Here is a 61082-nt window from a genome sequence, read left to right on the forward strand (position 1 = left end):
TTCAAAAATTTTCATTTATTTCAACAAAAAAAAAAAATTGCAAATTAATGCCACCTAGCCTTTAGAAATAACGCTATGGTGGATCCCTTTTTTTAAACTTATGATTTCTTCGCTCCTCCTAAAACCTTGCTTTGAATTCTTTATGCCATTGGAGGAGCCATATTTTTTTTTGCACTCCGCTTGATGTCCAATAATCTTAGATCGTGCTAAACCATTGTCCAAACCTCGTGACACCTGTATAACTGACAACAAAGTCGGTACAGTGCTCTAAGTTACCGAAAGGTAACTAAGAGCAAAATTTATTCGCCACATCTCACAGTCGCCTGATAAAGGAAGGAAGAACATTCCAAGCCAGTGGAGTTTAAAAAATACGCCCACTGTTTGGAGTACAGCGAAACGCTACTCCCTTCCATTACTCGCAACTGGTGGCAACACGAAAGCTAAAAGCTTTCAACTCAATTTTTCGCCCACTTCTTTAAGGGAAATCCAGAAGTCGGACCCAGCTGTTACTACTAAGAATCAAGCAACGGAAAAGGTCGGAAAAACCCGACGTCAACTGAAGAAATTTCGGTGATAGGAGCAGGAAAATCCAAGCCCCCCTTTTCTCTTTTTGCCTTAGTTCGTTCCAGCAACCCAAATGAAAATTTCACGAGGGGCATCGACAACACGCGCAGGCCTGAAAGGCCACCTTACTAGGACGATGGACAAAATCAAGCAGTACAAAAACCTCTCCATGACGGCAGAACTGGATAACGACCTTGCAACGGAAACCGAACTCCTCAAGCAACGTTACCAGAAATTAATCAAGGCAAGCGACCAAGTTAGATGGATCTTACAATCCACTAACGCCACCGAGGAGCAAATCGAACAAGATTACTCCGCAGTGGCAGAAGTCGAAGAAGACATGAGTGCTGTACTCGCTCTAGCCAAAAACAAACGCGAGGAGTACAAACGTCAACTGGACGCTGAGTTCCAAGATCAGCAAAGAAAAGATGAGCGAAAACGGGAAGAAGATAGAAGCAGGCTGCTACATGATTTGCTCACACAACAACAGCAAGCCTTTGCAGCACAAGTCCTTCAGCAACAACAGGCCTACACGCAACAAATTCAGCAGCTGATAGCTCAAAACCAAGCTACGGCACAAATTGCAGCCGCAGCCGCTGCTGCTCCAATAGCAGCCGCTCCTGCTCCAGTAGCAGCCATACCTGCACCACAATCAACACGCCTTCCCCAAAGGCAAATCAAACATTTTAAAGGAGATATCCTTGAGTGGACGTCATTCTGGGAGAGCTTTAACGCCTCCATCCACTCGTCCACAATGTCGGACGTCCAAAAATTCGACTATCTCAAAGAATATCTCAAGGGGGAAGGATACTTGTGCGTGGAAAACTTGGAACTGACTGCAGCAAACTACAACATCGCTATTGCTGAATTGAAAAGGGTCTATGCCAAACCAAAGGCTGTCATTCAAACCCATCTATGCAAATTTGATAACCTGGCTCCTGTTAAGTCTATGACAGACGTATCGCCTCTTCGAAGACTTCAGCTCACCTTCCAGTCACACATAAATGCCTTGGAGACACTCGGGGTACAAAAAGACACCTTTGGAGGACTCCTTGGCAAAAAATTAATGAAATTGCTTCCTGCAGAATTGCAGAAAGAATGGTCGAGTTCCGATGCAAACGACATCACCGACATCACAGCCCTGCTGAATTTCATCAGGGATCAAGTCGACGCTGCTGAAAGGTATAGCCGATGGAAATCGGAAACGGTAAAAACACCACAGCAGACGACAACAACCACACCGGCGAAAGAGCCACCAGCTGCTACAGCCTCTCAACTGGCGATTGGAGCTAGATCCCAACTAGCTCCACAAACCAGAAGATATTCAAAACAAAGCACACAGCCATCAAATACACCACCAGGACGACAAGACAACTTCATCGTCCGACAATGCACAAGACCGTGCATTTTCTGTGGGGAAATACACTACCCCACGGTTTTTCCAGTAAACCTCAAGGACAAAAAGGCCATCCTCGCCAGGCAGAAAAGGTGCGTCAGATGTTTCAGCCCTAATCACGAAACTTCGAACTGCCCCACCAACTACTTATGCAAACACTGCCATGCGACACACCACACCGCCCTCTGTGACAAAAAGGTGACAAGATTTGCACACACCGGAAACAATGCCCCAACGAACGTCATGGCATCTGTCTCCAGTGCAAACACCTACGCGATCCCGTGGTGAAAACGGCAACAGTGATGGTGGTAGGCCCCAATGGGAAAGAAACCAAGGCAATATTATTTATTGATGATGGCAGCCATAGATCCTGTGTCACCAGATCTATTTCGAAATTGCTGAATTTGAAGATAGTGGCCGTGGAAAATATCGGGACGAGATTCTTCAAACAAAGGAAACCCAATCCAGTAGAGAAAATCAACGCAGTGGAATTGACAGTTCGGGGCACCTGGAAAGGAGCCCCTCTCGTCAAAATAACAGCCCTGGAAACGGACTACATCGGAGACACTGGACCCTACTCCCACACGGCATTCGCAAGACACTTGTGGTTGGAAGACGGAAAAATGGCTGACGACAGGTTTGAAACCGACAGCCAAGAAAAAGAAGACGGCATTTAAATCGGAGTCGACCAAATGTTTGAGATCATTCCTAACGAACCGGCTATCCAAAGTCCGTGCGGCCTTAGAGCATACAACACAAAACTAGGTCGCATGATAGCTGGACCTTCGAAGGAAAAAAGATCGAAAAAAGAAAAGGCAATAATCCAGCAAATGCTACAATGCATTAGCTTTTCCAATCATCAGACAGTATCATCGTACGCAGTCAGATGTCTCGATTCAGAATTTTATTTTACGAATCCCTCCGAAGATATGGACGTAATGGGAGCCGGCAAGGAGGCCAAAGAATTTTCGCCCGCTCAGCCGAGGCCTATGGAAGAAATTTCCAGCCAGGAGCTCAACCCTACCTCCAAAAACAAAACGGAAAATCGTAAAAGAAGAATTGAAGCGGCAAACGGAATTTGACTTATCTCTGTTCTGGAAACTGGAACACTTTGCCATTTTAGACGATTGTGATGCAGTGGAGCCAGGCGATGCTCTCAGCTCCTTTGGCGACAAAATCACCCGTCAAAAAGATGGGCGATACTGTACCCCAATCCCGTGGAAAACGGACAAATGGAGGCTAGAAAAGAATTTCCTGATGGCAAAAGGAAGACTGGAGAGTCTATTGAAAAGACTCAAAAGAACACCAGAGCTTCTATCAGCCTACCATAAGGAAATAGACCAGCTTCTCGTCGAAAACTTCGTAGAGGAGGCAGACCAGAACTACGAAGGACTCAACACTTATCTGCCACACCATCCTGTCATCCGACAGGACAAAAAATCCACGAAGATTCGACCGGTATTCGACGGGGCGGCAAAATCGAAGTATGGCCCAAGCCTCAACGATGTCTTGGAAACCGGCCCGAACCTAAACCCCGATCTGCTAGCCGTCTTAATGCGATTCCGTTTGAACAAAATCGCATGGATAGCAGACATCGAAAAAGCTTTCTTAAACATCGCCCTGCATCCTGAAGACGCCGAAGCTGTCAGATTCCTGTGGATCACGGAGCCAGAAACGCCAAATTCGCCTCTAGTGGCATACAAGTGGAAACGAGTCCCATTTGGGCTCAGCTCCCGCCCATTTTTGCTGCGAGCTACCCTAAACAAGTACATAGACGGCATGGAATCAATCTACTCCACCACAGTAAGACAGCTCAAGGAGCAAATTTATGTTGACGACTACCTTGGAGGCGCCGACAACATCTCCACAGCCAAAACCAGGATACAGGAGACAAAATCCATCTTCCAGGAGGCAAAACTCAACATGCGAAGTTGGGTCACCAATGACAAAACAGTTCGCAAATTTATCAGTGAAAAGGGGCTCATCAACCCCATAGTGAAAATTTTTACTCAGAAACTGGAAGAAGGTCAGCCTAAGGTCCTAGGGATTCGATGGGATACCGAATCCGACACCTTCCAATTCGATCCCGCACCTATCATCGAAGCTGCGACGGCATTGGAAGAACTAGTGACCAAAAGAAATATTTTAAGAATATCGGCAAGAGTATTCGATCCCATTGGGTTTTTAGCACCCACAACGCTCCTGCTGAAAATAATCTACCAGAAACTTTGGGAAGCCGAAATTGACTGGGATGTGGAAGCGCCTCCTGAAATACGGAAGACATGGATAGCAGCCATGACTGGGTTGAACGAGTTTGCCAACTTAAAAATCCCACGTTGGATAGGCTACTCGAAAAGGGTCATACAAAATGCAGAAATTCATGTCTTCGGCGACGCATCCGAGGCCGCTTATGGAGCCGTTGCCTACGCAAGGCTACAAAGCAAAAACGGCGACACAGTCATCCATTTTCTTGGTAGCAAGACAAAAGTGGCGCCTCTCCCAAAGAAAAAGGTCACCTTACCAAGATTGGAGCTATTAAGCTCACTTCTGGCGGCACGATTGGGAGAAAAACTCAAGAGCTTTCTCCACATCGAATCGTGGCGAACTATATTCTGGGCTGACTCTCTAGTGGCACTTGGCTGGATCCGAGGAGACACCAACAGGTGGAAACCATTCGTCAGGAACCAAGTCGAAGCTATTAAGAAATTTTCTGGCCCAAATTGGTGGCGGCACTGTCCAGGCGTCCAAAATCCTGCGGATCTCGCCTCGCGGGGAGCGCCAGCCGTAACGCTGGTACACTCTGAGCTATGGTGGAACGGACCATCATGGCTGAAAGAAGACGAAACCGAATGGCCGGATTCAACGCCCGAGGTAGAAGATCCCAGTGTTCATGAAAGAATCGAAGCGGAAGCAAAATCGAAAACCGTCACCATGTCGGTAGCTTCCGTGGAGCCAGCCACTTCAGTGGAATGGCATCTGGATCGAATTCCGTCTTGGAATCGACTACTCAGAAGAACTGCTTGGATACTGAGATTCGCCTCCAAAAACCGCCCCACAAACGCCACACAAGTGAAGACTCCAATCAAGAAAGGAGACGGAAAACAGATAATGGTAGAACACCTAAAAGTAGAGGAACTGACGAAGGCGGAGCTACTTATTTATAGGCTGCTCCAAAAAGAAGCTTTTCCCAAGACGTTTCAAGATCTGCAAGAAGGGCGGCAACCGCACCATAAAGAGAAAATTGCCGCACTCCGACCCGTGTGGGACGCAAGAGACAAGTTGATTAGAATAACAGGAAGAGTAGAGCTAGCGCTAAGAGACAGGGAGATTGATCCCACCATCTTGCTTCCCGCTCAACATCCAGTCGTCAAACTAATCATCCAAGATCGACACGTCTCGCTTAAACACGCTGGAGTTAAAATCACCCTATCGGATCTAAGAGAACGTTTTTGGATCATCAAAGGACGCCAACAGACCAAATCAGTCTGGCACGCCTGCGTCAAGTGCCAACGGCTATCTTCACCGCCATTCAGAGAAATAGCTGCACCTCTACCGATTAATCGACTGAAACAAGCGAAAGCTTTCGAAATCACGGGTGTTGATTTCGCAGGGCCGCTGTATTACAAACACCCAACATTGCGTAAGAAACGCAAGCAAACGGATCCTACATCCTCCACGGATCCCTCGTCAACGGATGGTTCGGCTTTGGAGCCTACGGTAGAGCCTCCAGCGATGGAGCCCATTGAAGAACCTCCAACCACAGAACCAACGGAGGAAAACGAAGAAAACCTCCAATTGGACGAATCCTCAGCCAAAAAGAAAGGCACAATTAAACAGCCAAAGAGCTATGCCTGCCTATTTACTTGTGCTGTAACGAGGGCCGTTCATCTGGAGCTAACAAAAACGATGTCGGCGCGCGACTTCCTCCTCGCATTTCGAAGATTTTCCGCCAGGAGGGGTAGTGTCTCCATCATGTATTCGAACAATGCCCAAACATTTAGATGCGTCTCAAAACATTTGAAAGTCTTAAGATCCGACCCAGCGATCCACGACCTTCTGGCAATGCGGAAAACCGAATGGATTTTTTCGGCCAACCTAGCCCCATGGTGGGGAGGGTTCGGGGAGCGCATGGTGCGGACGATGAAGGATTTGTTGAGGCGCTCCAATTGTCTTGCATGTCTGGAGTACGACGAGCTAGAGGTTAGTCTCATTGAAACCGAGAGCGTGGTGAATGCACGGCCACTCACCTACGTGGCAGAAGGGAGCGACGACCCGCTCCCCATCACCCCGAACAAGTTTCTCAACAATAGGCGTTCGAACTGCACTCCGCCGGAGCCAGCCGAAAACCTCATGGCTCCCAACGCAACCAATTTGAAACTGCTGGAAATGGATCGTCAACGTAGGGAGTATGTCAGCGATATCTGCGAACGATTTGTGACGGACTACTTTCTCCAAATCGACAAGTTCCACTGTAAAGGAGGACCCGGCCGCTAGATCCGGGTAGGAGAAGTTGTCATCATTCACGATGACAACACCAAGCGCCTTATGTGGACGATAGGAGTAGTGAAGGAGCTAATCACTAGCAGAAACGGGTTGATCCGTTCGGTTATGGTCAAGACGCCGAACGGGAACCTTATCAACCGTGCCATTCAATCGTTACATCCCTTAGAGCTACGTGAGGATCAGCCGGACGACGTCGACATTCCACCTACGCCAGAGCCGGAATTGGAACCAGAAGAAGCAACTCCACCCGTGGCCGCCGCAGATCCAGTCGAGCAGGAAGAGCCGTGGACCACGGACTCTGGTGGGGAGTGTGTTGGGAATATATCTCGTTCCCAACATCCGACAACACGAGCTGGAAGACGGACTTGACTTCCATCACGTTTTATTGTATATGATTTGGGTGGCCCTCGCTAGGAGGCCACCATGTTACAATTTATTTTGTGTAGCCCCGCCCCTCGGCCTACCGGCCGGAAAATGTACAGGGCAAGGGGCAGTTAGTTACTAAATATACCTCACACCGTCAAGACAGCAGCCAGTGCTCCCGTGTTCCTTTCTTTAATCTTTACATTTTTCTCTTTACTAAGGTAAGTTCAGTCACGGGCTGAACTAAAATCTTACATATACTTGTATTCAATGTGAATACACTGTGATATCATGAGTTTATACTTCTACATGTAAACAGAATCACTTGTATTCATTACTTGTATTCAATTGAATACACTGTTATATTATGAGTTTATTCTCCTACATGTAAACAGAATCAAATATACTTGTATTCAATGTGAATACACTGTGATACCATGAGTTTATACTTCTACATGTAAACATAATCAAATAGACTTGTATTCAATGTGAATACACTGTGATATTATAAGTTTATACTTCTACATGTAAACAGAATAAAATATACTTGTATTCAATGTAAATACACTGTAATACCATGAGTTTTTACTTCTATATGTAAACAGCATCAAATATACTTGTATTCAATTGAATACACTGTTATATTATGAGTTTTTACTTCTACATGTAAACAGAATCCAATATACTTGTATTCATTGTGAATACACTGTGATACCATGAGTTTTTATTTCTATATGTAAACAGGATCAAATATACATGTATTCAATGTGAATACACTTTGATATTATGAGTTTATACTTCTACATGTAAACAGAATCAAATATACTTGTATTCAATGTGAATACACTGTGATATTTTGAGTTAATACTTCCACATGTAAACATAATCAAATATACTTGTATTCAATGTGAATACACTGAGATACAATGCGTTTTACTTTTATATGTAAACAGGATCAAATATACTTGTATTCAATGTGAATACACTGTGATATTATGATTTTATACTTCTACATGTAAACAGAATCAAATATCCTTGTGTTCCATGTGAATACCCTATAATACCATTATTATGGGTTTATACTTCTACGTGAAAATAGAATCAAATATACTTGTATTCAATGTGAATATACTGTGATACCATGAGTTTATACTTCTACATGTAAACAGAATCAAATATACTTGTATTCAATGTGAATACACTGTGATATTATGATTTTATACTTCTATATGTAAACAGCATCAAATATAATTGTATTCAATGTGAATACACTGTGATATTATAAGTTTATACTTCAACATGTAAACAGAATCAAATATACTTGTATTCAATGTGAATACACTGTAATACCATGAGTTTTTACTTCTATATGTAAACAGCATAAAATATACTTGTATTCAATTGAATACACTTGTAAGATTTGCAAGGCGTGTATTTATTGACTTCTACAATAGCAATAGAATCAAACCAAGAAGCATGACACTACTCTGACTATTGTTGCGAATAACATTGCTTTTATACAGAATTGCAAGTGGCACATTGGGTGTGGCTTAGATGGAGGTGACGTGTGGTCACTTGGTCATGTGAGGCGTTTCCTTGGTGTACACCTTGCGTACACTCAATGTCCGTGCAGATTTGCCATCTTCTGTAAAGCGTAAATAATGCAGTTGGCTCGTTACATTCCTTCCCCCTTGTGCAGCAGGATAAATTGGTCCTCCAATTTCACCTTTGTATGCAGACTACAGGTCTTAGGAAGGCAACGTGAATTGCGCCAAAATATATAGTTATAAGAAGCGTCTAAAATATTGTAGCATTGGTGCTGATTGAAATAATGGGGTGTTATTTTCTTTTAGATGATGTCTGGCTGATGGTAAACTTATTTTTTCTTTTTAGCACTCGGAATTTTCGGAATAGATTTCGAATGCTAATTTCCTCATCTATATAGTCCTGTGCATATCTTCCGTCCGTATTGAGGTTATCATCTCGAGCTCCTCGACGTAACAATATTTCTATAATATCTGTGTGCCTGTACCTTACAGCTATTTGCAACGCAGTTTCCTTTGATGTGCGTGATCTTCTATTGATGAATTCCGCTGGACATACTTCCGCGACGAATTTGTTGTTATATTTAGCAGCATAACGTAACACTGTTTCTTCATCCAGCGTTTGGTGCACAATAATTCGATCCATCCACAAATATTTAACACATTCCATATTATTGAGAGCTATAGCCACTAGTAATGGTGGCTCTCCCATGCTGTTTTGGATGTTGAATGTGTTACCGTGATGGGATAGAATACGGAGTAAATGGACATTATTATCCGCTGCTGCTCGGTGTGCTATTGTCATCCCCTCCTCTTAAATATTGCTATCAGCTCCGTATTAAAGGAACATATCCGTCACATCGAATCTTTCTTTTATCACACTCCCGTGTAATAATGATGTTCCATTGGGGAAAACAGTGTCCAGAATTTGTTTTATGTTTTTCCCATTTTCTCTTGCTTCTAGTAGGTGGTTTCTGATAATTTCTCTTGATACTTCCAGCAAATTGTAGTTGAACTCTCCTTTCATCAACATCGTTATGGCGACGATTCTTCTTCGTGTCATCTCCGTGTCCATAGCTGGGAATGTTTTTATCATACAGTTTTTACAGTAGGCCGTTTGTGTTATTAAGGGAACTGGTAACGACCAAGTTTCCTGTTCTTCTTCGTTGTTGATTACCCTTACTGCTTTACAGTTGGCGGCCATTTCACTGTCTGACGACGATGGGTCTATGTCACTTTCTATTTTACTGTAGTAGTGACCCACTTTACTCGATGATGTTTCTTCTTCTTACGTTTCTGATGGTGATATAGAACTTTTCTCTTGCATAAATTCACAATCGCTTTCACTATTGCTGTATTTTGTTACGTCTTCTTCCATATTTTTATTCCGTGACACCTGCGTACTTTCACTTGCGTTCCCACTAATTTGTATCTCACCTTTAGCTTCATTACTCATTAGATTAGCTAAGAGTTCGTTTTCCCAGTCGTTTCCTGTTGGTAGCGTTTCACTTATTTCCAATTGCGGGGTATCTTCTTCAATCCAAGTCATCAAGATTTCATCACTCCAGTCAACATTTGTTAGTTCTTCGTTTTTCTTGGTTTGGTTCATTTTTTTTTTTTATGTATCTTTCCGTGAAAGGTTGGTAATACAACTAAAACTTTCCTTGCTTGTTTGTCTCTTATATAGTTGGAGTACCCACCCCTAACATGCTAAAGGTTGCTTACGATTATCTACTAAAGAAATCTGCTTTGAATGTCAATGTTTTATTAGATGTCCTTTGTCTTTTAACTATCTTCTAGTCTGAGAAGCTTTTACAGTATATGTGAATGTTTTGTTTAATTGATCCCTCCTTTTAAGAAAAACTTCTTATCTTATATACAAATGCTAGATTTTAACGACTCCTCCTTATATAGAGTTTCAGTCTCGTACACGATTTCTCTCTTCTGCAAAGTGAATTATGGAATGTTATTTCTTCGCCCCCCCTTTTTAATTTTTTACTATTTTTTTTTTTTTTTAGATTGCGTCAAGGCAATCGAAGTAGTCTGGTGTAGCGTGTTCTTTGTTCTTCAGTTGTCACTTGACTGTTTTTGCTGTTGTTTTTGAATCCCCCATTTTCCGTGATGTATACACTAGACTTCGTTTCTCAGCATCTTGCTGAAATTAAAATGACTTTTTCACTCTTCCACCCGGTGATGTTTCCAAATCCGTGTTGTGAATATCGTCGTTTCACCACTGCCGATGTCCAGTTGTTCGAAGAATTATTCAACACGGTTCGAAGTGGTGTTTCCTGTCCCGTTGCTCCCGTATCTGTGGTACAGCCTGTTTGGTGCAATGACTTCTACTACAAGTAAATCCGTCTTCTTGTTCATTTGTGTTATCCTTTTCTTGTTTTCGGAATTCCTTTATTGTTTTGTTTTGTTTTATTTTTGTTATATTTTCTTTTTATTTATTATTATTGTTTTTTTTTGTTTTTTTAAATATATAGTGAATATCCTGGCTACGCCCGACTTCGCGATATTCTTCCACTGCTGCACGCACGGTTCTTGTGGTGGACTGAATCCGGGGATGATATTTATCATCCTTCGGTTTCGGTTTCGAACATATATCCGGAGCTGACATATTCCGAGATTCAGATACGACTTGAGCACCGTCAAGTCCGATTGGCTGTTTTGAATCATTTGAATCATTTTTCTAAGGATGATTGATTTGCTTTCCGTCGGTGTGCTCTATTTTTCACTATGGTTTTGTTTTTGTTTAAGTTTTTGTTTTTGATTTTGTGTGTTTTTTTAAGTACTGATTGGAAATAAAATCCTTTACTACATCTACCATTTTTTTTTAATGTTTGGTGTTGTTGTTTTTTTTTTGTTTTTTTTTAAATCGGTATTTGTTAATTGTGCGTTTCAAATGGTCTTCTGGAGTACATCTGCATAGATCCTCCCACACCATTCCGTAGCCAACGACATAGCTGCATGTCGTATGACTTCCCATACATTCCTTGTTTTGCTCGTTTTCCCATTTTAATTCTTCGATAGGATACAATTTTCCTTTCTTTGGTGCACTCGGTGTGTTTATCGACGTAAGGTTTTCTTTTGGTGTTTCTGTCGCTGACATCATTAAAGGTGCAAATTCCCTAATGAACGGTTTTTCATTTGCTCCTCCAGCGCTGTAGATGGGTTCTGGTATCATGGAATCCATTTCTTGAATATCACTTTCACTCACTTTACGTGATTGTTTGCGTCGTCTGAAGCCTTTCTTAATTCGTGGAATAGGATTACAGGCAATAAAAATTCTTAGACAGATGAGAAATAGGATGAATCCTATCGCGGAGAGAGCCATGATTTTTAATGTGTCAAACCAGGAAAACATGTTTCCGATTTGATTGTCCTGTTCTTCTGTTACTAGGATGTTAGGTAACTCTTTGCCTTCTCCTTCATTAATTCGTCCAACCAGGTCATTTAGGATGTTCAGCTGTTCCATTTCCATTGTTCCATGAGCTGGATGGTTCCTTAATCCATAGTCGAAACTGTTTAAGTGCAGTTCTTCGAATTCTGCAATTAAATCCAGATGTGAGGTGTGTATGGTCGCCTCTTGTTTAATCCAGTCTCCTGCTGTTGCGTTATGTTGCCACGTATAAGGATATCCGTTGATGTTTATCAATTGTGATTTCCAAAAGCACTCCGAATACGGGTGAATAGACCATCCGTCGAGTCCGATCGTACAGTTGTTTTTTCCGTAAACGAAAAATGGCTGGAACCCACACTTGGTCTCTTTTGCTGATAGTGATATCCTTTTTGGGTCGTATTGTTGCAATGTCATGGCCTGACCAAAACCATAAATCCTTGTACACATTGGTAGTCCGAGTGCGGCAGCTGCAAGCAATCCATTAGTTTGGGCTAAGATTATGGCTTGCGTTCGTTTTATCTTTGATAACTGGCAGTACACATCCCGAATTGCCTTTGCCAATTTATTGTCGTGTTCAGTTTCAATACTGATTTTGTATTGCTCGTGCATTTTTCCAAGCTCGTATTTTATCAAGTCACTTAGCTCCTCAGTGGATTTTGGTAGACCGTTACTTGTATTAGCGTCATTTAGCGGTCGATAGTCATCTACTACAAGTTCGTGTGCTGTATTTTTTTTTTGTTGTCTTGAAGCCTTAAATTGATCATTTGAACTTTTGTCTTGAAATTCTGACTTATCTCGGGTTGTATTGTGTTGTCTCTTAATTTTGTCTATATCTTTTTCTTCGTTATCCTTTGATTTTGTTATTCCAGTGGTTGTTGTTTCGCTTGGCTGTTCTCTTATTTGACTTGGTGTAAGATATTTTAGGCTCGGTGGACGAAATAATTTCAGCTTGGTTAGATTTTGGTTTTATTGTGTCTGTCGTTGTGGTTTCTGTGTTAACTTTTTCTGTAGTTGTAGATGACTGTGTCGTGATAGTCGTTTTGAGTGATGTACTAGTTAATGTTGTTGATGCGGTTGTTGATGTTATTGTTGGTAATTGCTCTGCTTCTGTTGATTTTGTAGTAGATTTTGATGTTGTAGTTGATTTGGGTTTAGAGACTGGTATTTGTGTGATAGTGGTTGTTTTTAGTGTGGTAGTACTTGGCTTTTGAATGATGGTGGTCTGTTTTTGTGTGGTAGTGGTCTGTTTTTGTGTGGTTGTGGTCGGTTTTTTTGTGGTTGTGGTCGGCTTTTTTGTGGTAGTAGTTGATTTTGTCGTTGTTGTTTTGAATGTTGTTGTCGATTTTGATGCTGTTGTGACTGGCCTAATCGTTTTTGTTGTTGTTTCTGTTTTCACACTTGTTGTTACTGTGGCTGCAATGGAAGGTATGACTGATTTATCTGTTGTAGCAGTCATGGATGTTGCTGACTTTTTCGTTATGGTTGAATTTTTAGTTATTTCTTCCGTTGCATTTGTTTTATAGTTAATCTCCTTTTATCACGATGGTTTAATGGTGGCAAGATTGGTAGATTTTTTCCAAATAAGGCGAGTTGAGTATGTGGAGAAATTATTGCTGCTGCCGACAATGTTCTAGGTTGATGTGGATTCCGGTACTCGAAGCTAAAATGTTGTTTCTGGCTTGTTCCATGACAGTGTCCCAACGATAATTTGTCGACCCGTCTTGTTAGGCATTTCCGGTCCGAAGCGCCTGAATGAAGTCCTGTTCTATCACTTGCCATTAATTGTCCTGTGTGATCGAATGTTCCCCAGATGGAACTTTTATCTGAGCATTCGTGCAGGATGAGCATCGTTGTGTTCGCTTTAATGCAGTTGTTTGTGTTAAATGGTCTTATCGTGAAGTCGGAGGAATATTCGAAGGCTTGGCCCTTGCTGGAGGCTTCGCTACAGTTACCCACGGTTGTTTGTGATTGCACCAAGGGGTCATTACTTGTTAATCATTTTTGTAGGCTTGTTTGACATTTGATCCAATTAGGATCGCATGCTTCGAGTGTTATTGCTTTGTTGACGCCATTGTATGTTAAACATTTTTCATCGGCTGACTTACCATGTTTCATTAGTCCCCATCCTATCAGTTCCCATATGATATTTCCTCTCCCATGGTTCCGTTTCAATAATCTTCCGAAAATTGGCGAACTGACGGTTGTTGTTACTGATGTCCTCTGTTCCAACTGGATTTCTTCGAATTCGTCAATGGATGCATCTGGGAAATTATCCAACACATCCGGGTTTGTTTTTAGGATTTCGATAACCCATTGTTGACTTTCACTAATTGTTGCTTGTCTACTGCATGTTTTTAGTGTTGCCAATCTAACTCGCCCCTCTTCTTCATCATGTAAGGTGATGCAGGCCTGTTTCAGAAATCCATTGGTAGTTAGTTAAATCCAGTATCCACCTTGATGTGTTTTCGGTGCAATTTCCTGCCATAATTTGATTGTTTTATTTGCCACGATGCAGATGTTAGTGTTGATAAGCCTTATGCTGTGATCTACGATGTATTCGAATTTTGTTCCTGTTGGCAAGGATCTTGGATATCATATTGGTTGTGGACTGATACTTGCGTGTTTATTGATGAGCCATTAACCATGAGATAGGCAATTGTATCTTTTTTAGTATTATCATTTTTTCTACGTTTGTTATTATAGGATGTCCCATTCGTATCGAACCCCATGCATACGATATGCTGTAAAGTCTTTTCCCATAGCTTCTTTTTCAGCACGGTTGTCAAGAAATTCAATTTCGTTATTAGTCGACCGTTTTACTTTGCTCGCTACTGGGTCTGCGTATTCATTGCAAGACAATGTATCTACATTTACTTGGTTCTCACAGGGTGGTAATGAAATTTAAAAATTTTTATATATCTTTATGGTCGTCTCTCCTGGAAAAATAAGAAATGTCAAAGACATCCCTACTACTTTAAATCCAGGTTGGGTAAATTCTTTATTATTTATATCTGGTTTGTTAGAGAAGGTTATTTCTATCTGTTTGTTATTATCTAGAAGGCGGCTAGTGTTCACATTAATCATTGAGTTTGTTAATTCTATATACCCTTCCCTTTAAAAATAATTTGTGAATTTGATGATTCGTTGATCTATCTCCCATACTATGGTGTTATGATTTTGTGTATACTCCCTTCTTGCTGAGTGGTGTTTAAGAATCCAAATGGACTTTCCACTAAGCTTTCTGGTGTCTCTTGTTTTTAATGTTATCTCTTCCGCTAAGCAATTTAATGCATGGTATTCTTTGATAGCATACCACTTCCCTTCCCTGTAGGAGTTGATGTAAAACTCAACGTTGTTGTTCCTGCCTGCATAAGATTACCCCGCATTTTTATTATTTACCATTTCCCAGCATTCAATTGCTGAGGTAATTTTGTTTCCTGTGAATAAACTGTGTCAAAGACGCTATCCAGAAAGATCCGGTTATTTTCTTAGTCTTAATCCATTGTTTGCAAGTCCATCCTTTCCAAGTTTTTACTGGGTTTTGTTTAGTCATTAGCGTATAATTTGTTAGGTATCTTGGTTGATGGGTAGTGCTGGGGTTTTTGCAATAGTATGGTGAGTTAATATCTAGAATTCCTCGTGTTTTAACATAGGTGCAGTCTCATACAGACGAGAAGATTGTGTGGGTTATTTGCAATGTAGTTAAGATGCAAATGAGTAGTAATTTTTTCTCCATCTGTTTAAAAAAAATTAATTGCTTTTTAGAAATTGGATGCCTGATTTCTCGATCTTAAATTATATTGTGAGGTTGTCCTAAAGTCAGAATTAGTCTGGTCTTTTGGATTGGGGAATAGCATTCTTGGATCTAAGAATGATATAATGGGTTGTTCCAGTCCAGGTTGCTTTTTAGGCCTCCCTGGTCTTCGTCTAATGGTTGTCGTATCTGCTTTCTCTCTGACTATCTCTTGTTCTTGTTTGGCCGGAACATCTCGTGCCACATAAGGTTTAAGTCGATTGCAGTAAACAATCGATTTTTGTTTTTCATTTGTAATGTTTTGGATTTCGTACGTAATTTCTGAGAAAACGCGTATGATTTTAAATGGACCATTCCATCTTTTTATAAATTTTCTGGCTTGGGGTGGTGCTTTTAATAGTACCAGATCACCTGGATTGTACTTTACACTTTTTGTCCCGTCATAATAATACTTTTTCTGCTTCGTTTGAGCTTTGAACAAATGTTGGTTCGCTAATTCTTGTGCCTTTTTCCACTGACGAGAATATTCTTCATGTTGATTTCCTTTCATTTCGTAATGACGGTTGATCTTAATGTCGTTTGGTAGAATGGGTTCTCTTCCGTAGAAAAGGTAAAATGGGCTATCTTTAAGAGTTGCTTGTTTAGACGTGTTGTATGCGAATGTGACGAATGGCAGATATCTGTCCCATTCCTCGGGTTCGTCTACCACGTAACAAGCAAGCATATCCATAGCGTTCTGTTAAACCTTTCTACTAATCCATCGGTTTGTGGATGATATGCAGTTGTACGCATCTGTTTTATCTTAAATAATTTACATATTTTTGAACAATATTTGATAAAAATTTGTTCCTTGATCTGTCAACACGACTTCTGGGGCTTCATATTTTGTTATTAACTTATTTACTTGAATATTGGCTATTGTTTGTGCGGTTTGATTTTTCATTGGAAATGTAAAGACAAATCTACTGGCATAGTCTGACAATACTAAAATATTTTATATCCTTAACACTTACTTGATTGGTCCAACTCATCCATTGCATTCTTTCTACCTATCTACTGGTGGAAGGTTGCATGGTGCTTTCTCGTGCCAATGCTTTTCGTTCGCCCTTTAAACAACTGTTAACGTATGCCGGGACATCAGATCGCATATCGGCCAGGTATTGCCTTTGTGTTTGCTGGTTTTTGTTATACCTAAATGTCCGCTAATATGTGGTCTGATTTTTCCATGATTTTTTATTTTCAATGGGACTACTATCCTTCCATATCTATCATTAGTTCTTGTTTTATTTAACTTATATCATTTATATTTCTTTTATTGCCGTTCTGTTCTTTTTAGATTCTCTATTATTTTCGGCATAGTTATCTTCTGTGTAATTCAGTCCATTCTTTCTCAATTATTAACCTGGGGTTCTGTTTTCGTTCTACTTTGCAATGGGTAACATTGGGATACGACTAAGAGTGTCGGCGTTTTGGTGTGACTTCCAGATCGATATCCGATTACGTGTAAATTCTTGTAATTTCAATGCCCATCTTGTAGTCGTTGTCGGTTCGATTTGCTCTCAACTCATCAACATTCTAAGGTCGATGATCAGTGAATACCGTGACTTCCGGCCGTATAGTCGTTCTGAATACATCTCAGATGATGTTGCATTGTTTTTTCTGTTGTTGACCATTTGGTTCACGGTCGTTCGATGTTTGAGTATACGCGATGACGACTTCTGGTCGTCTGATTAACTGTGATCCTGTTCGTCGGTCGCGCTGAATCCGCTGATTGGGGTGGGGTTGTATTTGTGCCAGACTGCTCTATTCCGTTCCTGATGCATCCATATAGATGATAAATTCGCGCGTGAAATTGGGTAGCTCGATAGGTCTAGTATGGCGTTTTTTAATCAAAGGCGTCCTTTGTTTTCCCCATTTATTCGCTGACTTCTTGTCTGCTGTCATGGTGGCTTTTCGCGAAAGCTCTGATAAATATTCGATAGTAACTTGAGTCCCAAAATGAACTATTTTTTGTGTTTTTGGTGCAGGGTAATTAATAATGGATTCCAATTTTTAAGATTTGGTGTTATGCCTTGTTCTGATACTATGTAACCTAAATAGTCACTTTCTTGAAGAATTCGCTTTTTTGTTTTGTTTTAACCCGCTTTTGTCAACAATTTAAAAACTTCGTCAATCGAACTACTGAAAACAATATGTCTCTATATAAACCAATGCAACTTAAAAGAACATTTTCAGGATGTTACTCTTGCTCTTTGAAAGTGCTTGGTGAATTTGTTAATCAATGGCATACGATTGAATTCTATTGTCCAATTCCTATAAGGCTGTTTTATATTTTCTTTTTTTTTCTTTTGCGTATCCGCTTAATAAATCCAGTGTTGAAAATACTTTGAACCACAATGCATCTACGGTATCATCTATTCTAGGTAAGGGTTTTTTTTTCGTTATTTTGTTTAATTGTCTATAGTCTGATTCTCATTTCCCATCCTTTTGTTAACCATTCATTGTGCTGGATGGGCTTGACTATCTCTTATTATTTTATTTTGTGATCTATCGTCTTCTTTTCCGTTTTTTGCGCTGGACGTTCTACGCTGACGCTGATTAATTGGTGCGCTAGCTCCCGTATTAATGAATGTTTGTTATAGCCACCAGGTCTGTTCTTTATCTGCACATCTTTCTTTTTAGTAACCATTCATTTTTGTTTTTCTTCATTGTAAATTGGGTTTTTAAGTCCTCTTTTTATTTTTATTTTCTGGTTTGATAAATCTAATTGACTAAAGCTTCTAAATTAATGTAGTCTTTTGTAGTTACTGGAAGTTCTTCTTCTTCTACATTGGAAAAGGCCTTAGTGTGATATTTATTCCACTTCGGAAAAGTTTGCTATACAATGGCAATATACTTTCGGAAAACTATGTTTTCCATAGTGATCTAACTGATCTGCTTATTTTTAGTGTTAATTTCAACGTTATTGCTAGCCAAAAATCTAATCCTAAGTCTTTTCATTAGATTTTCCATTACATAAAAGTTGTGGTTAATTAAATGATTCTTTTTTTGTTATTTTAAATTGATATTGGCCTAATGATTTGGTTTGTCCTGATACTGTCCTAAATATCAGGTCTGTTTTTTATTTGTTTTAAATTTTTATCACTTATGTTAAAATAAAGCTGTGAAATTAAACTGGCTGTGCAGTGTCTACTAAGCTTTTGTTTTTTTAATTCTAATTGGGTACGTTAGTTTGGTTTTCCGCCGTAAAGTTAGGTTTTTGATAGTGATTAATGCTATTGGTATTATGGTGGTGGTTTTTTTGCGTCGTGGTTGACGGTTGATACGTGCCATATCTGTCACATTCTCTTGCAATGTTCCTTTTTGTTCCTTGTGCGTAATGTCCTTTTTTCGCTGGTTGTGTGTTGTGAAAGGTTGTACTCGTGGCTGATACTGATCACCAGTCGATTCCGCCATGGCTGTTTTGGGTTCCCAAATTTGAGGGTTGGTTATTTCCTTCGCGGTTGTAATTATTCTGTGGCCGTTGAAATTGTCTTTGGTTTGTTGCCGTTGGCCATTTTGATGTGGCCCGTATGAATAAGGTGTTTGGCGTTGCGTTGTTGATTCTTGACTTTCCTTCCCTCGGGGCGTTATGTTTTTTTATGGGCTGGCTTTCGTTCTGGAAAACTTGGTTCTCGGTGCGTGGTGCTTGATTCGCGGTGTTTTGTGGTTATTGTTAAATCGTACTCTCGGGTACTGTGGTCTTGATTGTGTTCCCGTGATTGTGATCTGCGGGCTCGTATTGGTCGTGGTGTTGACTGCTTTTTCCTGTGATTTTTTTTTTTGACATTCCATCTCTAAATTTTCTGTCTTAATTTCTTTTTTGAAATCCTGTTGTTTTCCTGGTGTGCATGCCGGATGCTGTGTTAGTCTTTGTCGTCTTGTTTTTTGTTTTGAGATCTGTTCTGAATAAACAGTTGTTTGTGTGCATCGAGTCGTTGGCTTTCTGGCTTCGTGGTAAGTTCCATTTTTTTGGTAAGATCCCTTGGATTAAAATTTTATTTTGGTGGTATGTCTTTTTATTTCTCAGGCTGGTCTTCCAACTGTCTTGTTGTGGTTTTTTCTTTTTCGTTCCGTCGTTGGTTGTTTAGTCTTGACAAGCTCTGCTTTTCTCCGGAATCTGTTTTAGCTGCAATAATTTTTTTCTTTAAGGCGGCTAGATCATAGGCGTCTTGGAATCTTGCTATGATTGCTGATCGCCAGTCATCGTATTCAAGTTCATCTCCTTGCTCTGATACGTATTCTTCGTGCCAATCCAGAGCTTCACCTTTAAGTCTGTCTGAAAAGAATCGTAATTTTTGGGTGTCGTCCCAGTTGTTGTTTCTTGCTACGTGCTCAGCTGTTTTAAGCCACTTCATTATCATTTTGTCTGTGCTTTTTCCTTTGTATGGGGGGATGGATTTTTTATCTTCTCGAGAGAACAGTTCCCCCAATACTTTTACTATTGGTTGAGTAAAGGTTTTGATCATGTCTATTTCTTCTGCGGTAGGGGTTTTTTCTGTTGATTTTCCTATTGGGTTGTGTCTCGAAGTCTCAGCTTCCTTGGAAGTATCGTGGTCAACTCCCATGTTTTTAAAATTTGGTTTCTCTTTGTTACAAAGTTCGTTCTGTTTCTGCAATAGTTCTATTGTTTTATTCTGGGACTCTATTTGTTTTTTTAGAGTTTCAATAGTTTGCTGTTGCTTTAAAACTTGTTCGGTATCTAATTCGAAATGTAATGATTTGTCGTTTATTTCGCTTATTGACGTTAGATCGTTAATTTGTTCTATTAGTTTTGAAACTTCTCCTGTATGTTCTTCTGTTCTAGAATTGTCTAAGCTCTCTGCTTCGATGTAAAACACTTCTTTTTGCTTATACTCCACTAGACGTTCCTCAAGGCGTTGTATCTTGCTCTCCTGAGTTGAAATGAGTGTTTCTTTATCTCTTATTTGTCTTTCGAGGTTTCTATTCCTTGCGGCTAATTCTAGTTGCCCTTTTTGTAGACAGCTTCTTTCTCCCTTTGTTGTTTCGATAGAGTTTTTCAATTCTATTACTTCCTTTTCTAATTCGTCGCTTCTCTCTTTCTGTGCCTTTTCGTGTTTCTTAACGGTATTATAACTTTCTAGGAGTAACTTGTTTTCGTTTTGGAGTTTGTTTATATTTTCTTGACCTTCGGTTTCCACGTGTGCTGTAGTTTCTTCCTTCTTTTTCAATAGTTTTTTAAGATATTCTTCGTTTTCTGTGTTTTTTCAAAGTATTTGTTCTAATTCACTGATTCGCTGATAAGTTTTTTCCAGTGAATTCTTTAAGAACTCGTTACTTTCTATTATTTTTTCGGTCGATTGATTTGGGTTCTTTTCTTTTTTTGCATTTGTTTTTGTAAGTTAAAGTTTTCTAAGCTAATTTCGTCTGTTCGTTTTTTTTTCTGCGACTTGTTGCGCAAGTGCTTCTTCTTGTAGAACGGTGTTTACTTTGATCAAAAATTCTTTCTCTTTACCGTTAACAGTTTTAACTGTTGTAAACCCGTACGAAAATGTAAGCTAGTCCCTTGTGAGGAACTAGGTAGCTGTCTGCTGTCATGCATACTGTTGCATAGATGGTTTCCCCTAGCATGGGTTTTCTCTGAAACATACTTGCTGTTTCCTGCTCTGCGCTTACTAGTTATCCACTAATATGCGCAGTTAAGGCGTAGGTAGGTATGATATGATGAGTAGGAAACGGACATACACTAGTGAGTTCTATATTTGCATGATCAGCTAGGGTTTTCACTAGCTTTAGTTCGTCTATATATATTACCTCCCTTCCCCCTCGTCGCTCAATAAATGAAATACAATAATTTGTTATTAATGCTACCTTTCATTTTATTAAGTGGTAACACTTTCTGGGTCTGACAGCAGATTAACATGGGTTACATAAATGGGGTTACAATTTGGAAAGGCAAATTTTTAAAACATTAATTAAGATAACACCCCAAATAATAACACCCCAGTTTCGAAACAACAAATAGTTAAGAGATCCATCAATCCGATAAAAAAATGATTGAATAACTGAGTCATGGATTGTGATGGGAGCTAGGTTAAAAATTAAAAACCATAACAGGCAAATTCTATTTGCCTAGATATGGGGAAATCGTGACTTTAGGAATAACTAATTTGCAGAATCTTCGTTGGCTTCATCTATGGTGTTTACGCCAGGTTCCAAATCCGTTGTGTTGATTGCCAGAATGGCCCTAGTCTCGGTCGACAATTTTGAGCGTATTGCAACTCTCACATCCTTTGGTTTGATCACTTGGTTGTGATAAACCTTCCATGCTTGAATCATGAATACTGAAAACGAATAGAAACGTTTTAATTTATCTTGAAACAGCTGGACCAAAAAAAAACTTACGAGTTATAGCTAAAACATCTTCCCTGGGCAAACCAGGCTTAACCGGTGTTGGCGGCGTGTTTCCGACTTTCTTTGCCCTAGGGGCCATTCCGGTCAACGTGTGATTACTCATAAACACACGGGTGTAAATGGATTCCATAATTTTGTTGACCATCAGGTGGAGATTTCCGCTCGATAGCCTTCCAATAGTAATGGCACATTTCAAATCAGATTTCTCGATTCTCAAATTGTGCCCTTGAACTAGTTGTACCTGTAAAAAAAGGAATAATTAGTATGGCATGGCATTTTTGAAAATAATGAGTCGTTTACCATTACGTGCTCCCTTGACGTTGAGTGTCTTGAGACGTTATGAGTGGCAGCAGTATTGTCTTCGTTCACGGAAACTCTCGTCGATCCATTAACTGCCGAAAGTACAGCAGTAATTCCTAGATAGAAAGTGGGATAATTCACATTTCGTTCAAATAAAATGAGGACTTTTAGTCCTCATTTTCAATGGTTAATTTACTCTCAACCAAATTATCTGGATTTTTGCTCTGTAATTGAAGAATATCAGCTTTAAGGGATTCAATTTCCTCATCTTTTTCATCCACCTTGTGGTAAAGAAAACCATTTTCACTCTCAAGATCGCTAATTCTGTTTTTCATATCCAACATCTAAAAAAATGGTACAGTCAAGTCATGGGAATCAAAGCTTTTCGGATATAAATATTTACCTGCTGATGACGAGAGGGTGTTGAATGGTTATTTACTAACACGGAACCACAGTTTTCTTCTGCCGTATTTTCCAAAGCTGTTAAAATGGTCGATGAACTAAGGGACGCAAGGGTGTTGCTTTCAGAAACACCAGAAGACGGTTTATGATATAAACTATCCTCATCATCATCTATGTTTTGTCTATCGGCGACATTTGAACCATCCGTTGAGTTTTCGTGATCACTTTCATCTAAAACAGTAAATCCACACATTAAAACAACTGTTTAAAAAAATGAACAAGTGGATTTTAACCTGATGACTCCTCGAACAAATCTTTCTGTGTACCGGCATCACTTTCTTCATTAAGCTGAGATGAAGAAGATAAGGAATGAGATGGTTCGACGTCTTCATTGTAATAAGTTAGTCTCTTTTTAGCAACAGGCATATGAGAATTATTCTTTACAGTATCAGCTTTTTTCTTTAAAGATGCTTCTTCAGCCTCTTTCTTTGCCTGCTCTTCAGCCTCTTTCTTTTCCTGTTCTTCAGCCTTTTTCTTTGCTTGTTCTTCAGCCTTTTTCTTTGCTTGTTCTTCAGCCTTTTTCTTTGTCTCTTCTTCAGCCTTTTTCTTTGCCTGTTCATTAGCCTTTTTCTTTGCTTGTTCTTCAGCCTTTTTCTTTGCCTCTTCTTCAGCCATTTTCTTTGCCTGTTCATCAGCCCTTTTCTTTTCCTCTTCGTCAATTTTGTTGGATATTTCACCAGAAGCATCCATTTGTGTTCGAAGTTTTTCCATTTCCGACCGGCCAGTCGGTTTTTCTACATTTTGGGAAAAGAAAAGACATTCATAATGAATAAAACAGTAGTTTTCAGAATGTATCAGATCGTTACTTGAAAATTCATGAATTGTGGCCACAAGGACTTGTCTTTTGCCGTTTAAGTTCTCTAGCCTGAAAAAAGAAAACCAGCATGTTTATTCCTAAAAGTATTTTCTTTAATTAAATAGAAGAAGGAATACCTGATTTTAATCTCAGCCTTAGAATCCATTAGACTTTGAATTTTGTCGAGAAGAACTAAATTCTCTAATGGTAACTTAGGCAGCGATATCATCCCAGCAGTTCCAACAGTGTAGTCCCCAGTGGACTTAACTTTGAACAAAATGTGGATGCTATCCAAGTAAGAACTCTTCTTAGAAGACATTTAGAATGACCTAATATATTTTAAAATCAAAATACGACCAATGGGACAGTTAACATTTGGGTTGCAGATGTAGCTTCTCAACATATACTCGCATATACTTATCGATAAAAGACATATTTGTAACTCATAAAACATATTTACCTGGGTCAACGCCAGGACAATTCACAATTTAGGAGAAAAAGCACTTTTATATTCTGCCTACACAAAAACGTGTTAAAAATGGCTTGCACAGATTCAACTAAAGGTGCTGTAGCGTGCAATCAGCTGATTCCCTTCCCGCGACAAGTGAGACAACTATGATCGATTCCGAAAGCATCCCTAAACACAGACATTTGACAATCGGACAATCGGCTGCTGCCTTTTTGCGATGACACACTAAATCATTTCATCGTCTACGTTAGTTAACTGACTTTGCACAAGTGATAGGTTTGTTTGTTTCGACAGTGATTTAGTGAAAAAATATGGCTCAGCGGAGTGACGATGACAACAACGTTTGTAAGCGAAAGCGTCTTACCGGGAGCTCTAAGTGGACAATGAGTGCTATTTCACGACAGATAGCTGAACGTCAGGCCAATTTAGACATCGAAAATATGGTTATGTTACCGCAAGACCAATCCAGCGAAAAAATTTGTGGCAGTATAAGTCCGATGGATTTGGAAGTTTCTCCAATATATGTGGTTAGTAAATATAAATTACCTAAAAGACTGATGTATGTTATTCTATTTCCTTATATTGAACAAGAAATCGGATTTCTCACAAGAGCCAAAGAATATGAAGGCTTCTTTTTTCTTTAATGATGAAATGGAACTGCAAGGTACAGGTTCATGAAAAATATTATTCAAATGCGTTAGTTATTTATACTTCTTACAACAAAAGATATCGCCGAAAACCAGGTGTTGTCAACTCCCACTCAATTAATAGGATTTTCCCCTGATGTTGAATCCATTTTGATGGAATCTGAATTCCCAGAGGCAGAGTTTGACGAGGAGTTCAACATTATTTATGAAGATGATAATGAAGATCCAGATGAGGAAGATCTTGAACTATGCGTAAGAAAACTATTCACAGCAGTGGCAAACTACTTATTCCTGGGGCAAACTATACTTAAAAAGACGATTTAATTAGTTTTTCTGCTTAAATACTCGCATTGATAAAAACGATTTTAAGAATTTTTGTTCCACGAATAAGTAGTTTGCCACCTGTGTATATAGCTCACTTGTTGTGTTTCCTTTTAATCATAGAATAACGTCTTGAATTGTGTATATCTAGGAGAAAGCGGGAAATGAATTTGATCGCATTCAAATTGTACGATTACTTTCAGCTGCATTCTGTTTGAAACATGGTTTGTCTAAGTCAGGCCTTGGTGATTTTCTTGACATTTTAAATGTTTCTTCTGGGCTTAATCAAGACGACGAGCTTAGAAGTCCATATATGTTTATGAAAAGATATGGGCTTTTAAAAGGCGACCTGAAAAGAATTTATCCGTGTTCTACATGCTCCAAGACACTGAAAAACGGCGAGAGTGGATATCCGACAGAAATTCAGCCCTGTGGTCACAATTATTGCAAGGAAACATCAGACAAATGCTACACTCTGTTGCTCCCCGTTGAAGAACAAGTGAGATTTTTTCTCCGTCACCATGGAATTTAAAAAATTCCACAAGAAACTCTTGATCAAGATAGAAAAGGCGACGTCTTTACTGGGGATCGTTACAAGCAGTACGTGAAAGACGGTCTCATCAACGAGCGAACAGTAACCATGCAAATTAACACAGATGGCGCTCAAAAATTTAAATCGAGTAAATATTCCTTCTGGCCCTTTATGGGTACTGTAAACGAAACGGGCATAAAACCCGACGATCAAATGTCATTTTAATGGCTATTTGGTTTGATAACAAGAAACCTCCAAGAAACGTATTTGTGGATCCTTGCGTCGATGTATTAAATCAACTTTGCTCGACTGGGGTTGAGTGTGATAATATAAAATACATAATACGGCCAGTCATTGTGACTGTGGACACGATTGCCCGACCAATTCTTCGAAACACAATGCAATTTAATGGTGCATATGGGTGTGATTTTTGCTTGCATCCCGGTATTTCTTTAAAAAAGTATGGGTTCAATAATTTATTTTACAGTCGTTTCCATTTATTATTTTCAGGAAAATCAGTTAAAATTGGAAAAGGAAACACTCTTGTTTATTGTGAACAATCGGACGATTCCCAACCGAAGTATCCCTTGCGTTCTACTTTGCAATATCGGAAGGATCTTGAAGTATTAGGCCCTTTTTTAAATCTTTTATTTCACACTTATTTCCCCATGTTTTGTATGAAACGTTACTAAAGAATATCTTTTGTAGGAAGCCATGAAAAGCGGCAAAACATTTCATGGGATAAAAGGGCCTACGTCACTTGCTGACATTGAAGGTTTTGATTTCATTGGAGCCTTCATCCCGGAGTACATGCATTGTATTTGTTTGGGTGTAATCCGCTATTTGATTCTCTTGTCGATATCCTCAACATACAGCAAAGAACCGTGGCACATAAGTAAGAATAAATTAACTATTTTCAACAAGCGCTTATCGCAAACGAAATCCCCGTATGACATCACAAGAACTCCGAGGACTTTAGAAACGATTAAGTATTGGAAAGCCTCGGAATTTCGAGCATTTGCTCTCTATTATTTCCCCCTTCTGGAGGGCATTTTGCCCGAGCCATATTTTTCCCATTTCGCCAATTTATCATACGCTCTTTCAGTTCTGTTACAAGAGTCCGTCCCTACTAATTGTGTCAAAGATGTGGGTGTTCTTCTCGAAGACTTTGTTAAGAAAGTCGAATTATATTATGGGGAAAAGCACGTAAAATTTAATATCCATCTGTTGACGCATCTTTCAAAAAGTTTTTTAGACTGGGGCTGCTTGTGGGCCACATCTGCTTTTATACCGGAGTGGTTTAATGGTCAGTTGCAGGGGCTATCAAAAGGAACTCAGTCGGTTATTGAACAAATGGCGACTTCTTTTTTAATGAAAAATTCCATTCGCAATCAGGCCATAGACTTGTTAAAAGTCAGACAGTCCCTCTTCCTACTTCGAAATTGATTCATAGAATGATTTGCTTGCCAAACCTATACGAAATCCAAAACTATAAACGTTTGAATGTTGAAGGGGATATTAGCCTTAGTCTGCTGGGTAAAAAAATAATGAGAAATCTTTCAATTGACGAGCAAAGTTATGTTGAAACTGCTTTACTTCACGAGGAAAACCACATTGGTTCAGGGGAAATTTCCAGAATGGTCGAAATGATAGAGAATACAGCTTGCGCTATTTATCCCAGAATTTGTTTTCGAAGTGGGAGCAATTCGACCTTCACTACATCCGCCTATGTGCGGTCAAAGAAGCGCATAAACTATTGCGCTCTCTTGAAAGATGGTCGTTTTTTTTTCGTAGAAAATTTTGTTTTTATTGAAGGAGCGAAACCAAATTTCCTGGTGTTTATTTTTGGCCGACCCATGGGCCAGGAATTTAAAAGCACTTATTCTCCCGTCTTACCGGGCAAAGAATTCGAAAGTTTACCTGGTCAGACCACAAGATTGACAGGGTTGGGTGACTTGGAAGCAATACTGCCATATCAAATAATAAGAAAATGTGTAGTAGCAGCATATAATTCCTTTCTTTCTTCCTTTATTGTTACGGCTTTAACAAATACCTTGGAAACTGATTAACAAAATGGCAAAATAAATTTTTTGAACTTGCAATATGTGTTCGTTTTTGGGGTTAATATATCATTCATTATAGGGAATCTTTTCTTATCTTTTTTTGGGATAACCATTTCAAGGATAACAATAACCTGGTGCTCTTATCGACCTAAACATATTGGCATCGACGACTGCCCAGCGATAGGTAATTGCGATAACGATTTGTCATTCCGACTGCTGGCTGTATTTTTCTAATCGCTTCGACAATCGTCGATCAGTGTCGGGATTGGGAGCTCGGGTTTTAGCACGAACAGGTAACAACTTTTCCTTGTTTTGAAATCGACAGAAGGAAATTGCCGAGCATCGTTACGCGTGTCTTATATGGTCATTGATGCAAAGGGGCGATTCCCACCTCCGAATTGAGATTGGCCAAGGTCTACAGGATACTAACAAGGAGGAGACAATTAAAGGGCACCCCAGCTCCGCCCAGCTCTGTCTGCGGCGTGGCCAATGCGATAGTGCTCAAGAAAAACGGCAGATAGTATGTGGGAAGCATATTGGTCATCAGGATTAGGAGGGATTGGAGATGATGAAAAACAAAAGAAGAGGCGACCAAGATTGCTGATATAAACCTATGGGAGAGAGGAGCGATAAGGGGTCAAGTATCAGTCATTTTCCGCTCGTCATGAAAATCCGGTTCATCTCTACAGGATAAACGTGTACACACAAATTCTCTTCAATAAACCAGCAGCAGCAGCAGTAGCGCTAGTCGTTATTATCATCATCATATTCCTACACACACGTAGTGTATACACCGTATAGTATATCCGCATAGAGAGAGAGAGATGAGGATTTCCGATGGATGGCAAGAAGGAAATGAAAGGAAATTAATTATAGGGCGCGTGAAGATAAAAAGTATATATATTAACGCTGTCATTAAAGTATATATATTAGTCATTATATATATTATATAATAGTCATTATATATATTAGTATATATATTGTCATCATTAAACAAGTCTGTAATAAACTTGCTAATTTAAGTCAGGAACATGTATAATTTTTACTTATTTCATCAGTGTGTATGATAATGCGAACAAAGCATATAAACAACAACAGGCTGTACATTCGTATTTTACGTATATGCCCGTGTTAACTAGTAATAAGCTAGTTCTTGTTGGCATAAAACCCCTTATATTTCAGTAAGCATAGCGCTTATCAGTTTTCAGCACATAACCAGTATAAATTCTCTAGCTAGTACAAAACTAAGTATTTACAGATGTACCGCAAACCTGTTTTTTGCAAGTATGCGTATTCCTAATGAGTGCGCTAGCTAGATCCCCCTTCACCCGCCTAATTTTTCGTAGGGGAAAGAGTGTCTACGTTACTAAATTCTCCTCCGAGTGACTGAATCTGATCTCTTATAGTTTTTGTTGTTTTACTTATCGTCTCGTGAGTGATTTCGTCTGGCGTATTTAAAGTTTCTTTTAATATTGAGTACGCAAATTGGTATAAGGCGTTATGCGCCGCTGTATTTGCCTCTTTTTTTCTATCTTCCAATTGTTTTATCGTGGCTGTTGTTGAAGTTGTTTGATAACTTTTTGATTTTTCCTTAGTATACTTGTATTCTAATTCAACTAATTCTTTCCAGCTGAGAATAAATGCGGCTCTTGGCGTTTTGATTTCAGAGTCAGGATTTGTTATATCATGGGTTTTCAAATTTGGGTTTACTGGTGGTGAAGTTTCGTTAGTTAAGTCTGGGTAAACGGAGTCGGTCCTGAGAGTAGTCTGTGGTAAAAAAGATTTCTGCATTCGCTTACCGTGATGGATTTTGTTGACCAACGCAAGTAGTAAGAGAAAAAAAATTATTAGCACTTTATCCTCCTGATTCAATTTTATTGTCTACTGTTTCGAAGTCTTTTTATACCGGTGACAAAATCTTTTATTTCAATTTCAAGTCTCGTTGGGACCTCCAATTGTAAGATTTGCCAGGCGTGTATTTATTGACTTCTACAATAGCAATACAATCAAACCAAGAAGCATGACACTACTCTGACTATTGTTGCGAATAACATTGCTTTTATACAGAATTGCAAGTGGCACATTGGGTGTGGCTTAGATGGCGGTGGCGTGTGGTCACTTGGTCATGTGGGCGTTTCTTTGGTGTTCACCTTGCGTACACTCAATATCCGTGCAGATTTGCCATCTTCTGTAAAGCGTAAATAATGCAGATGGCTCGTTACACACTGTTACATTATGAGTTTATACTTCTACATGTAAACAGAATCAAATATACTTGTATTCAATGTGAATACACTGTGATATCATGAATTTTTACTTCTAGATGTAAACAGGATCAAACATACATTTATTCAATGTGAATACACTGTTATATTATGAGTTTATACTTCTACATGTAAACAGAATCTAATATACTGGTATTCAATGTGAATACAAAGTGAAACCATGAGTTTATACTTCTACATGTAAACGTAATCAAATATACTTGTATTCAATGTGAATACCCTGTGATATTATGAGGTTATACTTCCAAATGTAAACAAAATCAAATATACTTGTATTCCATGTGAACTCACTGTGATACCATGAGTTTTTACTTCTATATGTAAACAGAATCAAATATACTTGTATTCAATGTGAATACACTGTTATATTATAAGTTTATACTTCTACATGTAAACAGAATCAAATATACTTGTATTCAATGTAAATAAACTGTAATACCAAGAGTTTTTTACTTCTATATGTAAACAGCATCAAATATACTTGTATTCAATTGGATACACTGTTATATTATGAGTTTATACTTCTACATGTAAAGAGCATCAAATATAATTGTATTCAATGTGAATAAACTGTTATATTATGTTTTTATACTTCTACATGTAAACAGAATCAAATATACTTGTATTCAATGTGAATACACTGTGTGATAGCTTGGTTGGTACTCGAGTAGTGAACTGTATGGACTACGAGTATATTGTGTCGGTCACGATAAAACAAAGTCATGAATTCTGATCATCTATCATCAATCTAAAACACAAAAGAAGTTAGACAGGGATCAAGCAACATGGAACAATGAATAATTACCTATCAGAGCTAGCTTGGATGAGGAATAAAAGAATACGATACAACTGGGCCACTCAACACAGTGGGTGAACACCAGGTCAGGAGGGGCAAGGACCGTTATCACAGAAACTGAATGAATACATGATTAGATGCAATAGACAAGATAGCTCTAACACATGTTTGACTAGTACCTTGCTTAATGTTCCGTCTGGCAAGACTTCAACTCTAGTCAGACCTCAGTGCTAGTCAACTTCTAGTCACGTTTTCTCTTTTATACAATTCTAGTCAGGGCTATACAATTCTAGTCAGAGCTAAAAGGGAAACAAAGTTATGACATGTAAAACAATTAGACAGTGTTTGAACGCTAATACCTGTGTCACTCAATCGAGATGTCAGTATAGCACTGGGAAATCAGAAAAAGACACAGAAAATGACATCTTTGAAAAGAGGATGGGAGATAATAGAGTGGCTAAGCAGCAACCGCTGGTGGCGCCACTACGGAATCATAAAACTAACAGAGTTAAACAGCAGTCGCCGAACCACTGTGATATCATGAGTTTATACTTCTATATGCAAACAGGATCAAATATAATTGTATTCAATGTGAATACACTGTTATATTATGAGTTTATACTTCTACATGTAAACAGAATCTAATATACTTGTATTCAATGTGAATACACTTTGATATTATGAGTTTATACTTCTACATGTAAACAGAATCAAATTTACATGTATTGAATGTGAATACACTGTGATATTATGAGTTTATACTTTTACATGTAAACAGAATCAAATAGACTTGTATTCAATGTGAATACACTGTGATATTATGAGTTTATACTTCTACATGTAAACAGAATAAAATATACTTGTATTCAATGTGAATACACTGTAATACCATGAGTTTTTACTTCTATATGTAAACAGCATCAAATATTCTTGTATTCAATGTGAATACACTGTGATATTATGAGTTTATACTTCTACATAAAAAAAAATAAAATATACTTGTATTCAATGTGAATACACTGTGTTATTATGAGTTTATACTTCTACATGTAGGCAGAATAAAATATACTTGTATTCAATGTGCATACCCTGTAATACCATGAGTTTTTACTTCTATATGTAAACAGCATCAAACATACTTGTATTCAATGTGAATACACTGTTATATTATGAGTTTATACTTCTACATGTAAACAGAATCAAATATACTTGTATTCAATGTGAATACACTGTGATATTATGAGTTTATACTTCTACATGTAAACAGAATAAAATATACTTGTATTCGATGAGAATACACTGTAATACCATGAGTTTTTACTTCTATATGTAAACAGCATCAAATATACTTGTATTCAATGTGAATACACTGTTTTAATAGACAGCAGCAACTTCTCCCAGAAACAGCAGCCCCACCCAGCAAGAAGGTCGTCACAAATGCAACCTTCCCTGAGGACAATAGTTTATGATAAAAGTAAAAGTTATTGTAAACCCCTCCCTTCTTAACCTTCAATCTTGTGGTATATAAGTGCATGGTTGTATCGTCTTAAGTAGAGTTAGTTTACTGGCAAATACACAGCCTAGAAACTATTACATGTGGAGGTCCCAACGAGACTGGAAGAAAAGTTTCTGATCTGTGCTTCATTTGCTAGCTGCAAGTGTTCTACGCTTCTATCACCAAGTCTTCAAGCAACCGCCATCGGAAAATCATCGAGGTAAGCGAATGCCGTTTGATTCACCTGTACAAAAGACTGCTCTCAACGAGAACACACTACTACCTTTATACCCCGTACTACAAGAATCTGATTTAACCGACCAATATCCAAACCTAAGTCACCATCGAGAACAATTTTTGGACCATTGGAAGACCTTAATAGACTTAGAATTTAAGCAAGACTTAGAAAGAAGTAAATTATACCAGACAATCTCAACAACTGAAAATATTCAATAGTTACAAACACAGAAACGCGTCAGTCGACGCAAAATTCGCTGCATTTTTTGACTTATTACCTTCTAGAACAAACTTTAAAAGCAACAGATGGTGTAACGGCAGAAACCATTGCAAATGCTACTAAAACACTCAAAGACGATATAGTCGCACAAGGTGGGAACACCAGAACACTCAATAGTTTACTCCAACAGCTACACACATTGCACGGAAAGGAAAAAGAATTTTTGTTCGGTACCATCAGTGTATTGCAGAAAGAGTCAGTAATTGCACTAATTGAAGATAAAAAGCAGATATCTACGCTAAAATTTGAACTTTCAAACGCGCAAAAACAATTGGAGAGTAACAAAAAGAAGGCAAAAAGTTCCAAATACACTTTAAGCAGTTCGTTAGAGCAACTTCAAGAAAACAACGAGGCTCTGAAAAACTCCCTTAAAAAAGCCAATTCCCGAATCGCCGACCTAGAACAAAACCTTGAAGCCACCTTAGCAACCGAGAGCCAATTGCAGAATCTCCGCAAAAGAAAAGAGGAAAACAACGCAGCGGTCGAGACCGAAGGGAAAGAAATAATTAACAAACTTGAAGGTGAGAAGACCAGACTGATCCAGAAACTCAGCACTGCAGAAAATCAGATAAAACAAGTATCGGAAACAGCAGAGCAGTTCCAGAAAGAGATAAAAGTTTTGGCAGACAGACTCGACAAGGCATCAGCAGAGAAAATCAATTTAAAGAAAAACTTGCTAGATTTTACTTCGAAGAACAAAAACCTTGAAAAAGACCTTCAAGAACTACAAGATCGGGTACGAGGACAAGAAAAACAAATAACATTTCTGGACTCCAAACGACAACGGCAATTCCAATCTCTAAAGGAAAAAGCACTGATAAATTAATATCAGAGTGGCTACGCGGCGCCGAACACGTAGCACGAAACAATGAATGGGACGACAATCAAAAGATATGTTTCTTCTCTGACCGATTGAAAGGCGAAGCCTACGAATGGCATGAAAACTACGCTGAGGAAGAAGGCGATGATCTAAATTACCAGGATTGGAAAGAAGCATTAATATTAAGATTTCAAGACACCTATGACTTAGCTACGCTGGAGAAAAAACTTTCAAAATTAACTCAAAAACCGGAAGAAAACTGCAGAGCTTTTGTGTCAAGGTTAAATAATCTTTACTATACCATCGCTGGTAAAGAAGAAAGGGCTGATCATAACCAAACTATTATTTAAGGACAATTACTAAACAAAGTAAAAAAGATGAGGGATCACAGAAAAAGCAAAATCCTACTACAAGGATTACTACCAAAGTATCAAGCAGAACTTTATCTACGAATGCCAGAAAACACAGAAGACTTTGACGCATTATGTAAACAACTTTTCATTTCTGAAAAAATTCTACACACAAAAGAAGCTACAGACGACAAGGAGATGTCAGCTGTTATAGCAGGGATAACGCATCACGAAAAACAACAAGACGATAAAATCCAACTACTTGAGCAAAAATTATCAGAAGCTCTGTCAGAATTAAAATGTACTAATACGAAACGTGGATCCCCACAGGAAAACGACGTTACCATAGCTGCAACTGACCAATACGAAAACAGAAGACCACGTCCAAGTGAACGTTACTCAAGATCACGTGATTCGCGGGTGCAATTTGCTGACAGTCATAACAGCCGAGAATCAAGTCGTGAAAGAAGTCTAAGTAGAAACAGAGACAACATCCCTTACCGCAGAGATTACAATTCGTCAGGACGAAGAAATTATAATCCTTCAGGATACAGGCAAACCAGATTCCCATCTCACCAACGTCCCCTATATCGGAACGACTACCCCAACCGACAAGGAAACTACAGCGGACAAAACAACTACAGACAACAAGCACGATATAACAGCAACCAATATCCACAGCAGCAACAGCACACTAGCAAAAACCCTCGAACCACTGAAAATCGAGAAATAACCTGCTACAAGTGTAACCGAAGAGTACATATTGCAAGAGAATGTTGGACAGATATGGCACGTACCAACAACCAAGGTCCCCGATAAACACCATAAAACCAATCCGTTACTCCCAACTAACATACAATTTAGGATCAGATGTAGAAGTAGAAATTCCAAAACTGATACGTATTCCCGTTTTTTAATAAGGAAATCATAGCTTTAGTGGACACTGGCGCAGTCGCTAGTTTAGTATCCAGTAAAATATTGGATACTCTAGAGTGTAATGAGAACTAATAACAAGTAGAAAATGCGAATCCTCCTATTTTTAGAACGGTGTCGGGACAAGAACTTAAATCGATAGGGAAATTTGAATTTTCAGTTATTATCAATGATAACCATATTATTAACCATCACTTTTATGTTATGAACAACTTAAAGGAACAATGCATCTTAGGATTACATTTCTTATCTAACAACAATGTGAAGATTAACACTAGAAATCGTCAAATATGTTATGATGACTTTGGAGTAGAACATAATTTTGATAATACCATGCCCATTTATAGCGTAACATTTAGCAAAGCAGGCATCCATATACCACTAATCCCAATTGATAGAGAAGACGAAGATCTTACACAGCAAGATTATCGTAATTTAGAATCCTTTACTCAAGTAGACTTTAATAATAAAACTAAGCAGATAGCTAAGATTGCTGAAAAAGAAGAACAAGAACTCAATGTATCAGACGACATACAAACTAAAATTGAAATTTTACTAAAGAAACACGAAGATCTTTTCGCAGACCAAGAATCCGACTTGGGTCTAGCTACACAAGTGAAACATCACATCAACATAGGCCACAACGCTCCCATTAATCAAAGACTACAAAGAACACCCGAATCTCTAAAACTTGTTGTTAAGAATAAAATAGAGGTAATGCTAAGTAACAAAATAATAAGAGATAGCCACAGTCCTTTTGCTGCAGCCATAGTTATGGTACCTAAAAAAGATGGAGAGATGCGAATGTGCATCGACTACAGAGCTTTGAACAAAATTACTGTTAAGGATAAGTACTCTCTACCTAGGATAGATGACACAATTGACGCGTTGTGCGGATCTGTTTATTTTTCAACATTGGACTTACTAAGCGGCTACTGGCAGATAGAAATAGAAGAAAGTGATAAACACAAAACAGCTTTCATTTGTGAATTTGGCCAATATGAATTTAATCGAATGCCATTTGGTTTAACAAATGCTCCCAGCACTTTTCAAAGAGCAATGAATAACATCTTGAAAACGGTATTGGCACAAATTCGCATTGGTTTACCTAGATGACATCATAGTGTTCAGTAATTCAATTACTGATCATGTGACACATTTAGAAGCAGTTTTTAGATTCCTTAAACAAGCGGGTTTAAAGTTGAAAAGAAAGAAGTGCGAATTTTTTAAAGAAGAATTAGATTATTTAGGTTACATCGTATCCGGGAAAGGAATAACACCAAGTACAAAGAAATTAGACGCGATTATTAAATATCCCGCTCCCAAAAACGTAAAAGAAATGAGTTTATTTTTAGGTTTAGCCAACTACTACAGAAAATTCATTCGGGCTTTTGCTGATAAAGCCCATCCACTAACTACGCTCACTAGAAAGTCAGCGGAATGGAATTGGGGGGAGGAACAAAGGGACGCCTTTGAATGTATTAAGAACTGTCTCATCCCTAGACCTGTTCTTGGTTATCCGGATTTTTCTCGAAAATTTATCATCTACACGGATGCTCCAGGATATGGAATAGGAGCAGTCTTGGCTCAAATACAACCTCCACCTCAATCAGCGGATTAGGATCGGATCAGCGGATTATTTAGCGGAGTCCGACGGACAGGACCTTCGTAAATCAGACGGCGTAGAAGTCGTCATAGCCTATACCTCTAAACATCTGAACGACCGCGAGGCCAAGTGGTCAACCACAGAGAAACAGGCATACGCAATAATCCACGCCATCGACGTGTTTAGGACGTACCTATACGGGCGTAAGTTTACCGTATTTACAGATCATAGACCTTTAGAATGGCTAATGAGTAAGACAGAACCAGCAGGAAGATTAGCTCGATGGGCTCTTAAGATCCAAGAATTTGATATCATTATAGGGTACCGACCATGAAAGTCGCACCAAAATGCTGACACACTTAGTCGCACCCCAATAGTGCCGCTAGCGAAAGTAGAAACAAGGTCAACAGGTACAAAAGAGAAACCAGAAGTAAAAAACGAAACTAGAACAAAACAAGTGATTTTCGAAACAGAAAGTAATCAGTCCAGGGACATGGAAAAATGGATAGAACTCCAACACAAAGATGAGTATTGCCGAACAATATTAAAAGAAATGGCAAAGGCCAATCCAAGTCAGGACGTTAAAAATAAATTTAAAATAAACGAAAAAGGATTATTAGCAGATATCAGAGGAAGAATTGTAACGCCAGTAAGACTGGTGCCACAAATTTTAAAGAAAAATCACGGTCACATATTGGCAGGACATTTAGGAGTAGGAAAAACGTTGGCTAGACTTCAAAGACAGTACACATGGCCATGCATGCGTACCGCCGTAATAGAATACGTTAAAAGTTGTTTGATGTGTAATAAAAGAAAAGCGGTAGGTGGAAGTAAAGCAACATTGCACCCTTTGCCTTTAGTTGAAGGAGTATGGGAAAGGATCGCTATGGATATAGTGGGACCAATTCAAGAAAGCGCTAAGGGATACAGATATATATTAGTTATTTCAGATTATGCCAGTAGGTTTGTTTTTACAGTTCCAATGAGAAATCAAACTGCCCAAACAATTGCGAAGGTTTTAGTTAATAAAATATTTACTAAATATGGATCTCCAGAAGTAGTTCTAACAGACCAAGGTACTAACTTTCTATCCAGTCTAATACAAGAGGTGTGTAAACTATTCAAAGTCAAACAAATAAGGACTACGGCCTATCATCCACAAACTGATGGATTAGTTGAGAGGTTTAATCGAACTCTCTGTGACATGCTAGCTTGTTATGTCTCAGACCAACCTGCTAACTGGGACAAATACCTTCCATTCGTTACTTTTGCTTACAACACAACAAAACAAGCTTCAACTCAAGAAACACCATTCTTTCTATTCTTCGGACGAGAACCAATAATGCCCAATGATATCAAGATTAACAGAAGATACGAGACCTATGAAGATACTAGTATGGTGTATTCACAGCAATGGGAAAAAGCTCAAAAACTGGCAAGAGAACATCTCTTCAAATCCCAAACAAGACAGAAAAAATACTACGACGCCACCAAGAAAATTACTAAATACAACATAGGTGACTACGTATTACTGAAGGCGCCACCAGCAGCAGGAAAATTCATAAATCGATGGAAAGGACCGTTTCAAATTTCAAGAAGCTTCTCGGATATCAACTACGAGATCCAGCACACTGAAAACAAAAAACTGAAATCTGTCGTACATACCAACCGTCTCCAATTTTGCATACCAAGAAAGCAAAAAACAACTAAGGAAGAAGAAAAACTACAAAACCTACCAGAAAATGTAAAAGCCCAACGACGACCAGTAATTCACCAACGCCGACCAGGCCGACCAAGGAAGCAGCAGCTGATAAATCCAGTGAAGATGAACATCAAACCACGCAGGAACGAAAGAGAACCAAAAGAACAAACAAAACACACAAAACCCAACCTTTACCGTAACGAAATCCGAAACGATCCTATAACGAATCACCAATACAACCTACGAAGACGATATCAAGGACCAGATATCTAAACATTTTCATTTTTCACAGATGCAGACATTACTCTTCCTTTTTTGCCTCCTTCATTCACTTAACCCTACTTAACCTATCTACGCATCCGTCTGCGATTGTAATAACATAAAAATACGAGGAATCCTAGACTTCGAATTGCCTTACTACTGTGACAATGAAAAACCAGAAACACAACACTTACCAAGGATACCAACTACTTACACCTTAGTAACCAAGCAAAAACCAGCAGCCACTTGGACATGTCGACAAGTCGACAGTGGACTAAAACAAAGAAAATAACCGGATCGTTCTGGATCGGATCCTTCGATACAGTTTACTCCCAAGAAACAATACTAATCACCCCTTTGGAATGCTGGCAGATGGTCAACGATAAAAAATGTAGCGACAATAACATGCAAACCGGACCGACGGACTCAGTTTCACAGCCACTCCTACAGAAGAAGGTAAATGGTACGCCATCAAGGAATACCAAACACTCAACTGTATAGCGGAACAGATCACGCTACATCAGGAGAAACCAGATAGTCCAATCGAAAGCTTTTTCGGATTACTAAACACCACCAAACAGGAAGGACAATTCATCCAAAATTAAAATACAATCGGGTGGAGAGAAAGAACAACCAACAGTTCATACACTCAGACGTTACTAAAAGGGAAAGGATACCTGGAAATTCCTCGAGAACCGGAGTCGGATATCTCCAGCCGCCTTTACGACACTAGTCGGCAGATTGAAATATCTTTTCTTAACAAACCAGATAAGGACATCGTACCAATAGGATATAAAGTGGTTGGAATCCCTCTAACGTACTTGACGTTTCCTGCAGAAACAACAAAAATTTTGTATGAAATGTTCAAGAACACAATCACAACATGCCTTAAAAATACCAACCTTGCCACACCCGTGTGTGAAGACTACAGAGAGTTGTACAAATCCAGACCACAACGTTCTCTTCTTCAAGAAGTTCACTTTCTTTTCGACACCCAAGTCGAAGACGAAGAACTTGGGATTCGCCTCTACAGTATTTCATGCGCCTGGGGAACTTTAAGATTGGCACATAGAAGACCAAAGATAATCAAGGAAGATGGAAAAATCGTACAAAAGGATGCAACAATATACATTATTTACGAGTCTGGAAGCAGAAACCCTTTGATAACGTACAGTCAACTTTCAAAGGACGACCCTCACTCATCAGGATCGAAATTTGAGTACATTTTCGATCAAACGATACGCGTACAAAATACTCATATCTGCATCACGAAGACAACACACGACTACGTATTTGCTGCAGCCTGTTCAGAGGAATCAACGAGATTGATTTTAGAAAAACAGAACAGCTACCTAATTTCCCAAGAATCAGAAATGTTTCTTACCGTAGGGGTCGACGAAACCTTAAAATTGGAAAAGTGTGCTTTGGAAGGAGATACCAGAAAAAACCAGCAGTGGTTCTTTCAAACAATAAATACCAACCCGGATGTTATAGAAAATTTTCCCGACGTAACAATGCAGGATATTCAAGAAGTCCGATTAGAACAACGAAGAGCAGTTACAACCACAATCAACTCACCCATATTTGGCGGTATCTTGAAAGCAAATCACGGCAGTGGAAACATCATCTGGGACATGATCGCCTGGAGATTGTTGAAAAATGGACAATATCCAAACGGGAAATGTGTCACACATCATGGGCTTGAAAAACAACTAACCATGGAAGATTGTGACACAGATTGGACAAAATGTCAAGAAGAACTAAAAACGTTTATCAAAAGTAACGATCCCCTGGTGCAATCACAAGTATCCGTAGGAAACTGCAGTAAAGTAACTACCAAAGGCCAAGCTTTCGAGTATACGTCTGATTTCACCATAAGACCGTTCAACACTAATGCTTGCGTCAAGGCAAACACAACGATGCTCATTTTACAGGAATGCGCCAACACCAGTTCAATATGGGGCACTTTCGAACACACAGGACAGCTCATGGCAACAGACAGAACTGGCCTACATTTACCGGAGTCAGACAGAAAATGTCTCACACTAAAAGTAGGACGTCTGAGTTTAGGACATTGCCACGGTTCAAGTAGAAAACAACAGTTTAACTTCGAATATCGAAACCCGCACCAAATACGGACGCTTTCAGCAGCAGCCATTATAGCGCTTCACACTCAGCAATCATTGGACGGAACACAACTCCCACTTATACCACCTCTTCTCAAAAGAGAAGGTAAAGCAAGCAACGAAAACTTAACCACGCCCACCACACAAAAATCTATTTCATTTACTTCAAGCACCACAACGACAGTAAAACCGACTACAAAATTAAGCACAACCACAACTGATAGTTCGATGGAGAGTGGACTGTATTGTTCCAAAATTAGTTCTGTCGAACTCATGCGAATAAGCTTACATACATGAAATCACCAATCCTGCAAAGCATTACATATAAATCAAGGGACATTCTAAGCATGAGCACAAGAAATAATACCTGGACTGAGCTCGGCTCACCAGTCTTAGGTGTAAAACGCAGGAGGTTTGACAATAGGTCAAATGTCAGTGGGTTAAAACAGCAGTACAATCAGTTCTAGTCATATGTCTCTCTCTCTAGTCACCTTGCTCTAGTCATACATAAAAACCTATGAATTAACACAAACATCTACATAGATATATATAGTATATACATATAAACACCGAAAATAGTACCTTCTAGTCAAATGGTTGAAATGTAAGAGACAGAAAACGTCTAACGAAATGACTTTACAAAGACTACAGACTAGATAGGCTAAACAGTTTCCTTTTCGGACAACGCCTCTAACGGATTTATATTTCCTTTAAGTTTCGCTGCTCCATACTCCCCCGAACTCGACATGGGTGTTTCTTCCGGGTCGAGTGAGCAAGCTTCCAGGAGAGCTAGTTGATTCGTTCCTCTGCGTAGTGTTCCAGTAGAAAACTGCACGTCCACTGCACGTACCAATCCGTCGGCTCCGGGGTAAACCTTTGATATTTTTCCGGTGCGCCATCGTCCGCGCGGGGCATCCTTCCAATCGTCTAGGACAAAATCACCGATTGCCAGATTCCGGGCCGGGCTCTGCCATTTCTTTCTTCCTACCATGGATTGCAGGAAGGCGCCATGCCAAAGGTCCCAAAAGAGGTTTGTGATACGTTTCACGTATCGGTAATGCTCCCGTGGCAACGAGTGACTAAAATTTCCAGCTGGGAGGTCTGCTACTGGTGCACGATTTAAGAAATCGTTGGGTGTAAGAGGCCGGAAGTCATCAGGGTCTGCGCTCACGTAAGTGAGTGGGCGTGCATTGAGAAGTCCTGATACTTCGAACAGGAGAGTACGTAGAATTTCGTCGCTTGGTTTTCGTGACCCGAGCTTTTCTTGGTCCAGTGCAGCGTAAAGTGCGTTCTTAACTGAACGGACCAGGGACTCATGGGACCCGCCAAAATGAGGTGTCTGGGCCGGTTGAAACGTCCAGTTGATTCCGAGGCCTTTTAACTCTGCTGTGAGTCCGTCATTGACCTTTAAGCGCTCCAATTCCTCCCGCAGGATCCTTTCGGCGCCCACTAGGTTGGTACCGTTGTCTGAAAACATGTGGGCTGGTTTTCTGTATATTGATGCAAAGCGGCGTAAAACTAACAGGAAATCATCCGACGATAATGAGACGGCGACATCTACATAAAGTGCCCGTGTAACTAGGCAGGTAAAAAGGGCTCCCCATCTCTTCGCTGTCCTGCGACCGTGAACGACGTCAATCGGACCGAAGTAGTCGACGGATGTATACGTGAACGGTGGTTCTCGAGCTCCTAAGCGAGCCTTGTGGACGTCAGCCATCATTTGTAGGGCCGCCTTTGGTCGAAACCGCCGACAAGGAATACACTCGTTTCGTACGCGTTTTACTGCTTCGCGGCCCGCTGTAATCCAGAAGTGCTGCCGGACGTGGGATAAAACAAAATCGGTTCCCACATGATGCATCTCCTCATGAAACGCGCGGATGATTGAACGTGCCAATGGGTGAGGTCCGGGTAAAATAGGAGGGTGTAGTACGTCGTAAGGTAATTTTGCCCTTCCTAACCTTCCGCTAAGCCGTAACATTTTGTCATCTCCCAGAAAAGGGGTTAGGGCCATAAGTCGGGAGGTTGGGCGGATGGGCTTTTTACCCCGGAGCCGTTTCAATTCTTCAGGGTATGCTTCTTCTTGACAGAGTTGAATCAATGATCTATAATTTTCTTCCAACCGTATGAGCGCTGGAATTTCCTTTGCTGTGATCACTATCGTACTCCAATCGGTTGCCAGTGTCGGGTGTGACTCGACCAGATGGAGATGAATGCTCCGTATTTCTTGTTTTTCGACCAACCATGGTAAATCCTTTGGCCAGTCTGCTGGGTCTGCATACAAGAATGGTGGCCCATCCAACCAATAAAGGGGAATCGCTTCTGCTTCCAGCTGCGACCGTGTGGCTGCATCGGCTGGGTTAAGTCTTCCTGGCACAAAACGCCACTCGTGAGCAGCCGTCAAAGTCTGAATTTCACCAATACGATGACTCACATACACTTGATATTGCGCGGAAACGGCCCGCACGCAGTTGCGGACCGTGCTGCTATCTGTCCAAAACTTTCGAATGTTAACCTTCCTTGTCATAGATTCACCAACGAAGCGGGCTAACCGAGCGCCTAGTAGCGCGGCTGTCAACTCTAGTTTACACACAGAAACTGTCTTCAATGGGGCGAGTTTTGTTGCTGCTTTGACGTGGCGTACGATGACACTGCCGTCTTGGTAACTATGCCGGATATAACACACTGCCGCACAGGCCTCCTCTGATGCGTCAGCGAACGTATGTAATTCCGACTGGACGATGTTTTGTTCGTTTGGAAAAAGTCCTCGCGGGAATTCTACATCTCGCAGCTGCTGCACCGTGTCGAAATATTTGGTCCACCATTGGCTATCATTCTCGTCGACAGTTTCGTTCCAACCGAGCCCTCGTACGCCCAACTCCCGAAGACGAATTTTCCCTTTGACAGTCATAGGGGCCGCGGTACCTTGTGGGTCGAATTGCCCAGCCACCATAGAGGCTAGGCCTATCCGTGTAAACGTCACTTCCTTTTCCTTGACACGGAAGCCAAGCATATCGGTTGTAGGACGCCATGTGATTCCCAGCACGGTTTCCACGTCGTCTGAGCCAAGGTCTCGTGTTGTCAGGGCATTGTTTCCATTCTCGTCTTGTGACGATTGTAAAGCTGTTAATACTGCAGGATCATTCGAGGCCCAGCTGCCGAGATGGAAATCCCCATTCGCCAATACAGTGGTAACGGCCTTGGTTACAGAGATGGCTTCCTCTTGACTTCGGGCGGAACCAAGATAATCGTCCACATAAAGATTATTACGTACTGCCTCTGATGCTGCTTTCATTTCCGGACCTGCATCGTCAGCCACCCGCCACATCGTACGAATAGCGACAAAGGGGGAGCAAGACACCCCAAAGGTAACCCTCGTCATTTCGCACGTCGAAACTGAACCGTCTTCTTCTGGCCACAGGAATCTGTGATACCGGCGGTCTTCCTTCTTCAATCGAATACGGCTGAACATGGCCCTTATGTCAGCTGACCACGCCACGGCCCCCTCCCTGAATCTTATGACCACGGCAGATAGAGGGTTCTGTACTGGTGGACCGCTGACAATGTAGTCATTCAAGCAACGACCTCTGTATCTCGCCGCTGCATCGTAGACCAAGCGTAGTTCTGGCTGACCAGGTATCTTCGGTACTCCAAAATTGGGCAGATAGTAACCCGATTGACTAGCCGTCTCTTCAGGGGAAAGTCGGCAGGCATAACCCTCATCAAAATTCTTCTGCATTGCTTTCCGGTAATAGAACTCATAACGCTGCTCTGGTGCGGTTTTCCGAAACTTGTTGATGAGGCACTGAAGACGGGATTCAGCTAAGCTCCGATTGTCTGGCAGCACTGGGCGAACTCCGTCCTTCCATAGAATAGGTGCTTCATATCCGATGTCTAATCTTGTCGTGGCTCGATCCAGGAACTCCGATGCCGCCTTGTTTTCTGGTGAGATGCAGTCAATCTGATATTCGGTTCCAAACGTCTCGGTGTCACAAAAGCGACGCATCTGATCAAGTAGTTGGCAACCGATGTCTGTAGAGGCGAGGGCCTGGTGAACACGCACGTTTACCGCAGTTCCGTCTACTACTCCTTTTAGTATCCAACCAAGTCTCGTTTTCTCTGCTGTAGGCTCGTTGTTGTTCCCGATCCTGGACTCGGTTGCCGTGGTGAAAGCTGCATGATTTAGTCCGATTAGCACATCTATTTTTCCGCCGGCAGGGAGAAGTTCCGGTAATCCTTCCAGATGACGCCAACGCTTACGTAGATCTTCCCATCTGAAGAATGGTACCGGTCGCGTGATAGATGGTAGTGTAGAGCCTTCGAGGGTCACCAACTCACCAAAGGCCGTTCTAATTTGCATCTCCAAATGCTCAGAACTGTGTAAGCTTGAAATTGTGTCAGCTACGCCATCGATATGAAGAGTCTGTCTTCGTCCTCTGAGCTTCAGAGAGCGGACAATTCCCTCTCGGAAAAGCGTGGCGTTGCTCCCCGGATCCAAAATTACTGTTATCGGAATTAACTCCCCGTCCTGGTTTAGTGCTTCTAACTGGATCACGCCAAATGCGATCCGCTCGGAACTAATATCTATCGCGTGGCAGGTTCTTGCGATTCAAGTGTTAACATCATTGTATAGCAGCTGGTGATGAAGTAATTTGCTTCCACCAATGCCACAACTCTTCTTTTCTCTGCAATCGCGGGCCGTGTGTCGTACACCAAAACAACAGAAGCACAATCCCCGGCGGATCACGAAGGTGGTCCGTTCGCCGACAGTTAACGCCTTGAAGAATGTACAAGTATGTAGTCGATGAACCCCTTCACACTTGAAACAGTGGTCCATGGCCTTTTTTTCTTCTGAAGGTGATTTGTTATCAGGCCGACCCCCAGTACTGTCACCATAATGAGTGCGCACATTCCGCCTACCTGCATGTTGGTGTGGTAACTGCATCTGTTGTTGACTCTGTCCAGGTCTCATGCTGCCACTCGGTCTACTGGACTGATCAGATGCAATGGAATAGGCATTTTGATAGGCAGAAGCCCGCAAACACAGCCAGGATCCGAACTCATTCATGCTGCGGTACTCCAGCCCGCCTCATCGTCCATCATTCCAAGATAGCCTGTCCTGGATTTGTAGTTTTTGGGCCAATCGCTCAATGATGTCTGCATCCCCGGTTTCGCCAATACAACTCAGGTTGAATAAATGTGTCCTGACCTTTTCTGCGAAACGCCGAAGTGAAGCTGGGTCGCCTCGTGGTATGTCGATTCTGTCGAGAGCTTGTAAGTGCGCCGCCCGCATCACCGCTCGACTACCGCATGTCGTCTTTAATCTTAGGAGGGCGTCTTTGTATGCTTCCTCTCCTCCTCCAAGTCCATACACCATATCTGCTGTCTCTCCCCTCACGCTCCTTTTCAATATGGCCAACTTTTCTCCCGGTGATTTTCCCGTGCGGTGCACCAGAGCATGGAACAAGCTAATCCATTCGAACCAGTCCAGGGTTCGACCAGAGTACACGTCCAGATCAACTCGGACGGAAGAATATCGATTATCACCAGATGGGACCAGCTGCTTCTCTTTTCCTTGGCAGTATTCCTCGATCCAATCGTCTGGGGCTGTTGTAGTTCTTGAAGACCTCGGGTGTACAGCAACGGAGTAAATTGAGGATGTATCACTCATTTCATCATTATACGGATCTTCTACTTCATTCTTCAAAGCATGTACAGCCTTGGTGGCGTCTTCCATCATCTTTTTTGCGGCCTCCGCAGCTTTCGCTGCCTCCTCGTACATCTTTTGGGACTCTAGTACACGTTGTTCGGCGTCAACTAGTTCTTGGTTTGAGGTATTCCCAATAACGGATGCGGTTTCACCAGCTCGGCTCGCTAAATAATCGTTGATTGCTTCTGCCATTGAGTCGATATCTCCCCCGTAACGATGAAACTGCTCGTGTTGGACTCCACCTTACTCGTCGTTAAGTAATTCCAGCAAGCGATCATTAATAAGACTGCTGTCGAAAAGGTGTCCTCTAGCTTCTTCTAACAGTCTTTCAGCCTCGTGACGAGATAATTTTGAAGCAATAACGCGACGGGTTCTGGTGCAACAACCAGTAATCTTATGGCGTAGTTGTCTCTGCCTTGCCTTGCATTGCTCCAGGGTAAGATTATTGATGTCTTCGGATTGCATGATGTGATGAATCAGCAGTGAGTCTGATGATGAGTATGCAACAGCAGCGATATGATGATGAGTATGCAACAGCAGCGAGTCAGGTGGATGAGGTCTGCAACCGCAGCGAGTCAAGTAGATGAGATCTGCAACAGCAGCGAGTCAGGTAGCCAGGTCTGCAACAGCAGCGAATCAGGTAGCCAGGTCTGCAACAGAAGCGAGTCAAGTAGATGAGATCTGCAACAGCAGCGAGTCAGGTAGCCAGGTCTGCAACAGCAGCGAATCAGGTAGCCAGGTCTGCAACAGCAGCGAGTCAAATAGCCAGGTCTGCAACAGCAGCGAATCAGGTAGCCAGGTCTGCAACAGCAGCGAATCAGGTAGCCAGGTCTGCAACAGCAGCGAGTCAAATAGATGAGATCTGCAACAGCAGCGAGTCAGGTAGCCAGGTCTGCAACAGCAGCGAATCAGGTTCCAGAGTTTCAGCTCCGGTTCGAAGGACCAGATGATAGTTCGATGGAGAATGGACTGTATTCTTCCAAAATTAGTTCTGTCGAACTCATGCGAATAAGCTTACATACATGAAATCACCAATCCTGCAAAGCATATAAATCAAGGGACATTCTAAGCATGAGCACAAGAAATAATACCTGGACTGAGCTCGGCTCACCAGTCTTAGGTGTAAAACGCAGGAGGTTTGACAATAGGTCAAATGTCAGTGGGTTAAAACAGCAGTACAATCAGTTCTAGTCATATGTCTCTCTCTCTAGTCACCTTGCTCTAGTCATACATAAAAACCTATGAATTAACACAAACATCTACATAGATATATATAGTATATACATATAAACACCGAAAATAGTACCTTCTAGTCAAATGGTTGAAATGTAAGAGACAGAAAACGTCTAACGAAATTACTTTACAAAGACTACAGACTAGATAGGCTAAACAGTTTCCTTTTCGGACAGCGCCTCTAACGGATTTATATTTCCTTTAAGTTTCGCTGCTCCAACTAAAAAAACAATAGCCACAACAGCCATAAAAACGACCGTTAAAAGCACACCACCGACAACTAGGCCTACAACAACTACTAAGCCTACGACAACTAAGCCTACGACTACCACAACTAAGCCTACGACTACGACAACCAAGCCTACAACTACAACAACAAAGCCTACAACTACAACAAATAAGCCTACTACTACAACTGCTACGCCTACAACTACAACAACAAAGCCTACGACTACAACTACTACGCCTACACCTACAACAACAAAGCCTACAACTACAACCACCCCGCCTACAACTACAACCAACCCGCCTACAAGTACAACCACCCCGCCTACAACTACAACTACCACAGCTACAACTACAACTACTAAGCCAACAACTACAACCATTGGGCCTACAACTCCAAGTACTGAACCTACATTGCCGTCAACTACAACTGAAACCACGTCCATTGCACTATCATCAACGACAACTTTGGCGAAAACAACAACAGCTGAATTAATAATCAATTCAATAACATCTCCCACAACAACTGAAAAAATAGAAGATCCTCCAATCACGAAAAATCACACCATTACGGAAGACGCAATAATGGACATTATTGATGATACTGAACAAACAGCTCAGCAACAAATACCCGAGGCAGCATCTTTAACACTAGAACAAGTACCGGAGATACCAATAAAAAATGAAACAGAAAGCGGTCTACCCCAAAATATAGAAGAATTCAGTGACAAAATTATAATCGAAATTTCAAAAATGCATGAGCAATATAAAATAAGTATAGAAACAGAACTCGAAAACAAACTTGCAAAAGAAATCCGCGACGTATATTGTCAACTATCAACGATAAAGAAAACTCAAGCAGGGATTCTAGCTCAAAGTAACGGAATTCTTGCTGCTTCAGCGCTTGGATTACCCATCTGTACGAGACTGCAAGGCTTCGGACAAGCAATAACACTTCAACAATGTGAAACAAAACGGATTTTCATCTCCGCAAAAGAATCCAAATGTGGATTTCAACCATTCTTTACCTATGAAGATAAAAGCTGCACAATTGGAGTAGATGGATGGTCTATACATCCATATTCCGATTGCTTTTGGAAAACTCATTTGGTAAATTTAAATGGATTTCATCATACCTGGGAACATAATTAAACAGACGGAGAGTGGGTAAAACAAAAGGCAAGCATTCACATGCCGAACTTAGACCTTATCACAGAGTTCGAAGAATTGCACTTGAATGATTTCGACTACAGTTTGAAGAGCCATCCAGCGCACGAAACAATTGAAATGGAGCAATTGAATATCCTAAACGATTTAGTAGGCCTAATGCAGGAATCAAATTCAAAATCAGTTTCTGACATAGTGATGTCAGAAAAACAGGATAATCAGATAGGTACCATGTTTTCATGGTTCGACACATTAAAAATTCTTATCCTATCTATTATCGGATTCATTATCTTCATCATATGCCTACGCATATTGATCATTTGTTACGCTTTCACAAGAATCATGGGAAAAATTCGCCAAACTAGAAGATTAAGACAATATGGAATCAATATGGAAGAAGCGCACACGAATTAACTTCAACGATCGCAAATTCAAGCACTCAACCACCAGAAGAAATAATAGAACAACCATTCACTAGGATGACGGCTCCTACACCTCTTACCATGGAAAGACCCACACAATCACGCCCAGCTCAACCAAGCGCACCGAAACAACGTAATATTTACCCTGTTATGGAATAAAACTGGGAATCCGATCAAGCTCGCAAATGCACAGGAAAACACACGACTTGCACTTACGTTGTGGGTTATGGAATGGTATGGGAAGACCTTTGCAGATGCTCAACAGAAGTTGAATCAAAAAACAACTAACCATTAAAAAAAGGAAAAAAACAAAAAAAAAACAACTAAACAAGTTTTAATTTTTGGTGAAAGGGGAAAGTAGTAAATGTATTAAAAATTTAATACTTCGTTATACCATTAGTGTTTAAACAGCCACCAAGCAATCAAGTGTTAAGTAAAAATGGAAGTTTTTAACGTAGTGAAGAAAAACAACGAAGAAACCTTAGTAATGGAACAGAACAGTGAAGACGCAGTGCAACATAATGAAGCAAGTGATAGTGAAAGTCAACCAGAAACAAACTACTTAGTGATCGAAAGTGACATTGAAACAGAAAGTGAAACACAACGAGATGGACTCTTCGGGAATTATGGTTTTTATCCACCAACGTTCGAATTTAATAAAAATGCTACACAAAAAGCAACACTACCTATATGTAGTAACTGTGCGATGAAAACGCACCCAACTTTATCGGCAGCCAGAGCAGATGCTAGTCAAAAACGAACACAAGCCATCACACTACCTGATCAAGAAATTTTCTTAGAAATGATAGACGCTCCAAGGGAAGAAATAAGAAGATGTATCATCCAGAAATTGGGTCCCGCTGCATGGGATTACCACCCAAAGGCAGAATTTCTAAACCAGAAATTTAACAACAAGACACTACTTCATACAAGCGTGAAAGCGGGAAAACTGAACATAACGGATTTACTGTTAGACTACGGAGCTGACCCAGATAGAGAAGAGGATGGCCAGACCATTGCACATAGAGCGGCAGCAGAAAATAACAAGCTCTTGATCAGGATATTACGATACCACAAATACAAGTTTTCATCGTATAATAGCCTTGGAGAAACACCACTAATGGTCGCCATCGCTTACGGGCATGAAGAAGTGGCTAGTGATTTGTGGATAAGTTCCAACGTTGCCCAAATGGCAAAGGACAACAGCACCGTCCTACATTATGCCACCAAACATGGAAACAACATTCTCGCTAGGGCAGCATGCGAAAGGAAAATCCACATTAACATCAATCAAACGACTAAACCAGGAAACTATACGGCCCTACACCTAGCCACAATGTATACGCAAGATCACATAGTAAATATCTTATTGGAACACGGAGCATATCCAGACATAACTGATTTCAATGGAAATACCCCGCGGGATTACGCGTTTGATGAACATAGGAGAAACATATTTGAAGATTGGAACTATATAAGAGGCCGCAAGAGAAAAGCTTCTGACAATGAATAAAACTAAATTAATTAAAGCGAAACACAAATTAAAGAACCAACAAAAGTTTATTAAAAAACCCAATACTACAACAAAAACACTAAAATGAAAACACTATGACAACAAATTGCATTCACTAGACAAAATCTTCAAATTCCTCCAGCAAACATTCAGGTAAAAACACCGCAGACCAAGAAGTGGGATAGAAAATATCCTCGCAATGATATCGGCTAAAAACAGATAATAACAAAACGTTAATAAAATTGGAAACATAAAAAAAAAAAAAAAAAAAGGAAAACCAACTCACACGTAGTAATAATCGCCAATAAATAATAAATAATCGGGACAATTTTGATGATGTTTTGCATCTGATGGGAGCGTTGTTGTTTTCTTCGCCGTCTCGTTTCTACGCTCGATTTCGACCCGAGGATAAGGAGTTGGTAGTGCAGTTGTTATTGTTTTCACTACTCAACAATCCATGTGCTCCTCCCTCTGCTTACGATTTCGGCTTTAAACGAGTTTGGATCGGCGATTATTACTACGTGTGAGCTGGTTTTCCTTTTTTTTTTTTATTTATGTTTCCAATTTTATTAACGTTTTGTTATTATCTGTTTTTAGCCGATATCCTGGCTATGCAAGGTACCGAGATCTTTATCCTCAACAAATCGCTAGGTTTTTGTGGTGGCTGGAGTCAGGCGAGGATATTTTCTATCCCACTTCTCGATCTGCGGTGTTTTACCTGAATATCTGCTGGAGGAATTTGAAGATTTTGTCTAGTGAATGCAATTTGTTTTCGTAGTGTTTTTGTTGTAGTGTTGGGTTTTTTAATAAACTTTTGTTGGTTTTTAAATTTGTGTTTCACTTTAATTAATTTTAGTTTTATTCATTGTCAGAAGCTTTTCTCTTGCGGCCTCTTATATAGTTCCAATCTTCGAATATGTTTCTCCTTTGTTCGTCAAACGCGTAATCCCGCGGGGTATTTCCATTGACATCAGTTATGTCTGGATATGCTCCGTGTTCCAATAAGATATTTACTATGTGATCTTGCCTATACATTGTGGCTAGGTGTAGGGACGTATAGTTTCCTGGTTTAGTCGTTTGATTGATGTTAATGTGGATTTTCCTTTCACATGCTGCCCAAGCGAGAGTGTTGTTTCCATGTTTGGCGGCATAATGTAGGACGGTGCTGTTGTCCTTTGCCATTTGGGCAACGTTGGAACTTATCACAAATAACTAGCCACTTCTTCATGCCCGTAGGCGTTGGCGACCATTAGTGGTGTTTCTCCAAGGCTATTATACGATGAAAACTTGTATTTGTGGTATCGTAATATCCTGATCAAGAGCTTGTTATTTTCTGCTGCCGCTCTATGTGCAATGGTCTGGCCATTCTCTTCTATATCTGGGTCAGCTCCGTAGTCTAACAGTAAATCCGTTATGTCCAGTTTTCCCGCTTTCACGCTTGTATGAAGTAGTGTCTTGTTGTTAAATTTCTGGTTTAGAAATTCTGCCTTCGAGTGGTAATCCCAGGTTGCGGGACCCAATTTCTGGATGATACATCTTCTTATTTCTTCCCTTGGAGCGTCTATCATTTCTAAGAAAATTTCTTGATCAGGTAGTCGTGTGATGGCTTGTGTTCGTTTTTGAATAGCATCTGCTCTCGCTGCCGATAAAGTTGGGTGCGTTTTCATCGCACAGTTACTACATTTAGGTAGTGTTGCTTTTTGTGTAGCATTTTTATTAAATTCGAACGTTGGTGGATAAAAACCATAATTCCCGAAGAGTCCATCTCGTTGTGTTTCACTTTCTGTTTCAATGTCACTTTCGATCACTAAGTAGTTTGTTTCTGGTTGACTATCACTATCACTTGCTTCATTATGTTGCACTGCTACTTCACTGTTCTGTTCCATTACTAAGGTTTCTTCGTTGATTTTCTTCACTACGTTAAAAACTTCCATTTTTACTTAACACTTGATTGCTTGGTGGCTGTTTAAACACTAATGGTATAACGAAGTATTATATTTTTAATACATTTACTACTTTCCCCTTTCACTAAAAATAAAAACTTGTTTAATTGTTTTTTTTGTTTTCTTTTTCCTTTTTTTTTTAATGGTTACTTGTTTTTTTATTCAACTTCTGTTGAGCATCTGCAAAGGTCTTCCCATACCATTCCATAACCCACAACGTAAGTGCAAGTCATGTGTTTTCCTGTGCATTTGCGAGCTTGATCGGATTCCCAGTTTTATTCCATAACAGGGTAAATATTACGTTGTTTCGGTGCGCTTGGTTGAGCTGGGCGTGATTGTGTGGGGGTTTTTCCATGGTAAGAGGTGTAGGAGCCGTCATCCTAGTGAATGGTTGTTCTATTATTTCTTCTGGTGGTTGAGTGCTTGAATTTGCGATCGTTGAAGTTAATTCGTGCGCTTCTTCCATATTGATTCCATATTGTCTTAATCTTCTAGTTTGGCGAATTTTTTCCATGATTCTTGTGAAAGGGTAACAAATGATCAATATGCGTAGGAATATGATGAAGATAATGAATCCGATAATAGATAGGATAAGAATTTTTAATGTGTCGAACCATGAAAACATGTTACCTATCTGATTATCCTGTTTTTCTGACATCACTATGTCAGAAACTGATTTTGAATTTGATTCCTGCATTAGGCGTACTAAATCGTTTAGGATATTCAATTGTTCCATTTCCATTGTTTCGTGCGCTGGATGGCTCTTCAAACTGTAGTCGAAATCATTCAAGTGCAATTCTTCGAACTCTGTGATAAGGTCTATGTTCGGCATGTGAATGCTTGCTTTTTGTTTTACCCACTCTCCGTCTGTTGAATTACGTTCCCAGGTATGATGGAATCCATTTAAATTTACCAAATGAGTTTTCCAAAAGCAATCGGAATATGGATGTATAGACCATCCATCTACTCCAATTGTGCAGATGTTATCTACATAGGTAAAGAATGGTTAAAATCCACATTTGGATTCTTTTGCGGAGATGAAAATCCGTTTTGTTTCACATTGTTGAAGTGTCATTGCTTTTCCGAAGCCTTGCAGTCTCGTACAGATGGGTAATCCAAGCGCTGAAGCAGCAAGAATTCCGTTACTTTGAGCTAGAATCACTGCTTGAGTTTTCTTTATCGCTGATAGTTGGCAATATACGTCGCGGATTTCTTTTGCAAGTTTGTTTTTGTGTTCTGTTTCTATACTTATTTTATATTGCTCATGCATTTTTGAAATTTCGAATTTAATTTTGTCACTGAATTCTTCTATATTTTGGGGTAGACCACTTTATGTTTCATTTTTTATTGGTACCTCCGGTACTTGTTCTAGTGTTAAAGATGCTGCCTCGGGTATTTCTTGCTGAGCTGTTTGTTCAGTGTCATCAATAATTTCCATTATTGCATCTTCCGTAATGGTGTGATTTTTCGTGACTGGAGGATCTTCTATTTTTCAGTTGTTGTGGGAGGTTTTGTTGAATTGCTTATTAATTCCGTTGTTGATGTTGTCGTCATAGTTGTCGTTGATGATAGTGCAGTGGACGTGGTTTCAGTTGTAGTTGATGGCAATGTAGGTTCAGTACTTGGAGTTGTAGGCCTAGTGGTTGTAGTTGTTGGCTTAGTAGTTGTAGTTGTAGCTGTGGTAGTTGTAGTTGTAGGCAGGGTGGTTGTATTTGTAGGCTTATTTGTTGTAGTTGTAGGCTTTGTTGTTGTAGTTGTAGGCGTAGTAGTTGTAGTCGTAGGCTTTGTTGTTGTAGTTGAAGGCTTGGTTGTGGTAGTCGTAGGCTTAGTTGTGGTAGTCGTAGGCTTAGTTGTGGTAGTCGTAGGCTTAGTAGTGGTAGTCGTAGGCTTAGTAGTTGTTGTAGGCCTAGCTGTCGGTGGTGTGCTTTTAACGGACGTTTTTATGGCTGTTGTGGCTATTGTTGTTTTAATTGTGGTTTTGCTTAATTTTGTAGTTGGTTTTACTGTCGTTGTGGTGCTTGAAGTAGATGAAATAGATTTTTGTTTGGTGGGCGTGGTTAAGTTTTCGTTGTTTGCTTTACTTTCTCTTTTGAGAAGAGGGGGTATAAGTGGGAGTTTTGTTCCGTCCAATGATTGTTGAGTGTGAAGCGCTATAATGGCTGCTGCTGAAAGCGTCCGTATTTGGTGCGGGTTTCGATATTCGAAGTTAAACTGTTGTTTTCTACTTGAACCGTGGCAATGTCCTAAACTCAGACGTCCTACTTTTAGTGTGATACATTTTCTGTCTGACACCGGTGAATGTAGGCCAGTTCTGTCTGTTGCCATGAGCTGTCCTGTGTGTTCGAAAGTGCCCCAAATTGAACTTTGTTGGCGCATTCCTGTAGAATAAGCATCGTTGTGTTTGCCTTGACGCAAGCATTAGTGAAATCAGACGTGTTTTCGAAAGCTTGGCCTTTGGTAGTTACTTTACTGCAGTTTCCTACGAATACTTGTGATTGCACCAGGGGATCGTTACTTGTGATAAACGTTTTTAGTTCTTCTTGACATTTTGTCCAATCTGTGTCACAATCTTCCATGGTTAGTTGTTTTTCAAGCCCATGATGTGTGACACATTTCCCGTTTGGATATTGTCCATTTTTCAACAATCTCCAGGCGATCATGTCCCAGATGATGTTTCCACTGCCGTGATTTGCTTTCAAGATACCGCCAAATATGGGTGAGTTGATTGTGGTTGTAACTGCTCTTCGTTGTTCAAATCGGACTTCTTGAATATCCTGCAATGTTACGTCGGGAAAATTTTCTATAACATCCGGATTGGTATTTATTGTTTGAAAGAACCACTGCTGGTTTTTCCTGGTATCTCCTTCCTGAGCACATTTTTCCAATTTTAAGGTTTCGTCGACCCCTACGGTAAGACACATTTCTGATTCTTGGGAAATTAGGTAGCTGTTCTCTTTTTCTAAAATCCATCTTGTTGATTCTTCTGAACAGGCTGCAGCAAATACGTAGTCGTGTGTTGTGTCCGTGATGCAGATATGATTATTTTGTACGCGTATCGTTTGATCGACAATGTACTCAAACTTCGATCCTGATGGGAGAGGGTCGTCCTTTGAAAGTTGACTGTACGTTATCAAAGGGTTTCTGCTTCCAGACTCGTAAGTAATGTATATTGTTGCATCCTTTTGTACGATTTTTCCATCTTCCTTGATTATCTTTGGTCTTCTATGTGCCAATCTTAGAGTTCCCCAGGCGTATGAAATACTGTAGAGGCGAATCCCAAGTTGTTCGTCTTCGACTTGGGTGTCGAAAAGAAAGTGAACTTCTTGAAGAAAAGAACGTTGTGGTCTGGATTTGTACAACTCTCTGTAGTCTTCACACACGGGTGTGGCAAGGTTGGTATTTTTAATGCATGTTGCGATTGTGTTCTTGAACATTTCATACAAAATTTTTGTTTCTTCTGCAGGAAACGTCAAGTACGTTAGAGGGATTCCAACCACTTTATATCCTATTGGTACGATGTCCTTATCTGGTTTGTTAAGAAAAGATATTTCAATCTGTCGACTGGTGTCGTAAAGGCGGCTGGAGTTATCCGACTTCGGTTCTCTAGGAATTTCCAGGTATCCTTTCCCTTTTAGTAACGTCTGAGTGTATGAACTGTTGGTTGTTCTTTCTCCCCACACGATCGTATTTTGATTTTGGATGAGTTGTCCTTCCTGTTGGGTGGTGTTTAAGTAATCTGAAAGGGCTTTCAATTGAACTATCTGGTTTCTTCTGACGTAGCGTGATCTGTTCCGCTATACAGTTGAGTGTTTGGTATTCCTTGATGGCGTACCATTTACCTTCTCCTGTAGGAGTGGCTGTGAAACTGAGTCCCGTCGGTCCGGTTTGCATGTTATTGTCGCTACATTTTTTATCGTTGATCATCCGCCAGCATTCCAAAGGGGTGATTAGTATTGTTTTTTGGGAGTAAACTGTATCGAAGGATCCGATCCAGAACGATCCAGTTATTTTCTTTGTTTTCATCTACTGTCGACATGTCCATCCTTTCCAAGTGGCTGCTGGTTTTTGCTTGGTTACTAAAGTGTAAGTAGTTGGTATCCTTGGTAAGTGTTGTGTTTCTGGTTTTTCATTGTCACAGTAGTAAGGCAATTCGAAGTCTAGGATTCCTCGTATTTTCATGTTGTTACAATCGCAGACGGATGCGTAGATAGGGAGAGTAGGGTTAAGTGAATGAAGGAGGCAAAGAAGGAAGAGTAATTTCTGCATCTGTGAAAAATGAAAATGTTTAGATATCTGGTCCTTGATATTGTCTTCGTAGGTTGTATTGGTGATTCGTTATAGGATCGTTTCGGATTTGGTTACGGAAAAGGTTGGGTATTGTGTGGTTTGTTTGTTCTTTTGGTTCCCCTTCGTTCCTGCGTGGTTTGATGTTCATCTTCACTGGATTTATCAGCTGCTGCTTCCTTGGTCGGCCTCGTCGGCGTTGGTGAATTGCTGGTCGTCGTTGGGCTTTAACATTTTCTGGTAGGTTTTGTAGTATTTCTTCTTCCTTAATTGTATCTTGCTTTCTTGGTATGTAAAGTTTGAGACGGTTGGTATGTACGACAGATTTCAGTTTTTTGTTTTCAGTGTGCTGGATCTCGTCGTTAATATCCGAGAAGCTTCTTGAAATTTGAAATGGTCCGTTCCATCGATTTATGAATTTTCCTGCTGCTGGTGGCGCCTTCAGTAATACGTACTCACCTATGTTGTATTTAATAATTTTCGTGGTTACGTCGTAGTATTATTTCTGTCTTGTTTGGGATTTGAAGAGATGTTCTCTTGCCAGTTTTTGAGCTTTTTCCCATAGCTGTGAATACACCATACTAGTATCTTCATAGGTCTCGTATCTTCTGTTAAACTTGATATCATTGGGCATTATTGGTTCTCGTCCGAGGAATGGTGTTTCTTGAGTTGAAGCTTGTTTTGTTGTGTTGTAAGCAAAAGTAACGAACGGAAGGTATTTGTCCCAGTTAGCAGGTTGGTCTGAGACATAACAAGCTAACATGTCACAGAGAGTTCAATTGAACCTCTCAACTAATCCATCAGTTTGTGGATGATAGGCCGTAGTCCTTATTTGTTTGACTTTGAATAGTTTACACACCTCTTGTATCAGACTGGATAGAAAGTTAGTACCTTGGTCTGTTAGAACTACTTCTGGAGATCCATATTTAGTAAATATTTTATTAACTAAAATCTTCGCAATTGTTTGGGCAGTTTGATTTCTCGTTGAAACTGTAAAAACAAACCTACTTGCATAATCTGATATAACTAATATATATCTGTATCCCTTAGCGCTTTCTTGAATTGGGCCCACTATATCCATGGCGATCCTTTCCCATACTCCTTCAACTAAAGGCAAAGGGTGCAATGGTGCTTTACTTAAACCTACCGCCTTTTTTTTATTACACATCAAACAACTTTTAACGTATTCTATTACGGCGGTACGCATGCATGGCCATATGTACTGTCTTTGAAGTCTAGCCAACGTTTTTCCTACTCCCAAATGTCCCTCCAATATGTGATCGTGATTTTCCTTTAAAATTTGTGGCACCAGTCTTACCGGCGTTACAATTCTTCCTCTGATATCTGCTAATAATCCTTTGTCGTTTATTTTAAATTTATTTTTAACGTCCTGACTTGGATTGGCCTTTGCCATTTCTTTTAATATTATTCGGCAATACTCATCTTTGTGTTGGAGTTCTATCCATTTTTCCGTGTCCTTGGACTGATTACTTTCCGTTTCAAAAATAACTTGTTTTGTTCTAGTTTCCCTGGTTTCGTTTTTTACTTCTGGTTTCTCTTTTGTACCTGTTGACCTTGTTTCTACTTTCGCTAGCGGCACTATTGGGGTGCGACTAAGTGTGTCAGCATTTTGGTGTGACTTTCCTGGTCGGTACCCAATAATGATGTCAAATTCTTGGATCTTAAGAGCCCATCGAGCTAATCTTCCTGCTGGTTCTGTCTTACTCATTAGCCATTCTAAAGGTCTATGATCTGTAAATACGGTAAACTTACGCCCGTATAAGTACGTCCTAAACACGTCGATGGCGTGGATTATTGCGTATGCCTGTTTCTCTGTGGTTGACCACTTGGCCTCGCGGTCGTTCAGATGTTTAGAGGTATAGGCTATGACGACTTCTACGTCGTCCGATTTACGAAGGTCCTGTCCGTCGGACTCCGCTAAATCCGCTGATTGGGGTTGAGGTTGTATTTGAGCCAAGACTGATCCTATTCCATATCATGAAGCATCCGTGTAGATGATAAATTCTCGAGAAAAATCCGGATAACCTAGAACAGGTCTAGTGATGAGACATTTATTAATACATTCAAAGGCGTCCCTTTGTTCCTCCCCCCATTTCCATTCCGCTGACTTTCTAGTGAGCGCAGTTAGTGGATGGGCTTTATCAGCAAAAGTCCGAATGAATTTTCTGTAGTACCTGGCTAGACCTAAAAATGAGCTCAATTCTTTTACGTTTTTGGGAGCGGGATATTTAATAATCGCGTCTAATTTATTTGTACTTGGTGTTATTCCTTTCCCGGATACGATGTAACCTAAATAATCTAATTCTTCTTTAAAAAATTCGTACTTCTTTCTTTTCAACTTTAAACCCGCTTGTTTAAGGATTCTAAAAACTGCTTCCAAGTGTGTCACATGATAAGTTATTGAATTACTGAACACTATGATGTCATCTAGGTAAACCAATGCAAATTTGTACAAAACCATTTTCAAGATGTTATTTCATAAAAGATAAAATTTCAATTTTAGTTTGTATGTCGTCTGATACATTGAGTGCTTGTTCTTCTTTTTCAGCAATCTTAGCTATCTGCTTAGTTTTATTATTAAAGTCTAATTGAGTGAAGGATTCTAAATTGCGATAATCTTGTTGTGTAAGATCTTCGTGTTCTCTATCAATTGAGATTAGTGGTATATGGATGCCTGCTTTGCTAAATGTTACGCTATAAATGGGCATGGTATTACTTCCAAAATTATGTATTATGTGTTTTCGTATTGGTCAGTTGCAGCTATGGTAACGTCGTTTTCCTGTGGGGATCCACGTTTCGTATAAGTACATTTTAATTCTGACAGAGCTTCTGATAATTTTTGCTCAAGTAGTTGGATTTTATCGTCTTGTTGTTTTTCGTGATGCGTTATCCCTGCTATAACAGCTGACATCTCCTTGTCGTCTGTAGCTTCTTTTGTGTGTAGAATTTTTTCAGAAATGAAAAGTGGTTTACATAATGCGTCAAAGTCTTCTGTGTTTTCTGGCATTCGTAGATAAAGTTCTGCTTTATAGTTTGGTAGTAATCCTTGTAGTAGGATTTTGCTTTTTCTGTGATCCCTCATCTTTTTCACTTTGTTTAGTAATTGTCCTTCAATAATAGTTTGGTTATGGTCAGCCCTTTCTTCTTTACCAGCGATGGTATCGTAAAGATTATTTAACCTTGACACAAAAGCTCTGCAGTTTTCTTCCGGTTTTTGAGTTAATTTTGAAAGTTTTTTCTCCAGCGTAGCTAAGTCGTAGGTGTCTTGAAATCTTGTTATTATTGCTTCTTTCCAATCCTGGTAATTTAGATCATCGCCTTCTTCCTCAGCGTAGTTTTCATGCCATTCGAAGGCTTCGCCTTTCAATCGGTCAGAGAAGAAACGTATCTTTTGATTGTCGTCCCATTCGTTGTTTCGTGCTACGTGTTCGGCACCACGTAGCCACTCTAATATTAGTTTATCAGTGATTTTTCCTTTAAAAATTGGGATTGCCTTTTTGTCTTCTCTGGAGAATAGCTCTCCTAGGGCCTTCACTATTGGCTGAGTGAAGTACCTGTTCACTTTCTTTGCGTCTTCGTCGTCCTGCTCAGTTGCTGGAATATCGTCATCCTTGGGATTTTTCTTGGAGGTATTCACGAACGTTTTTTCCGAAGTGTCCTCGTCGTCGTGTGTTGTACGCCCATGTCGACCTTCTTTTTTAGTTGTTGATTTTCTTGTTCCAAATAGATGATTGTTTTGTTTAAGTGTTCTATTTGTGTTTTGAGGTTTTCTATTGTTTGTTCAAAATCGTTTGTTGGTTCTATTTCCAGCTCTTAGTGGAGTGATTTGTCTCCACTGTCTGTCGGCAAGGTCAGTTCGTTTATATCTCCCACTAGTTTGGTTATTTCTCCTGGTTCGTCCTCGTCTAGCCTTGAGTCGTTGGAGTATTCAGTCTCGATGAATTTAACTTGAAGTTTTTTGTATTCTTTCACCCGGTTTTCAAGAAATGTTATTTGATTTTCTTGTCCTCGTACCCGATCTTGTAGTTCTTGAAGGTCTTTTTCAAGGTTTTTGTTCTTCAAAGTAAAATCTAGCAAGTTTTTCTTTAAATTGATTTTCTCTGTTGAAGCCTGGTCGAGTCTGTCTGCCAAAACTTTTAACTCTT

At 40.1% G+C, this 61082-nt stretch overlaps 4 protein-coding genes across 4 annotated transcripts; 1 reads left to right on the top strand and 3 right to left on the bottom strand.

Moving 5' to 3' along the window:
- Positions 1–11661: 11661 nt before the first annotated feature.
- Positions 11662–16077, bottom strand: LOC123466644. Its single transcript, XM_045166863.1, has 4 exons — positions 15931–16077; positions 13879–14182; positions 11771–12495; positions 11662–11688 (listed from the first exon to the last, which is right to left on the bottom strand). The coding sequence occupies exons 1-4, from the start codon at positions 16075–16077 to the stop codon at positions 11662–11664; spliced, it is 1203 nt and encodes a 400-aa protein (XP_045022798.1).
- Positions 16078–21498: 5421 nt separating this feature from the next.
- Positions 21499–23818, bottom strand: LOC123466648 (regulator of nonsense transcripts 2-like). The gene is made up of 9 exons (XM_045166866.1): positions 23637–23818; positions 23510–23568; positions 23028–23437; positions 22937–22991; positions 22645–22874; positions 22438–22585; positions 22242–22357; positions 21918–22182; positions 21499–21856 (listed from the first exon to the last, which is right to left on the bottom strand). The coding sequence occupies exons 1-9, from the start codon at positions 23816–23818 to the stop codon at positions 21693–21695; spliced, it is 1629 nt and encodes a 542-aa protein (XP_045022801.1). The 3' UTR covers positions 21499–21692.
- A 461-nt stretch (positions 23819–24279) lies between these two features.
- On the top strand, positions 24280–25655 carry LOC116920614. Its single transcript, XM_032926743.2, has 4 exons — positions 24280–24495; positions 24560–24632; positions 24695–24867; positions 25088–25655. Exons 1-4 carry the CDS (start codon positions 24280–24282, stop codon positions 25466–25468), a joined length of 843 nt encoding a protein of 280 aa, XP_032782634.2. The 3' UTR covers positions 25469–25655.
- A 15428-nt stretch (positions 25656–41083) lies between these two features.
- On the bottom strand, positions 41084–45487 carry LOC116920627. The gene is made up of 2 exons (XM_032926749.2): positions 45340–45487; positions 41084–45003 (listed from the first exon to the last, which is right to left on the bottom strand). Exons 1-2 carry the CDS (start codon positions 45485–45487, stop codon positions 41084–41086), a joined length of 4068 nt encoding a protein of 1355 aa, XP_032782640.2.
- Between the last annotated feature and the right edge of the window lie 15595 nt (positions 45488–61082).

Source organism: Daphnia magna, unplaced genomic scaffold (genome assembly GCF_020631705.1).
Source record: "Daphnia magna isolate NIES unplaced genomic scaffold, ASM2063170v1.1 Dm_contigs107, whole genome shotgun sequence".
Classification (NCBI taxonomy): Eukaryota; Metazoa; Arthropoda; class Branchiopoda; order Diplostraca; family Daphniidae; genus Daphnia; species Daphnia magna.

Bases quoted from the DNA above. Each gene is read 5' to 3' on its own strand.
- LOC123466644 (XM_045166863.1), bottom strand. From the start codon at position 16,077: ATGAAAGGAAATCAACATGAAGAATATTCTCGTCAGTGGAAAAAGGCA. The intron at 14,183-15,930 runs GTACTATTAAAA...TTTCTGAAACAG, and splicing joins AGTACAATCCAGGTGATCTG to GCCTGCATCACCTTACATGA. The intron at 11,689-11,770 runs GTAACAGAAGAA...TCTCCGCGATAG, and splicing joins AAGAGTTACCTAACATCCTA to GATTCATCCTATTTCTCATC.
- LOC123466648 (XM_045166866.1), bottom strand. From the start codon at position 23,818: ATGTCTTCTAAGAAGAGTTCTTACTTGGATAGCATCCACATTTTGTTC. The intron at 22,992-23,027 runs GTCGAACCATCT...TCTTCATCTCAG, and splicing joins TAACTTATTACAATGAAGAC to CTTAATGAAGAAAGTGATGC. The intron at 21,857-21,917 runs GTCCAGCTGTTT...TCATGATTCAAG, and splicing joins AACTCGTAAGTTTTTTTTTG to CATGGAAGGTTTATCACAAC.
- LOC116920614 (XM_032926743.2), top strand. From the start codon at position 24,280: ATGGCTCAGCGGAGTGACGATGACAACAACGTTTGTAAGCGAAAGCGT. The intron at 24,496-24,559 runs GTTAGTAAATAT...ATATTGAACAAG, and splicing joins AAGTTTCTCCAATATATGTG to AAATCGGATTTCTCACAAGA. The intron at 24,868-25,087 runs GTAAGAAAACTA...GTGTATATCTAG, and splicing joins AGGAAGATCTTGAACTATGC to GAGAAAGCGGGAAATGAATT.
- LOC116920627 (XM_032926749.2), bottom strand. From the start codon at position 45,487: ATGAATGAGTTCGGATCCTGGCTGTGTTTGCGGGCTTCTGCCTATCAA. The intron at 45,004-45,339 runs GTAGGCGGAATG...GCCACGCGATAG, and splicing joins GTTACCACACCAACATGCAG to ATATTAGTTCCGAGCGGATC.